Below are 72,089 nucleotides of genomic sequence, written 5' to 3' on the forward strand. Positions count from 1 at the left end.
TCAGATTCTGTCCATCTGGGTTATACTCCTAGAAAGAAAAAAAGAAGGCAGCAAACAAAGAACCTCAGCACACGAAACCAGCAGTGATTACAGTATATACTTTCAAGATATACCATTGTCATTTTTTTCTTGACATGCCTAGTGCCCGCCCTGTGCGCTCTCTTTTCCCTACAGATATCCTTTTTGCTCTTTCTTAGACGATTGTGCTTTGAAGTCTCCGAAGAAATGATTTAGTTTGTTTATACTGCTATAAAAATCAAGAGCAATAGAAAAGTCATAAAATGAAGCGCACGATCAATCACAGCACAGCATTGTTATTCAGCAGTTACTAACAGAGATTGATAATCCTTTGATTTCATCCCATTGTTATTGCTCTGATGTGCCTTCACATTCATCTATTACACATTTATTTATCGACCTGAAAGATGTCTGTGTATACGTACGTATGCGCTTATACACAAGCGACAGACCTACATTATACCTATGCAGTTAACCACGCATATATTTGTATAATGCAAAACGTAAAACATATTTATAGATGCACACATAAATGCATGTATGCACGTATGTCAGTGCATGCCTAGTACATACACATAAATACACGTATTTGCATAGTGCAGGAAAAATATGTTTATATATGTCTATCTATAACTATTCACTGACACCTCTAAAATCCGGAATATAAGAAACACCAGTACTAAAACAGAACGGTATCATGATACCAGTTTACCGTAATTTCAGATCTCAGGATCTATCCAGTTAGCCCTAATATTATAAACCATAGTATTTAAACACAAAGCAGATATAAAATTAAAAGTTATTTAATAACCGATAGCCTGCAGCCAAGTCTCTCAAATCTAAAATAAAATTCTGTGAAAGCAAACAAACAAAAGAAACAAAAACGTAATACACAATTTCATTGAGAAAGTCTCACAACCAGGGCAAAAGGGGCCTGAAGTTTCACTATTTCCCTAATGGTAGAACGGTTTATGACACTTGAGTTTTGTTTTCATGTTTGTTTTGTTTTTCAGCCCAAATCAGTTGCTTTTCTTTAAAATGATTAATTACTTTGCCTGCTAAAGATGTACACTAAACTCGCTTCAGTGCCTGGATGTAGCTCTGAAGTCTGATATGGGGAATCCATAACATACTGGCGAATCTACGGCAGAAAGGAATTGGTACATTGGGAGCAGAAAATAAGGGGAAACACTGGGTAAGATCTCGCTTGGCCGCTTCCTTTGTCCTCTTGCTCAGTCCCTGCAGAACCAGACAATGTTTCAAGAGCCCAGGAAAAAAAAAAAAAAAGAAGACCCTCTTGCATCTGCTCCAAGCATTTACAATGTTTTGTGCAAGTCAATTGGGTGCCGAACAAAACCGCCATTTGAGCTGTATTATTTACCAAAGACTTCAGTCAGCACCCGCTTTTGTGCAGCTTTATATCTATACTAAATGAATAATCTTAATTGGAGCACTTTTGAATTAAAAATCAATATTAATCATGTTGGAAGTAGTAAATATCAGCTCTCATTGTGTTTTTTTTAGCAGTTGGTTCTTTTCTGTCTTTCCCAAATAAAGGGAAAAGCAAACAAGACACATAACTTTTAAAGGACTTTAGACACTGCTACAAATACAATTGAAACGGATTGTTTAGGAGCCGATCAGAAACGGTGCAGTTATCATTTACAATAAGGACCTCTTGACTTGACAGCCAAGTCTAAACAGTAGTAAATTAGTACAAATTTATACTGATTTTACTCTAATAATCGTAATAAAAGCTTATAGATTTGGCACTAATTACATAAATGCCTAATGATCTTGAAAATTACTCTGGTTAGAAATATATTACTAATCTAAACTTTGTTGTTGGCTGGCTTTGAAAAATCAGAACATTAGGGATGGTTCGCTTCACTTGTGAAAAGTACTTGATTGTTTGGGTAGTTGAACATAGTCAAAGGAGATATTTTAAAAAAAGCATTTAACTTTATTTACTTCAAGAAATTACATTTGTAAAGGCAAAAACTAAAACATTTAAAGCTTGGGCACAGGATTGCTTAGGGTGCTCAAATCTCTTATTAATAAACGTAGGCAAACACATTGAACAGTGCCTTGAAAAGGAGGTGTACCGATTCCAAATAGGACCTTGAGAACTCACAACAAAAACATTGGGTACACTGTATCCACCATTTTCTCATTTATTAATAAACCGGCGAAAGTATGTGAAACTCTACGCCAAACCTAGAGCTTTAGTCCAGGACATTTAAAAATCCATTCTCTAAAACAAAGTCAGCTTTTAAAGACAACCTTTACACATCCTCAAAAGAGTGCTACCACTCATTATGTACATATACTCCCATAATTTTCCGTGGAATTGTTTTTTTATTTCACTTGGTACTCATTATCAAAATCAGATCAGGCTGTTGTGAAGAATATGATTTGATAGTTGCTTGTGCATGGCGACCAGGAGGTACAGGGGAGGGAAGGGCAGGACTGGGTGTGTGGCGATGAGAGGAAGGTGGGGGAGAATGGAAGAGACTGTGTTGCACCAGGACAAGTTGTGGACAAAGAAGAGTTCTACATGCTGTCATAGGCCCCTGGAGACCACGGACGCCCCTGGCCGGGCTGCAGACCCCCCTAGCAGGCACCCTGGAGAGGACAGGAGAAGATCGCCTGTGCACGGCAGCGCGCGCTGCTGCAGCTGCTGGGGAACCTGCGCTGCGGCAGCCACAGCAGTAGCAGCCGCTGACATTTCCAGCGCAGGCTCTGATTGGTCGGTGCTGCCAGCCGCTCAGCGGCTCATTCAAGTGTTAAGCACCTCCCCGTCTCTCTAAAGGACATTATAATGCAAGGGACCCCCTTTTTAACCACAAACCGAATTTTCTTTCATTTAGCTTATCTATATATCTATATCTTTATATATCTATTTTAAATCGTTAAACAACCGGCAGAATTTGGGGGGGACAGGCTTTCGCCCTGGAGCGGTGCGCGATGCTGTCTCACGCCGACTTGCTGGACGCACGGCTCGGTGAGTCCCTCCCCGCTTCCCGGCTCCCGGAGCCGCGTTCCCCTCCCAGCAGCCGGCGGCAGGAAATTGACAATTTGTACCTTATTTTACCTTAATATGATCTAAATGGGCTAATTTCTTCAAAAGTAATTGTAGCGTATTAAAGTTTAATTTGATTTAATATAGTTTTTTAACAAAATAAAATCTAGGTAATCAGTGGATCAAATGAGTTAGTTTTTTTTTTTTTTTAGACAAATGTTTGCCTGTGATATTTTTGTAGAAGAAAAAGCTGAAAATCTGAGTGTTTCTAAATCTGGGAGGAGATTTGATAGACAGACTTTTTGAAAGGAGGAATAAAAAAAGCAAACATAATAGAAACTTTGTCAAGGTATAAACTGAAGGAGCGTCGTTTGGGAAAACTTCTCAATTTAGTTGTATATATTTATCATGATCCAGAAAAAAAAATGAGAGACAAGTTCATTGCTTTTTAAATGATGCAACCTTTTGTATTTGTATGTTCTATTTATTTTTTAAATTTCAGGAGCCGAAATTGAAAAGGCGAGCTGGTGCATTTATGCGTGTTAATTTGTAGATTGATGTTTGTGTACACCTTGAATTTTAGAAGTGTTAATTTTGGGGGAGTGTGTGTATGTGTAGAAGAGGGGCTGGGATCGATCTCAGAGAGGTGTTTCTTGGTTTGGAATTAGTTGGGGGAAAACTTATAACTTTCTCGTTTCGGAATCTTTGCTGCGGGCCAAGGACTTGCGAATGGACCTCACGGCACCGAAGGGGAGTTTTGGATTGGGCAGGCACTGGGGCTCCCTATTTGGGGGAGGCAGTGACTGCGACTCGGATTCTCACCTTTGTCTGTATTTACTTATTTATTGCTCTAGCAGGAATGAAAGATGCGGCTGAGCTGCTAGGGCACCGGGAAGCTGTGAAGTGTCGGCTGGGCGTTGGAGGCTCGGAGCCAGTGCACCCCGGGGACCTGGCTCCTTCGCACTCGGACCAGGTGGAAGGAACAACTCTACTTCCTGGTGAAGATCTCACCAGCGTAGGATCCAACCAGTCGGCCTTGGCGGTGAGCTCCAAAGACCCGGACAAGCAGCAGCAGCAAAATCCCAACCAGGCCGGGCAACAGCAGAGCCAGGGACAGCAAAAGCAGAAGCGCCACCGGACCCGCTTCACGCCGGCTCAACTCAACGAGCTGGAGAGGAGCTTCGCCAAGACTCATTACCCGGACATCTTCATGCGAGAAGAGTTGGCCCTGCGTATCGGCCTCACGGAGTCTCGGGTACAGGTAAGCGTGGAGTTCAGTCTATAAACTTCCACTTTTATAGCCTCCTTGCTCTGCTGGAGCTAGAGACACTGGGACTTCGATTCGCAAAATTTCTCAGCAAGCAGTAAAATATAAATGCAAGCATTAAACTGTTTTTTTCGTACCAAACAGAAAAGGAAGAGTGTAATAAATCCTTCCAAAAAGGATAACTTTGAGCGAGATATCTAAAACTATGATCTTAGCATTAAAACCAAATCTCTTAATAGAAAAAAAATAATAAATAAAAAGCTAGATAGACAATATTTTTTAATTCCCTGTATTAATAATCCAGTCAACGATGGCCAGTATGCAAATGAAGCTAACATATATAACATATTTCTGCATAGGTGACATAATTAATGATACGGTGGCATAAATATCACAGACACTCAAATCCTTGAATAGCATGATATATTTCCTTTGAAAAATCTGAACTTTTAAATTTCAGCTTGCAACTTGCTCAGTAATAGAAAAACTGTTTTCGGTTGTAATAGATCTCCTTCAGTTTAACAAGCAAGCTTTACAATATTCAGTGAGTATGCTACTCACATTGTTAATCAGAGAAAAAGAGGTGATATAAACTTTTTACTCGCAGGTACCTGTTTCCTGAGATGTTTCAAATATGGGTGTAGCAGTTTCTATTTTTTTCCCCAAGGTTAGCGGGCACAGTTATGTTCAACTTGGTAAATGGTAGGAACTATCCATGGTGCTGAAGAGCGGTACGAAGCACCTGCAAATTACTTTGCGCTGGTTTCTTAAAATATTTCCTCTGCTATAAATAACAAGACTCTGATTCATATTCCAAAATCTGTGAGTACAATATAATGCAATTGTACTTCAAAATCTAAAACTGTATCAGAACTGAATGGATTAAACCACTATAACAGTTCAGGCAAACAACTGTATTTTTTCCAATAATGTTAACACCTAAAAAATTGACCCCAGTGAAAACAGCCGTCAATTTTTTTCTGTTTAATCTATAATGCAAATTACTTAAGTTCATTTGTCATGAATGGAAAATGTAACAATATTTTAAATACTGCGCGGGTTGTAAAGAATCTTACTAAAGTATATTTGTTCTTCATCTTATCCTCACTTTTATTGTAGGCAGTTCCCTCATAACCACAAATTAAAGAAATGCAATGTTAAGATGTCATTCTACAAGAACAGCAAGAAAGTCCAGTTCACTCAGTATGTTTGAAAAACCTCATGTGAATCTATATTCCCAATGAAAGATAGAAATTGTACTTGTTTTTTGTACAATCATGAAAACTATTAAACGTGGAAAATATATGCTAACCATGAGCACTAAAGACAATGAGGGACATAGTTTATGCAATTTTTAGGAAGTGAACATGCACACCTATGTATTCAACCAAGGGCCACATATATTTAATAACAAAAATGTAACTCACAAATAAATATATAAACACTTGACATTGTTAAAAAGAAAGGAAAACAAAGTCTGTCTCTTCTATCAACTTTTTTATGATTAGAAGACAGCACGGAAAAAAAAACACAAGTGTAATGGAAATATTCTTATCATACACAATATAATATTAAAATGTTGAGTAAAATGGTATTCTAGTATTCTGAACAGAAAGAAAATAGACCCATTCTGCTGATAAAAATAATTTAATAGAGTGGCAATTTAAATATTTTTTTTACTGTAATGTTCTGTAGTTTAAAAAGTAATTAGATCAACATAACCTTCTTAATTAACATTTCAGAATGATTAACATCATCTCATCTAAAGCAAAAATAAATTGTGTAAAATGTATTTACTTCAGAATTCACTGTACCATTTGCTTCTTGACCAGATTTAAATTAAACTGTAATTGGTTTATGTTCTTTTAGGAGTACTTTATATTTTCCTTTACGGTTAACAGATTGTCTATATATTCCTTGCAGTATGCCAAGGATCACTGATTAAGAAATTATTCATACAGTTAATTTATTCAGCTACCACATTTAAAATATCGAATTCCATGTAGAATTAACCCTTACTGGAAATGAAAGAGAGTCTAACAAGGTAGATTTCTACTCTTAAAAGCAGACCAGTTTTACCCAGCTTTTTTCAGACTGGCGTAATAAAACCATTCCTTTTATAGCACACCATTATTAGAAACCAATTTCAGTATTATTTATAACCTGGAATGGCTTATTAAGCAGCAATGCGAAAATCATGCAAATTACGTGATCAAATGCAATATAATAAGCATAATCATTAGTCTCAAGCACGGATTAATTAACTTTCAATATTTTATTTACATAAAATCCAAATCAGTGAAACAACTTCGGTAGAGCCAGACTTGCCTTTCACTTTTATTTGAACCAAAAGAATGTGGTGTAATTCCATTGACCGTGTCTCAGAGAATGGTCCTGTCACCTGCCACATCTTAATAAGGAACAAGTTGAAAGTATTTTCTAGTTTTCTAATGGGATGAGAAATTGCATTTTCTTCCTCTCCCAGCACTATTAAAGTGTAATGAATTCGGCCCAGAGTTCACGGCTGGCTGATGGAATTGAACCTGAGATCTCAGCTTTAATACAGCTCTCCAGATTTCCTACCAAATCTTCACATTAATCATCCCCATGCAGGATCCAATGAGATCTTCATAATGCTTGGCTTCTGTACATTGCACAAAAATACAATCTCTCTCTCTCTCTCTCTCTCTCTCTCTCTCTCTCTCTCTCTTTCTTTCCATTTACAGCACAGAAATTAAACGCACTATATATTTTGAAATGTCTTTACAGTATGTCTATGTTGCTGTAGCAGCAGATATCACGAAATAATTTTCTTCGTCTTAAATGCCTATTAAAACTTCACCTTTGCATAGCAATTTAAGACGAGAGGAGCAATCGCAAGCACACACTCCAAAATTTACACAGTGCAATTATTTGTCGAGACTTCTTAAAATTTTATTTTCCAATTTGCCATCACATTTCTCCATCTCTGTTTTAATCTGTGGAGCACTCCAGCATCTAACCGGGAACAATCAAAGATGTAAAAAATATATATATATTAGCTAATGTTAGGAGCTGTAGCCATCAAATTTATGGATTTGCTTTACACTATTACTACATTAAAAAGATATTTTGTGATCATAATTTAACCAGCAGCCCTCATACATAATGAAACCAGTTTCTTGAGTATTCGTGATGTTTACTTCTTTAATATTTCTTCCGATTTCTCTAAAGGTTGACAATTCTCTCATTCTGAACGTAAGAATTAAATGATAAAATACCACAATAGAGCTAGGTCATAAATCAAAATAAATGTCAGTGTTGTTTTTTTTTTTTTTTTTACTTTGGAGACCTGCAGAACCTGATTACATTTCAAAATGCAGTTTAGAAAATCCTTTACTCCAAAATATGTATTCTATTTTTATTACAAAAATGTTTATTTAAAAAACGGTTGGTTTTCGTTCTTTCAAAGTATCCTTTTAATTTTATGTTTAGGTTAAAAATATAAAGGGATTTCTTTTCTTAAAAAGATGGACACGTGTTAATAAAATTGGTCTTCCAGCCCCCCCCCCCCCCCCCCCCCCCCCCCCGTTTAGGTGATGTTTAGGTTTAATCAGTTTTATTGATGCAATCCGAAAACACATACAATCCAAGAAACAGTACAATAAGAAAACAATAATCCGCATCAATAATTGCTCATGAGCTTAGATATCCATATTTGTCTTCGAACCTCGTGGCAATTTAAAGTATCCTGTCTCGACGACCGTTGGGTTTGAGTTGACAAGATGTCAAACACTTTTGTACACATTTTCTTCTGGTGCTCCCAGAAAACTTGCTGCAAGAGGACTCGGAGGAGCGTGAGGGCCCAGATGTGTGCCACTGGTTGAGGACCCCTCAGGTCAGGATAAACATGGACTCTGACATCAGTAGAGAACAGGAAAGGCAGATACCATTAGGAACTCGAGGATCTTGACTGTGGGGCTGCCACAATCCAGCACAATTCACTGTTTTAAGCTTTAGGGCACGAATGGGTGCGAGTGATAGAGGAGCTCCTCTGGTCAGGGTAAACATGCGCCTGACGTCAGTAGGGAAGGAAAGATGCTATTAAGCATTGGAGCCCCCCGAATACTGAGAAAATTCCTTGATTATGTCCAGGGAGGGGTTACTTCCATTGGACTTAGCACCCCCCCCCCCCCCCCAATAATTTTGAAAAGTTGGCTCCTGTGCTATTAGGAATTCTGAAATCTCACTGTGGAGCCATCATTACAACCCACCACTATCCACTGTTTTAGGTCTATGCAGTTGGTTGTCTCTCTCTGTTCCTTTTCCTCTCGTTTCTCTTATTGTCATTAAATTGTTGTTTTTGTTGCTTTGTTTGCATTTTACACCGCTTTGCTGCTTTGTTGTGGAAAGGCGGTCTAACAACAAGCCTTTTAATAAACTGAGCTAAAAAGCTATTGATTGGTCAGATGAGCAGGACTCGGCATTCATGAATTCGGCCTCCTAGTGTGGTTGATGTTTCCCAGGCTGGTTAATCATATTCACTGTATGTAAAGGAAAAGCAGCACACTTCTCAAAGGTTTCCGGTTCAGAAAGATTCCACAAATAGCTATACTGCCCCATCCTTTTAAACGAACTTTTAGCGTTTTATTTTTAAACACCACAAAGCTTGGTTCTGAAGTGTCAATATTTATTCCACACCCCCTCGTACTGAATTTCCTACTAGCAAATCAATTTGTGAGCTGGAATTGCATCATCCAATCTAGCAACCAATCTATCACATATAGTTCTTACATGGCACATGCCTACACTAGCAGTTTTTTTGTATATTTTTAATCATATATTTTTTTTTTCACACATTCTTACCAGGGGGAGGAGGGAGAAACCCAGTGGTTTAAATGATTTCATAAAGACGCAATTAGAACCTGTAAAATATCATTTGAACAGTAGGTTGAAACAAATTATGCTTTCAATTTACCTTCATATCAAAACACATACCCAATAAAAGCCCATTTTTGTTCGATTAAAATTAAACCCTTTATGAAAAATCTTACTCTGTGATTCCCATGGAAACTACATTCAGATCCCAGAATAATTTCGAATGGGAGACATTATGTCTCTGTGAAGTACATGGCTTGAGTTTTATACCCGAAAGGAAGTTGCCTTAGTGCAATTTCAAGGTATAGATAAATATGCCGCTGTACGGATTGCGGCTTCCATCTGCAAATTCTAAAAATTAGTTTTTAATTTCTTTCGAATGTTGTTTAACTCCTATAATGTTGTTTAATTCCTATAAAGAAGTAAGTGCAATTCTTTCTGAGATAATATGTAAAGTTTCTGAAAACAATCTCTCTCTCTCTCTCTCTCTCTCTCTCTCTGTATATATATATAATTTTTTAAAAAGTCAACTACTACGAATTTGCTGACAGTATTTACGACCTGAAGTTAAGTTACAGGAGTTGGTGTCCTCTACGGACCTTGCATTAAAACAGTTTTTCCAACTGGGTGCCCATAGATCCAATTTATGAACATAAGGAATTCAGAAAGACTGGCTATGGGAGAACATAATAAACGAAGATCACGCAATAATTGGGAATATATGTCATCCGATCTTCTTCACAGAACTATATGCCAATCAGATCAGATTTGGTTGCTTTAACTTTAGTAGTTTCTCTTCTGCTTTAAAATCCTAAACTCTACTCTGACAGTATTAATCTGATAGTTTTGCTAGTATCTATTTTTAGGAAAACAGTGGCAGTGGCCTTCCCCACACATTCCATCCGCTTTAGGCCGGATGATCTATATTTTTATCAAGAATAAACAGGCCGTTCTTTATACAGTCCAGTCTCCAAACTCCAGAGGTAGCAAATTCCTCTTTTATTTTTTCTCCAAGATGGGTTGCAAATCTAGTAGATTTGATTGTGGGTTGCTATGTATATTATGCGTGTGCAAGGCCTGCTCCTCTGATCCCCATTCTGACCGCTCCCGTTTTCTCTTGTCTCCCTCCCCACAGGTCTGGTTCCAGAACCGGCGTGCCAAATGGAAGAAGCGCAAGAAGACCACCAACGTGTTCCGTGCCCCGGGCACCCTGCTGCCCACCCCGGGCCTGCCGCAGTTCCCGTCAGCCGCAGCGGCGGCGGCGGCCGCCATGGGCGACAGTCTGTGCTCCTTCCACGCCAACGACACGCGCTGGGCCACGGCCATGCCGGGCGTGTCGCAGTTGCCCCTGCCGCCGGCGCTAGGCAGGCAGCAGGCCATGGCGCAGTCGTTGTCCCAGTGCAGCCTGGCAGCGGGGCCCCCGCACAACTCCATGAGCCTGTCCAACAGCCTGGCGGGCTCCAACGGAGCCGGGCTGCAATCGCACCTCTACCAGCCCGCCTTCCCTGGCATGATGCCCACCTCCTTGCCAGGCCCCAGCAACGTGACCGGCTCTCCGCAGCTCTGCAGCTCCCCGGAGAGCGACGTGTGGCGGGGCAGCAGCATCGCCTCCCTCCGTCGTAAGGCCCTGGAGCACACAGTGTCCATGACCTTCACCTAATACCCCTTGTCCCTCTTCTGCCCCTTTTTTTCCGCCATCTTACCTACCAGGGAGCCGACTCAGGATTTGAAATCAGACGTCAATGGACTAGACTGTGTGGGTGGATGTGCACGCATGTGTGTGTCTGTGTGAGTGGGTGTGGGTGTGGGTGTGGGTGAGTGTGAGTGGGTGTTTCCGCGCAAAACGACAGCGTGCACCCAGCTCGGCGCTCCAGGAATGGCAAGTGAAAACCAGAGGGGACTTTATCTTCGCAAGAATTTTTCCTATTGACCAGGCAGCAGTAATCCTCTCTTCTTTTCTTTTCTTTTCTCATTTCATTTCTGTTTTAATTTTGGAGGCTACTCCTTCAGCCATCTGTTGGGTTTGCAGTGACAATACTTTTTTTTTTTTGTTCAAGCCCGATATTGCAAGTTTTAGTTGGAAGGAAGTCATTCCATGAATTTTTTTTTGTCTAGGCTTGTCAGAGTAATGACGTATGTGTGATAGGAAGCAAAAAAGACCAATTTTGATAAGCATTTGTAAGGAAGGAAATTAATTCTCGCTCGTTTTGTAAAAGCAATTTATTTCATGTATATATATATTTTTTTCTTTTTCCCCATCCCCAGTTTTGCAAGCTTGGCTTTTTTTTTTGTCCCTAATGAGTGGCTGATGTCACTGGCCCTGCATACCCAGCAGATCAGTGGCACTCCTTGGATACTTGGAAATCTCAAACCGTAGGCTATTGTACAGAGAAAACAATCAGCTTTTTCTGCATGTGCTGGTCAAATACAATTACAGAGACAGAAAGCTATTTCTAAGAATGAACAAACGTGAAATAGGATGTTTTGTGTAGATAAAGCATTCTTGTTAAAAATTGGTCGGTTTGTGATATGTTTCAACTTATTGTCTGTGCTTATTTATTGAATTTGGGTTTTCTTAAATGTTTGATCTTAAATATTATTTGACTTTTCCGGGACAGGTTTATATCAATTTAATGTAAATGGATAAATAAAATCATTTTCAGTATGTGATCTGGAGATTTATGGTTTTGATGTGGCGTGTGGTATGAACTCTAAGGTCACATTAAAATGATGCTTTATTATAACTCTGCATTTAAACATTTCTTCATTTTCGGAACATGGATAAAATGTTATCTTTTTTTTTTCCAGACTAGCACAAAAAAATTCTAATGCTAAAGAAAAGTTAAACAATTGAAATTCATAGAATTTTTCTTAAAGGTGTGCTTAGTGCATTTATAGTCTAAATCCCTATGACGTTTAAAGATATTTGACAATTAATATAAAATATTTCCGTACCCAACCAAATGAAATGGATGTACAGATGGTGTCCGTTTCAGTTCGTTGTTAGGCATCAGTGGGGGTTGGTGTAGACATTATCAACCAATCTCATCAAATGGGTATAAAACGCTTATTTATCACAGGCATTCCTGAAAAGCATTTCTTTTTTTAAATTAGAGTATAGTAATTTCATTTTGCCTTGGATTAAGTCCGCTAATGAATTATACTAGTATTCAGCCATAGTACTGGATAATGATTTAGCTTCAGAAGGTTTTTGAGAAAAGCATTAAATGCGACTAAGTATGTATTTATTGAGCTACACTTCTTTCTCCACATATTTTTTTTCATAAGCACAAGAGTGGAAAAAATCCATTCATAGACAAATCTTAAAATTTAGGTTTTGGAAAACATTCAATGGCATGCAAATTTGTAAAATTAAAGATGGCAATAAGTATTTTACCTGGCTGATTGATAGAATGTCTCAGAAAAACAGAATTCGCTGGGGGAGGGGCTATTTTCTCATTTAGACATCACTGCAAACCGTACAAAAGTGATTATAGCCTGTACGTGTGTAAGCACACACGTATGATAGATGACTGTGCAGTGGGTGTAATGTATTAGATATTTGTTCGTAAGCAAGTGTGCTTTTGTGAATGCTTAAAACAAGATTCGACGTTTTTAATGAGCAACAAGGTAAGCAGGTGCATAAAACTCACAAGACAGGCTGGCATTAGTCCCGAGATGAAATAACCCTCCCGCCTTATTGGTTTGTCAATTGGCTCTGCGTAGACTGTTTAAGCTCTAGAAAACATTAGTGATCTTCCATCTCTGAGTTTTGTACTCTGTGCTACTGTGTGAAGTTTTATTAAACCATTTCGAGGGATATGCCAAAAAGACATCTAAAGGCACCCACATGCCCTGGCTCAGGAGTGAGGTTCATGGTAGGCGCAAAACTTAATCCACTTGGAAAAATTGCCCCCGAGCTAAACGGTCAAGCACTTTCCACCACAAATCATTTTTCAGTACCTTGTTCAAAACATTACTTAGTTCTTTCTTCACAACAACAATGAGAGCGACAAAGAAAGAAACTTATTACAGTAATTAGCAGATTGTAAATGATTTCTGCATTTCAATTAATAACTAAACATTTCTTCAATAAAAACTGACCACTTGCATGTATATACGTATGTGTGTACACACACACACATACACACACATCTGGTTATTCGAGTTTATCTTTGAGGTTTCAGTCTTCTTTCTAAGTAAAACTCGCTTATTTAAAATAATTCTCAAAACCCTCGTTTTGTACAGCACGAGGATGGTCTCATGAATCTACTTGGAAAGAATCAATGAAAACACTATGTCGTAAGAATTATAGCAAAATAATCATTTTAGAAAAAGCGTAATAAAAAGAAACCGCACGTATTTTATTTTTCAAAGGATTAAAAAAAAAAATTAGGGCCGGTAAATAGTAAAGGAATGAGGCCGTTTCTCTACCCGAAGGCATAAACTACCCGCGAGAAAGCCCACCAGCTTCAAGTACAAAAGGTTTAGTTAAAATATATACTTTTTATATTTATTTACTCTTAAAACTATATTGCAAAAATCATTTTTTACTTATATCTCATTTCCAAAATTGAAAAAAAGATTTTTCCCCAAAGAAGGTGTCCTTTAGAAGATATGTTCCAAAAAGGGCTTGATGATATATTTTGAATACACAACTCGAGTGCTCCAGTATAGAAGTTTGTTTACTGGAGATTCCAGCCATTAAGTAATACAGCAGAACGCGCGAGGAGACGCAAATGGACAATTTTGAGTCATATTGTGATGCGTTTGTAAATGAAAATGTGTTCTAATTTTACTGGACAGTTCATCTTTTTTTTTTTTTTCAATTTCAGACAAAACAAAATAACAGCAAAAAGCTATACAGTCTGATATCGAGCTACGGTTGTTAACCTGTCAGCTGAAGGTGCATAACCTTCATTTTTCCCCTTTGATAACATAAAAGTGATCTCATCTGAAAACACGTCTGTGAAGAAAAAGCCCACTATGGCATAGGGAAAGGATCGGCTCATTAATCCTGCAATCTTCCTACAGGGCTCCTTAATTAGTGGGATTCATCCTTCTGCTGCTTCTGAAGTTTCCAACTCTTCACTATTGCCTAGGGTTGCAGAGTGATACCATAGCTGACCCAAAATATATCAGGTGAAAAAAAAAACAAAAGAAAGAATCTGTTCCTCCCAACCCGTCATGCCAGCTACGGTAATATACATAGAGGGCAGACCAGGACATCGGTTGTGCAAACATTTCCGATGTTATCATCATAAACTTTACTGTGCAAATTAACCGCCCAAGTAATGAAAGGGAGGGCCTAGTGATGTACTTCAGATCAACATAGCTCAACATGACTACAGAAAAATACAGAAATGTGCATTAGTATAATTCACCATTGAAGAGCAAAGGAAAAAGTGTGGGGGCGGGGCAAATAGCTAAGGAAATAGGATATAACTATTAAATGTCATCTATAATAATTTTGCTAGGTAACTTTATATAGTCTATAAAAATGAAAAAGTTAATATACAAATAATACAATTTAAAAAAAAAAAAGAGAAATCCAAATACAATGTTATTGTATCAATTCTTTAACCAGGGGGCAGGGAATATCTTTTTCATTGAAGAGGCCAAATATACAAACTCTAATCTCACCCCCACCCCCAGCTCTCTAATTGCTGATTCTGTGTTGGGCAAAATATTGGTGGGGGCCATGGCGACTATGGCTCACCCCATTCTGCTTTCTGACACATTCACTTTATTGTCTTGCGCACAACTTTAAAGATGTTAAAATAAACTAGTACAACTGAGTGTATTAAAGGTGAATAATAAACACATTTTTGTCTCCTGCCAGCTTGTATGTGGGTCATGCTCATCCTTGTTTGTACCAAAACATTTCCAGCTCAATGATTATTAGAAAATTTAATAGGAGTAACAGTGTTAGAAAGAACCACTTTGGGTTGACCTGGTGCTTCAGCAGAAGTGCTGTGCACTGTCCTATGGAGAGAGTCCCAAACCAGGAATCTGCTCTTGCAGAGGCATGCTTGCAGGTCCTTGGGAGAGGGAGCCTCAGTCATCACACCATGCTGATGCTCATTGCTAAGTTCTGTCAAGAACTGTTCCGGTGATGATGGAGAGAGGAGGGTTTACAAAATGGGGAAATTCTCATGTAGTTGTGAATAAGGGCTCATGATGTCATAGTCTAGTAGAGACTGTTCCTACTGAACTGAAAGTCAGAAGAAGCAGATGGAAACTGTAAGGGCAATAAACATTTATAAAGCAATGGGGTCCTTTTAGTAAAGTTCATTAAGGGGGTCTTTTTTGAAAGGCACACTAGCATTTTTAGCACGTACTAAAACTTCACGTGTGCTAAACATTAAGATGCCCATAAGAATATAATGAGCATCTTAGAGTTTAGCATACACTAATTTTTAGAGTGCACTAAAAACTACTATCATGCCTTTGTAAAAGGGGCCCTAAGCTATTAACACACAAATTAGGGCATGTTAACTGCTACCACATAAGGGTGCTAATGGCTACCACAGTGGCATGACTGTGCATGTTAATTTGCCTGTTAACTCCAATTAACTTAACAATGGGACAATCTCCTTGGTGGTGGTGGTAAATAAATAGTCAATAAAACATCTCAACGCCCTGATTATATTTATCAAAACTCATAACCACTAAAGAACCTTCAGCAGCGACTCATTTCATAAAAGCATTCCACCTATGTTTCACTCAGTTCGTCATTGGTTCTGTGACAATAGCAACTTGATTTTTTTATGAAGAACTTTCAATAAACCTTTGATGCTACATTTTTAATGAATTTTGTTTTTTCATAAAAATCTCCTTATCTGATATTCACATTGCGTAAATTTGAATAGCACACTTATCTTTTTCAACCGGACCAACTGCCAACATAGGCCATGTTTCGAAAACTGCTTCAGGGATAGGAAGGGTACAAAATTATAGGTCCTGTATTATGCAGGAGTAAAGCAAACAGGTACAATTCAAGCCCTAACCCTGAAACAGGCTTTGAAACATGGCCCATGTTGGCAGTTGGTCCGGTTGAAAAAGATAAGTGTGCTATTCAAATTTACGCAATGTGAATATCAGATAAGGAGATTTTTATGAAAAAACAAAATTCATTAAAAATTTAACATTAAAGATTTGTTGAAAGGTCTTCATAAAAAAATCAAGCTGCTATTGTCACAGAACCAATGACGAACTGAGCGAAAGGTAGATGGAATGCCTATATGAAACGAGTTGCTGCTGAAGGTTCTGATGTTGGCTTCAGTTGTACCATAACAGTGGAGGAGTAGCCTCATGGTTAGAGCAGTGGCCTGAAATCAGGAAAGCCACAGTAATGTTCCTTGTGACTTTGGGCAAGTCACTTAACTCTCCATTGCCTCACGTACAAACTTAGCTTGTGAGCCCTCTGAGGATAGAGAAATATCTACTGCACCTAAATAAGACTCACCTTGAAATACTACTGAAAATGATGTCAGGTAAATCCAATCCTCCCTGTTTACCAAGTAGGAAAATATCTTTTAACCCTGGAGGTGGGGCTACCCAACCCATTCTATTATCCTAGCCAAACCCCCGTCCCGCCCACCTTTTCACACCCTTTACAAATATTAGTACAATTAAGCAATAACAACAATAACACTGATTGGTATTACAAAATTAGGCTGCAGCTTCATTTATTTATAATCATTGAACATATGAATTTAAACAAAGTTATAACTCAAGCTACATATACAGTAAAGATAACATCACCCCACTGCCCGCCCTCACAGCTAGGCAGCACTTAACCACCACCCTGCCATAGTAACTAGGGTTAAGGATTGCAAGGGCCTCCATGCAGAATGCAAATCTGGAATGCTTATGCTCCCGGATCATCCCTTATGAGCCAAGAAACCCTGTAGCTTGGGTATCTGCCAGCTGCAACATCAAACATAAGCCATCCAAAGCACGATCACCAGTCCCTGTAGATAGAGAAAAGTAAAGAAGGGAGGGTGGGAGGGAAAAAGGCCGCCTCTGAGGAACAAGGAAAAGTCCTGCAGCTTGGGAGAAGGTGTTGATATAATGGCTGCCAAAATTCCACCCAGCAACAGTTATCCCACCAATGGCAGCTCAGTTGTCAAGTCTGTAAAAGTAATTCAAAATTGAGGGACCAATGCAGATTGCCTTTTCCATGAGCACGCTCACCAGCCACTCTCTATCTCAAACCCCCTCCCCCCCCCCCCCCCAGCACCTGGTCCTGTCCCCAGGCTGTACTGCCTGATGCTGCCAAAGACTCTAGAAGGCAGCAGTGGAAGATCACACCACAAGCAGGCCCTGCTAAAGGTGAGTCACCTATCCTGAGGGTTAACTTTGTCCCTCAAGACAAGCTTTCATGCTTATTCATTCCACTGACATATTAGAGTGTGGTGGTAGCAGTGGTGGGGGAGGGGGGTAGTTTTTAAGCTCTGACTTGTTCCGTTTCTTATGAATGCTCTTCTAGCAGTGATCTCACCAGAGCCAGCCCAACCATTAGGCATAAGTAGGCAGTGACCTAGGGCAGCAGCTTCCGGGACAAAGTGAGGGGAGTGAGTTTCAAAGAGTAGCTGCAAGGAAAGGAAAACAATAGACCCTGATAACCAGTACTACTCAATGAAAATACAGGGGGTACTTTTAGCATTAGGAAAAGTGCGGTGGGTAGCTTTCAAAGAGCACGCTTGCTCAGATTATTCTGGATGGGGTGGTGTTGGAGTGATCTTGATTGTTGGGGGTGGGAGGGCCAAGAGGCATAAAGCTTAATTGGGGAGGGAGGGCAGAAAGCTATAGATTTGCCTAGGGTGTCTAATATTCTTGCACTGGCCCTGGAACACACTTAGGGGCCCTTTTGCTAAGACGCTTAGGTGTCTATGCGTGTCCAACGCGCATCAATTTGGAACTACCACCCAGCTACTGTGAGCCCCGGTGGTAATTCCATTTTTTTTGTGTGTCCGATACACGCGGCAGAAAATATGTTCTATTTTCTACCACATAGCGCTAACCGGGTGGTAATCGGCAGTGTACACGTGCTGATAATTAGTGCCCAGTTAACGTGTGAGACCTTACCGCTAAATCAATGAGTGGTGGTAAGATCTCAGGCCCAAAATGCACAGGGGACAATTTTTATTTTGCCGCACGTCCATTTTTGGCCAAAAAGGCCTTTTTTGTGGGCACCCTGAAAAATGGACCAGTGCATATCCAAATACACATGCCTACACCAGCGCAGGTCATTTTTCAGCGCACCTTAGTAAAAGGACCCCTTAGTTGTTATCAAATGTGGAGGATAACCTTGTATAAGTCTCCCAGCACAGAAGACAGACATTTAGGTCTGTGCATTCAAAACACCACTAGTATTTTATAAAAGGTTCAGACACCTCCAAAGAAAGGTGTAGACTTGGTGCCTTGCAGAATAGGAGACGTCATTCTAGAAAACAACACATTCAAAACAAGAGCAGCATCACTAGGATGTTCATATGTGTAAGCAGTGCTACATTCATACATAAGACACAGTTTTGCTACCTATGATTCTATATATGGCACTTTGTCTTGTGTGCATAAATTTGGGCATGTGCCCCATTTGTGTGTGTAACTTAATTAATGAGCCAATCAAAGGCAATAATTGAACAATAGCAAACAATTATCAGCACTAATTGGGCAATAATTCAAATTTACATGTGCATCTTTTTAGGCATATTCTGTAAAGAGGTGCCAGCAAATTCTAGTCCACATATCCGAAAAAGGGGCATGAGCAAGGAAGGAGCATGGGCGGGTTGGGGGCATTCTACTACTACTATTACTACTTATCATTTCTAAAGCGCTACTAGACGTACGCAGCGCGGTACACTTGAACATGAAGAGACAGTCCCTGCTCGACATTCCTGCAACTTATGCAAATTGTTATAGAATTAGGGGGATCTGCTCCTAATTTACATGTCAGGATTTACACCAGGTTGTCATTGGTGTAAATGGTTGTGCCTAAACATAGTCGCAGTTCCTTGCTCTAAAGCGCTATTTTATAAACTGCGCCTAACTTTTAAGCATGGTTTACAGAATAGCGCTATGCACTATGTTTTTTCAGCACCGATATTTTAGGCACCAGTTATAAATCTAGTCCAAAAGGGGCACTACTTACATATGGAGCTGATCCAAGGGGAGCTGATTAAGGAAGCGAGCTCTGAAACTCAAACTTTTGGCAAAAATGCCAGAGATGTGAGCACAGTTAGGTGATATTCCAAACAAGCCTAGGTCAGAATGATAAGTGAACCAAGGGTTATGCATGACTTTGAGCAGGTGCAACAGCCAGTGGAAAATTGCCATTCTAAAATATGGAATGCATGTATTCTTTTAAGGGATTTTTGTTAAATTTTATTTTTTAATGCAATTATACAATATAATCCAAGGATAAATATTTGTACAGAAATGGCAGAAATCCAAAAAGGAAATTCTATGTAGCGCATCTAGATATTTGGCGTGGATTCTCTAACACGTATAACTTAATTATCTTAACAAGTTACTTAGCATTGATAACAGCTCTTAACTAGCAATAGTGAGCACTAATTGGCACTGATGAGAATTTACGCACACAACTTGCTGAGCGTATTCTGTAATGTGTGCAGGCAAAAATGGGCATGGTTATAGGCGGGGAAATCGGCTTTTCATGGGCATTCCAAAATTTGTATGCATAGTCATAGAATATGGTTCAGCATAAATCTACATGTCAGGATTTACACCACATTTTCATTCGTGTAAATGAATGCATATAGTTTAAGGCACTGAGGTATCAACTAAGCATATTCTATAATCGGAGCCTAAATCTAGGTTCCAGTGCTTAGTCAGCACTGATTTCAGTGCCAATTTGTTTTTTTTAGCGCCATAGATAGGATTTCCTCCTACAACAACTTTGAGAGAAAATAATACAACTATTAAAGTCCACAAAAATGTATTCTTTTAAGGGATAACAAAATCACACACAGAACAGAATTCCTTTATATCTCCACATGACATCACAGATATGGAAAAAGAGCCTTTTTGCAAAATCAGAGCTTACATGTATAGCCCAATTTACAAGTGCAAATCGTTACATGTGTAAAGGGTTCCTAAGCTTTCCAAAATTGCCACCTGTATGTTTGAATGTGACTTGAAATCTTGTTAATCAGTCTGCATTGTCAAACATGTCTTTTGCATTGTCCATGTTGTATGGTCACTGCATTGCTTATTCTCTGAATAAAATGTTGAAATACCCAAGGAATGACTCCAAAATTACTTCTGCTTTTCAGCAGCACTATACTGAAAGGGCAAAACAAAAAGCCTAGGCAGGTATTCATAGACAGGATCATTTTGAAAGTCGTTTCCACAAGTACAGCAGTGCTAGACCGTTATTAAATGGACTTGGGGAAAATCCACTATTTCTGGGATAAGCAGTATAAAATGTTTTGTACATTTTTGGGATCTTGCCGGGTATTTGTGACCTGGATTGGCCACTGTTGGAAGCAGGATGCTGGGCTCGATGGACCTTTGGTCTTTCCCAGTATGGCAATACTTTTGTACTTATGTACTTATACACCCAAATGGGCTTTTACAAAATAGCCTGTTGATAAGAGGGTAGCAGTATATGTTGTAAGCTCGCTCCTCCTTAACTCATCCGTCGCAGCTCCAAAAATCACAAACAAATTCAGGTACAGTTCAATTAAAAAAAAAACACAAAGAAAACTGTTCAGGGGATAGGAAGAGAGTCTCTCGTTTGGTCTGGCTTTTTATTCAAGTCCCAGCCCCCAACACTTTTACTCTCTTCAAGCCGGGCGATACACAGCCCAGGCTTCAGCAGCTACTTCCCCTCTAGCTCTTAGAAGAGGAAAATTCGCCATAAAAACAAATCAATACTACAGTCCCGTGTTTCTCGGCTGCTTCCCCTCTCCCTCTCCTGGAGAGTTGTAGCAAAAAAAACACCCCCCCCCCCCCCCCACATTAAACTTCTGGCCTGTTCTCTCTTCACAGGTAAGTGGCTCTTGTGAAACAAAAAAAAACCATGAGCCGCAGCCCAGTCCTTCTTTAGCTTTTCAAACACGTAACAAGTCCTTCACGCCGTACCTCTCTCTCTCTCGCTCTGGCTCTGCGCGGGAACAAAGCCAAGGGCCTCCACCCTCTTGGTCAGTCACACTCTCACCTGACCTCCTCCCGCATGGACCCACTTTGGCATCCGTTATCTCCCGGGCTTTCGCTGAGCCAGCGCTGAAAAGTCCATCGGCTCTTCCTGGGCGTTCTCCGGTTCAGTCAGTTCCATAGGGGCTGGGTCCTCCTCCTCCTCCCCCTTTTCAGGAGCCCAGTCCATATTCTCTTCACCCCGCCCTTCCCTCAGCTGCCTCCCCTTTTCTTCATTAAGGATCTTTTGTATCTTTTCTTTCTCCGCCCACTTGTCCCACCACCTCCTCCACCAGGTTGGAGACTCGGCCTTACTCCTTTCCCTGCAGCCCTCCTCTGGTGACTCTCGGGAATGCACGTACCCTCTCCTACCACTGGGTTCCTTTAGTGCATGTTGGGATTTGTAGTCTCTTTCTCTCCTTTTCTCTTCTTGTCCCCTAGACCGTTCCACCTCCTCTTTACAATGTATAAGGCGTGTATAAGGCGTGTGTTCCCATATCCTGTATACCTCATATAGGGGCCCATTTACTAAGCCGTGTAAGCGTCTATGTGCCCCCAAACATGTACCAAAATATAGTTACCGCCCAAGTACCACGTGGCTCTTGCTGTATTTTCATTTTTGGCACACGTCCGATACTTGCATCTGAAAAATCTTTTTTATTTTTGGACATGCATAACAGATGCACGCCAAGTGGCATTCGACGCACGTAGGTCATTACCGTCCAGATTCTTTACCACTAGGTCAATGGCTGGCGGTAAGATATCAACCCAAAATAACGCGCGGCAATTTTGATTTTGCCGCACCTCCATTTTCGGCAAAAAAAGAGGCCTTTTTCACAGGCGGGCTGAAAAATGGATTGGTGCACACCCAAAAGCTGCACCTACACTACCGCAAGCCATTTTTCAGCGCACCTTAGTAAAAAGACCCCATAATACAGACATTAGGTCCAAGATATTTAGGGGTCCTTTTACTAAGCTGCTGTAAAAAGTGACCTGCGGTAGTGTGGGCACATGTTTTTGGTGCTTGCCAGGTCATTTTTGACTGCGTCTGGGAAAAAGGGCATTTTCTTAATGGGCCAGGAAATGGGAGCAGGGCCGCCAAGAGGTGGGGGGCAGGGGGGGGGACAAAATTCCCCAGGCCCGGGTCTCCAAGGGGGGCCCGGCGTCGCAGTCCCACCCACCCTCTGTTGTCGACCGTCTGCCACCGGGCCCCCTGCATTGAAATCACAGCGCCTCTCACCTCCGTGTGAAGGAAAGTACAAACCAATCACCGAAACATTAATGCTTCACTATAAACACTGTGTTCAGTCTTACATATTAACATAGTAGATGACAGCAGATAAAGACTTGTACTGTCCACTCAGTCTGCCTAACATGATAAACTTGTATGTGCTACTTTATATGTATACCTGACCTTGATTTGTCCTTGCCATTTTCAGGGCACAGACTGTAGAAGTCTGCCCAGCACTAGCTTTGCTTCCCAATTACCGGTGCTGCCACCCAATCTCCTCTAAGCTTCTGTGGATCCATTCCTTCTGAATAGGATTCCTTTGTGTTTATCCCATGCACGTTTGAATTCCGTTACCATTTTTCATCTCCACCACCTCCCGCGGGAGGGCATTCCAAGTATTCACCACTCTCTCCATGAAAAAATACTTCCTGACATTTTTCCTGAGTCTGCCCCCTTTCAACCTCAATTCATGTCCTCTAGTTCTACTGCCTTCCCGTCTCCAGAAAAGGTTTGTTTGCGGATTAATACCTTTCAAATATTTGAACGTCTGTATCATATCACCCCTGTTTCTCCTTTCCTCCAGGTTATACATGTTCAGGTCAGCAAGTACATCTTGTAATGCAAATCCCATACCAGTGATGTACCAAGGGGGGGGGGGGGGCGGTCCGCCCCGGGTGTCAGTGGGTGGGGGGGTGCTCCGTTGGTGCAGCAGACTGCAGTCAGCCCTCGTCTCCTGCCTCCATCCTGTGCCTTTAAAGAAAAATCTGAAAAGCAGCATGGCAGGCAGCGCTTCGCATCTGCCCTGCCTGCTTGTAAAAGAAAGCAGCAAATCTCCTCGTTGTCGTCGCGACTCGCGTCGGGTCTTCCCTCACTAGGTCCCGCCCTCTGCGAGGCCTCTGGGGGCTGAAAAGGAGACAGGGATAAGTGGCTGGGGCTGAAGCTTGGGACTGGTGAGAGAAAAGGACTGGGGCTGAAACTGTGGACTGGTGGGATAGTGGGGCTGAAAAGCCGGGGCAAGTGGGAGATGTGGGCTGGGGCTAGAACTAGGGGCAGGTGGGATAAGAGGGCTGGAACTGGGGGCTGAAAAAGGGGCAGAGAGAGAGAGAGAGGGGACAGACGATGGATGGATGGATGGATGGATGGATGGATTGGGGGGGAGAGGGAGGGCAGACCCTGGATGGATGGGGGGGGGGGGGGAGAGGGAGGCCAGACAGTGAATGGAAGGAGCAGGGAGAGAGGGCAGACATTGGATGGAGGGGACAGCAGAGAGGGCAGACACTGGATGGCAGAGAAAGAACGAAGACAGATACTGGATGGAAGGAAGACAGTGTAAAGAAGATGAGACAACAAACTGTAAATAAAATATATATTTTTATTTTTTTTGCTTTAGGATAAAGAAGTATTGTAGCTGTGTTAATAAATGTTTATAATAGAACATGTAAATAAGGTAATCTTTTTATTGGACTAATCTCTATATAAAAGGCAAAACCAACGTTCTATGAAGCCTCCAGCCGGAAGTGTGAAGGGGGCGAGATATCCGGTTTCCCTATGAGTGTCTGCCCCGCCCTCTCTGTAACACAGTCAGTGAAGGAAAACAACAGAGCACAAAATCAAATCGCTGGCTCTGTAACAGTGAAGCACTCAGAGGGGGGAGGGGAGAGAGGCCAGAGGGCAGGGACACACACACTCCCACATGCACACAGAAGAAAACATTGCTACCCCCCGTTTCATTTGCATCAGAAACGGGGCTTTTTTACTAGTTTTAATAAATTTTGACTAACTTTCGGAGAACAAAACCCCCTTCCTCAGGTCAGGATAGGACACTGTAACACACTATACTGTATTGACCTGAGGAAGAAGGTTTTGGCCTCTGACAGCTAAATGTATTAGTCCAATAAAATGGTATTTTATTTTCTATATTTGTTTTATTTCTATTTGTTAATTTGTAAAGTGATGATTGGTATTTGTTAGTTTTTTTCAAATTTACATCTGCTGTCTTTATATTTTGCACAGTACTAGGGGACAGTTTCTGTTTCTGTGTTGTTGCATTGTATGCAGAGTCTGGCATCTTGGGGGTTCAGTTAAATTTTTGTCTAAATAGAAAGTTTATGATTACTTATTCTATAGTGGATTAGGGTGTATCTGTGTTTGTGAAAAAGACATGACTTTCAGTTGGCATTAACTGTGCAGGATTGACGATCTGTACTATTCTGTCTGGTTTCGTTTTACAATAGGTGAATTGATGTTCTAGTGCTCACTGTAGTGTTTAAGATGCTTTCTTTTTTCCTTGTGTGACTCGTAGAAATGACTGCTTATGGTATGGTAGAATTGCTCTATAGGTCCTGAGTGTTTTGTATTCTCGGTATGCCTAGTACTGGATTTTGGAGGGGGGTGTTAAAAAATGACCAGCCCTACCCTAGGTACGCCACTGTCCCATACCATTTTTGTAGCTTTTCTTTGCACCGCTTCAAGTCTTTTTACATCCTTAGCAAGATACAGCCACCAAAACTGAGCACAATACTCTGGGTGAGGCCTCACCAAGGACTTGTACAGGGGCATCAACACTTCCTTTCTTCTCCTGGTTACACCTCTCTCTATATAGCCAAGCATCCTTCTGGCTACGGCCACCACCTTGTCATGCTGTTTCGTTGCCTTCAGATCCTCAGATATTATCACTCCAAGATCAGGAAGGGAAAGCCTCAGAGTTCTGATGGGTGCCTTTATACTTTGTTACTGTTCATGTATTCATCACAGGTATAAAAACCTTCTACCCTCCCTAATTTCACTCAGAACTTTATTTTAAATTATGTTCCATAAAACTTTCATTTACATTATACTTAGCTTCTCAGCTCAGTTTCATGGTATCCCCTTTGGCCACCGTTTTGCATTTAAGCAACTGCTGGATCAGGGGGTTAAGACCATTTCCAAATTTTTGGAGTATGTAAGACTGAGCACAGTATTTATAGTGAAGCATTACTGTTTTGGTGACTGAGTATTTCTGGGGTAAAATTCAAAGCAAAACTAAACATATACTTTTATTTTTAAAATGACCATCTAAACTTCAGGAAATCATTAAAAACTCACCTCTTCAAAAAAAGCCTATCCCTCTGATCCATCATAACTCCCCACACCCAGCAACACAACATAATCAAGGATCGTACTGGACAACCTACTATCATCATTCCCCTCAACCCAATGACGCCTGAATCACATCTGCCTCATCTGACCACAACACAATCTTGTATTTGTTACCAATCGTAACGGCAAATGCCTTTACGGTTACTTGTAAGCCACATTGAGCCTGCAAATAGGTGGGAAAATGTGGGGTATAAATGTAACAAATAAATAAATAAAATATAGCACAGTAAACATAGCACTAGATTCAGTAAATGGCACTCATAACATCTGCATAGAGCTCTGTTCTACATACAGCACTCTGAGTTGGGTACCATTTATAGAACAGCGCTTAGAGCCAATTTCCACACCAGGCTTTCACTGCAATCACAGCGTTTTTATGAGAGACTGATCCCAGAATATAGCTTGCTATGTTTTAACAGTTGCACCCAGCCAGGCTAGTTTGGGAATTTTATATCAGCTGGTGACCCTACTGCCCCTGATGCAGTCATTTTATACTGGCGAAACATGGCCATGTCGGGCATTTTATATTGAATCTCTGGGAGCTTTTAATCTATTAATAAAGACTGTGTTTCTTACAAAGGTCTGCCTTGTTGTTTTATCTTCCATATTTAATTTGGCGGACCGCCTGCCTTGCTGCTTTTTCACACCAAACATTTGCCACAAGGATTTACACCAGCTGAAAATCCCAGTGTGTAATTTAGGTGCAGATCCTCAGTATTCAGTAATACCGCATGCACCTTTAGTGAATGCCCGACCTGCCCACACACCTACCATGGCCACACCCCTTTTGAGTTGCACATAATAAGATTTGTGTGCGAATCTTTATAGAATAGTGCATAGCAAGATACGTGCACAAATCCACATTGTTGCCAATTAGTGCATATAATCGATTGTTAGTACCCAATTATTGGTGCTAATTGGCTCATTAACTAATTTAGTTGCATTCATATCTCAGGAGAGTATACAATTCTGCATGTGGAAATTTTCATGCCATTTATAGACTCTGGGGGATAATGAAAAAGTATGGTCGCACTTTTCAGCCATGAGGAAGTCATAAAATACTGTCTTTATTTTGTAAATCTGTGGGATCATTTCACTAAAGTGCCTTAGCATTTTGCAATTACCCCACGTTAGCAGAAAAAATGAAGGCACTGTAACTGGAAAGCTTCTGTGCTAGCATCATCTCGATCAGTTAAGCCAATACACATAGGGTTAGATTCTATATATAGTAACGAAAAATTGTTATTCTATAAGCCACACAAAGTTAGGTGCGATTTTTAGAATAGCACTTACGCCTGGGAATCACACATAACTGTAGGCGCAGCCGTGTGCACCAGCTGAAACACAGTGCAGATGTATGTGCCTAGATGCTAAGAACATTTCCGGTCTGACCATAACCCTCCCATTTCCATGCCCCGTTTTTCAAATTACGCATAAATTTTAGGCGCTGATCCTGTGCCTAAATTTACATGCATAAAATTCAATTAAATGTAATTAGTGCCAATAATCGCTTGTTAAAAAGCCAATTATTAGTGCTAATTGGCTTGTTATTTAATTAAATTACGTGCACAAATTGGGTGCACGCCCAAATTTGTACACACAATTTTTGGCGACTTTTACAGAATTAAGGGGTTAATTTATGTTAACTCCATTGTAAGAGATACGGATGCATTTAAAACCACATTGAGGTGGTCTTAACTGCTCTGTGGGTGGTGGTGAATGGAATTCGCTCGGAGGAGCGAAAGGTAAGTAGTGGAGTGCCTCAAGGATAGGTGCTGGGGCCGATTCTGTTCAATATATTTGTGAGTGACATTGCTGAAGGGTTAGAAGGTAAAGTTTGCCTATTTGTGGATGATACTAAGATCTGTAACAGAGTGGACACCCCGGAGGGAGTGGAAAACATGAAAAAGGACCTACGGAAGCTAGAAGAATGGTCTAAGGTTTGGCAATTAAAATTCAATGCGAAGAAATGCAAAGTGATGCACTTAGGAAGTAGAAATCCACGGGAGAAGTATGTGTTAGGTGGGGAGAGTCTGATAGGTACGGGCGGAGAGAGGGATCTTGGGGTGATAGTATCTGAGGATTTGAAGGCGTCGAAACAGTGTGACAAGGCGGTGGCCGTAGCTAGAAGGTTGTTAGGCTGTATAAAGAGAGGTGTGACCAGCAGAAGAAAGGGGGTGTTGATGCCCCTGTATAAGTCGTTGGTGAGGCCCCACCTGGAGTATTGTGTTCAGTTTTGGAGGCCGTATCTTGTTAAGGATGTAAAAAGAATTGAAGCGGTGCAAAGAAAAGCTACAAGAATGGTATGGGATTTGCGTTACAAGATGTATGAGGAGAGACTTGCTGAACTAAACATGTATACTCTGGAGGAAAGGAGAAACAGGGGTGATATGATACAGACGTTCAAATATTTGAAAGGTATTAATCCGCAAACGAACCTTTTCCGGAGATGGGAAGGTGGTAGAACGAGAGGACATGAAATGAGATTGAAGGGGGGCAGACTCAAGAAAAATGTCAGGAAGTATTTTTTCACGGAGAGAGTAGTGGATGCTTGGAATGCCCTCCCGCGGGAGGTGGTGGAAATGAAAACGGTAATGGAATTCAAACATGCGTGGGATAAGCATAAAGGAATCCTGTGCTGAAGGAATGGATCCTCAGGAGCTTAGTCAAGATCGGGAGGCGGGGCTGGTGGTTGGGAGGCGGGGATAGGGCTGGGCAGACTTATACGGTCTGTGCCAGAGCCGGTGGTGGGAAGCGGGACTACTACTACTACTACTTAACATTTCTAGAGCGCTACTAGGGTTACGCAGCGCTGTACAAATTAACAAATAAGGACAGTCCCTGCTCAGAAGAGCTTACAATCTAAAGGACGAAATGTCAAGTTGGGGTAGTTTAGATTTCCTGAGAGGAGGTGTAGTGATTAGGTGCCAAAGGCGACATTGAAGAGGTGGGATTTGAGCAATGGGACTGGTGGTTGGGAGGCGGGGATAGTGCTGGACAGACTTGTACGGTCTGTGCCAGAGCCGGTGGTTGGGAGGCAGGGCTGGTGGTTGGGAGGTGAGGATAGTGCTGGGCAGACTTATATGGTCTGTGCCTGTGCCAGAGCCGGTGGTTGGGAGGTGGGGCTGGTGGTTGGGAGGCGGGGATAGTGCTGGGCAGACTTATACGGTCTGTGCCCTGAAGAGCACAGGTACAAATCAAAGTAGGGTATACACAAAAAGCAGCAAATATGAGTTATCTTGTTGGGCAGACTGGATGGACCGTGCAGGTCTTTTTCTGCCGTCATCTACTATGTTACTATGTTACTATGTTACTATGTTACTATGTTTTTTTTTACTAAAGCTTAGCTCAAGTTATTTCCTATGGGCCCTGCTACAGATAATTCGAGCTAAGCTTTAGTAAAAGACCCCCTGTGTTATCTGCTGCATTAACTGCAAAGCCCAGTCCATACCCATTCCCCAACTGATTCCCTGCCCCATTCCACACTATACAGTTAAAGTAGGAATTAGCCCATGCTCTGTGTTTCAAGCTGCTGAATTAACTTTTAGCATGACAGTGCAACTCACTAATTCTCTCATTAACTGTTTAATGCTCTATCATAAAAAGGCCTCTTTATCAATTGCAGTGGGGAGGTTTGTCCTAACTCTGCCAATACATTTCATATTAGAATCAGGAGGTAAACATGCACTTAGAGGTCCTTTTACTAAGGTACGGCAAAAAGTGTCCTGCAGTAGTGTGGGTGCTTGTTTTTGGTGTGTGTCAGGCCAGTTTTTACCATATCTGGGGAAAAGGGCTTTATTTCAATGGGCCGGGGAAAAGGGCCTTCAGTAAAATTGAAACCAGAACGCGTCTATTTACAGCCTGAGCCCTTAACACCACCCGTCGATCTAGCGGTAAGGGCTCTTGTGCTACACCGTGCAATGACTGGTCGGCATGCGCCAACTGCCGATTAATGCTGGAAACGCCACATGGGGTAGGAAATAAAAAACATAATTTGTTCCAGCATTAGGGTCACGCACCAAATCTGAAATTACCATCAGGAAGGCACGCTAGCCTGGCGGTAGTCTCATTTTGGCACATGCTGCACACATGTAGAGTTTACCACGCCTTTGTAAAAGGGCCTCTTATGAAATTAAAAAACAGTACTCTCCCTTTTAGCTATATATTTTATTTTCTTTACTGCATTTGTATCCCACATTTTCCCCACCTATTTGCAGGCTCAATGTGGCTTACATTGTTCCGTCATGGCGATCGCCATTCCGGAGTGAGAAATATAAGAGGTATAACATAAAGATCATGAATAACAAAGTAGATTAAGCATTCAGGTATAAAGAGTTCATGTTCGGAATAAGAGGTAGAGCGGTGTTCCAATAAAAGTTCATAGGATGGATCATTGGAGCATGCTTTGATGAGGACATAGTAGATTCAAATTCGGAATGGGAGATAAAGCGGTATTGCGTTGAAGGTCGTAGGAGGAATCTTTGCGGTATGCCTTGTTGAAGAGGTAGGTCTTCAGTGATTTCCGAAGGTTGGTTAGGTCTCGCATTTTTTTCACGTCGAGTGGTAGTGCATTCCATAACTGCGTGCTTCTGTAGGAAAAGTTGGATGCATGTGTTAATTTGTATTTTAATCCTTTGCAGCTGAGGAAATGGAGATTCAGGAAAGTGCGTGCTGATCTTTTAGTGTAGACACAACACTGAAATCCATGCTGGCTCATGAACTATTTGATTATGAGAAACCAAAGAAGGGTGTCTAGAAAATAAAACTGTGAGCACAGACCAATGAAAAAGTCTTCCTTGTCTTTTCTGTGTTTCTTAACTAGACTGTAAGCTCTGTGGGACAGGCACCATCTCTTATGTGTATCTGTACAACAATATGGGAATGATAAGAGGTAACAATAGCGGTGGTAAGTGTTTATAATGGCCTTGTGCAATGATCTTATGGGATTTTCTTCAACTAATATTATCAGGCAACAACAATACTTTCAGCTGCTTTCCACTTCAATTGATAACATAATGCTAATTTGAGTGAGTAGTGGTTGAAGATCATGGGTGTTACTATGTATGAGGCATCCTTCAAGCCATAATACACTCCAGGATGTAAATTAAAACAATTTGCTAGATGCCCACATGTGGCAAATCATTTTAATGCGCACTTTGGAGTGAATTAGAGCTCATATAAAATGTTCTGAAAGAAAAACTTCCCCGGCATCGGTTAGTGCATCAGCATATATACAAATCAGCTTATCATGCATTTAGTAAGCAATCATGCATGGCAGAGTGTGTTTATATTGTAATAACCATATATCCTGGCTCTGTGGCATGTCCTTATCAAATGGTCATGTTGGCTGAATGTGGCAAGCTTTATTTCTTTGCCAATAAAAGGGCACATAGAAATTCAAATTCACATGGCTATGCAGAGGCCTTTTAAAAGAAAATGTCTTTGATAAAGGCAGAAATTATATATATATATATATATAAATCTTTCAGTGGAGGGGACAAATATTCCTCCCTGAGTTAAAAACAGCAATACAATTTGAGTGCTCAAAGTATCAGCTTGCCCTGTGTCTTAACTCTGTTGCTTCCCCATGTGGTCTTATTCCTTGGTTTTCTTCCTATTTTGCCACTTCTTTTTGGCTATGATCAAGCTTTGGCATCTAAGTTATGAACTGAAGACAATTCCTTCTTGGCCTTTTGGATGAGATTAAGAACCTGTATAATCTGGAGGTCAAAAGGAGGTTTAATACCCTGTGACCCAGCACCACTGAAGAAACTAAATTATTTGGAAATTGGCCAGACCTGGTGGATAGAACCTCCCACTGAAACAGAAAATCTTTCTAGTCTGTCCTAATAGTTTGGCCATTATTTTAGATACATATCCATGCGTAAATGGCTGCGTTTGCACATGTATATCACATACATATGAAAGTACTGCTTTCAGAAAGCCACTATTTACATATGGATCTCCATACCATGTAGAAATATCAGGTTGGAGGTGGGGGCGTAGTACGGGCATGACCTGGGTAGGACTAAAATCTGTGGGGCTATTTTACAAAGCTGTGGTAAGCACCAAAGCATGCTCACTGCAGGAAAAGTACCTTACCAAGGGACACACTCAGGCATCTAACAGTAACTTTGGGATCTGCGCAAAAAAGTAAAGTTTATTTTTTAGCACTGGGGGCAGGTCTGGGGGCAGAGAGTGAGTGTGTTCTGTGGTAATTAGCCAGCACATGGGCATTACAGCACACTAGGGGGCCCTTTTACAAAGGCACACTGAAAAATGGCCTGCGGTAGTGTAGACGTGTGTTTTGGCCGCGCACAGAATCATTTTTCAGCGCACCTGTAAAAAATGCCTTTTTGGAATTTTTGCCGAAAATGGACGTGCGGCAAAATGAAAATTGCCACGCGTCCATTTTGGGTCTGAGACCTTACCGCCAGCCATTGACCTAGCAGTAAAGTCTCACATGGTAACCAAGCGATAATGACCTACGCGTCCAAAAATAAGAATTATTTTTCAGATGCACGTATCGGATGCGTGCCAAAAATGAAATTACTGCAAGAGCCACGTGCCATTTTGGCGTACATAGACACTTACGTGGCATAGTAAAAGGGGCCCTAACTGATTAGTGCAGGTTTAGTGCATAAATTTCTACTACCTACAAAATAGGGGTTGGTAGGGGTTCATGTGCTATGGTCACATGCTAATGAGAAAATTAGCATGTAGCCATTAACAGGGAAATAGAAAAATCACACATTTTACCGCAGTGGTAAAAATGGCCTCATGGCCAAATTCTATAAATGGAGTCTTAAAGATTGGCGCTGAAAAACCATGTGGTTAGCGTGATTCGACCAGTACCTTATAGGGTTAAATTTATGTTTGATATTCAAGGTCCTCAGACAAAATGGGCCAGAGTACTTAAAGAATAAGTTAGCCCTTTACACACCTTTGAGACCTCTAAGATCCTCTGAAGGATCATCACTATCTGTCCCCTCATCAAAAGAAATTGAATGATGTGATACCCACCAGGGAACCTTCTCAGGAGTAGCCTCCATGCTTAGAATTTACTCCCAGAGAGGCTACTTATAACTCGAGACTACCTCTTCTTCAGGAAGCCGGTGAAAGCCTTGCTCTTCTCCCAAGCCTTTAATACATAGAGGGGTCATTTTACAAAAAAATGGCCTGCGGTGGTGTAGGCGCAGGTTTTGGGCGTCAGCCTATCCATTTTTTAGCGTGCCTGTAAAAAAAGGCCTCTTTTATGCCAAAAATAGACGTGCAGCAAAATCAAAATTGCCGCGCATCCATTTTGGATCTGAGACCTTACCGCCAGCCATTGACCTAGGGGTAAAGAATCTGGGCGGTAATGACCTACGCACATCAAGTTCCACTTGGCGTGCATCCATTACGCGTGCCAGAAAATAAAAAAATATCTTTCACCAAAATTGAAATTACCGCAAGGGCCACGCAGTAACCAGGTGGTACCTCCAATTTGGCGCGCATTCAGCATGCGTAGGCACCTATGCAGCTTAGTAAAAGGGCCCCAGATTGACTGACTATACACCTATTCTGCACCTGGACTAGTTTGCTACACACGCTGTAACTTAAACCAGTTCCCTATATCTTGATTAACTGTACAAAGAACTTGCCTTTGGTTTAGCCACCCATTTATTTATCCCAACTGATTCTGTACCACACACCTTCTCCCCATCTATATATCTGCATTTGGCCCCTCAGCTATATGGTAAGCCGTATTGTAGAAAAGCATTAATATCATAGCAATGTTATTTGAATGTTCTAATTGTGTGCTTACTTGGTATTCCATCACTATATCATATTATATCTCTGTGGTTTGAATTTCAGTGCTGTTAAATGTGTACATTTAATCCTGTTTCCTGTTTATTATTAGGTTTCAATTTGCTGTGTTCAAGTTTTCCTTTTTCATTGTTTTTTCGACTGCATGCACTAGAATTTGCTCACACCGTATTGTAGAATATGCCTAGGTCCATCAAGCCCAGCATCCTGTTTCCAACAGTGGCCAATCCAGGTCACAAATACCTGGCAAGATCCCAAAAAAGTTCAATATATTTTATGCTGATTATCCCAGAAATAAGCAGTGGATTTTCCCCAAGTCATTTTAATAATGGTCTGTGGATTTTCCTTTAGAAAGTCGTCCAAACCTTTTTTAAACCCCACTAAGCTAATCGCCTTTACCACATTCTCTGGCAACAAATTCCAGAGTTTAATTACACGCTGAGTGAAAAACAATTTTCTCCGATTTGTTTTAAATGTACTACTTTGTAGCTTCAATTCACGTCTACCCGTTCCACTCCACTCACTATTTTATAGACTTCTATAATATCTCCCCTCAGCCGTCTTTTCTCCAAGCTGAAGAGCCCTAGCCAATTCAACCTTTCCTTATAGGGCAGTCATCCCATCCCCTTTATCATTTTCATCACTCTTCTCTGTATCTTTTCTAATTCCACTATCCTGCTTATAATCGAAAGAGGAAAAACACCTATATTGTGACCCAAATCGGGAGATGGGCGTCTTTCTCCCGTGGGTGCCCAAATCGGTATAATCGAAAGCCGATTTTGGGCGTTTCCAACTGCAATCCGTCGCGGAAACGGGTAAAGTTGACGGGGGCGTGTCGGAGGCGTGGTGAAGGCAGAACTGGGGCGTGGTTATCGGCTGAGGAGAGATGGGCGTCTTTAGCTGATAATCAAAAAAAAGACGTTTTTACCGCGATTTTGGGTCACTTTTTGTGGACCCTTTTTTTTCACGAACAAGTCCCAAAAAAGTGCCCCAACTGACCAGATGACCACTGGAGGGAATCAGGGATGACCTCCCCGGACTCCGCCAGTGGTCACTAACCCCCTCCCACCAAAAAAACCCCACTTTAAAAACTTTTTTCCAGCCTGTATGCCAGCATCAAATGCCGTACCCACCTCCATGACAGCAGAATGTGTTCTATCCTCTGACAGCCTTTCCCTGGTTCTGATGTGGCTCTCGGGTGAGTGTGACACCTTTTCTGTTATGCGCACTGCAGAGTCACATCAGCAATGCATTGTCGTGGGTGTAGGGTATTGGGCTCCGTGATTCCACTAGCTTGTTTTAAATGCTCACGATGTTGGTAGTTGGTAGGCTCTACTCCCCTGGTGCTTTTCCCCCTGCTTACTGGCTCAGAATGTGCCCTGTTTTGTTTCCGGTAGTCCATGAGGTAGTGGCCATTTTTGTAAGCCAGTTTTAGATCCCTTTCACGTGTTAGCCACGTTACAGAACTTAGTTCTTACCTTGAATGTGGCTGAAAGAGGGCATTGTACACCATTCTGCCAGGTCTGACCTACTGCTAATCTCAGTTCCAGGGAGACTCGTTGCCAGTGGGGCACAACCTGTGATCTGCAGTTAACTGTGAGTAAGCGTGCTTATTCCAATAAAGGACGTTTTCGGAGAGATTAGTCTTCAGATGTCAACTGGTGTGCCAATGTTATATAGCAGCAACAAGTCCTAGAGGCCTGTGTGTATGCAGGTCCCTGGAGCACTTTTAGTGGGTACCGCAGTGCACTTCAGCCAGGTGGACCCAGGCCCATCCCCCCTACCTGTAACACTTGTGCTGGTAAATGGGAGGCCTCCAAAACCCACTGTACCCACATGTAGGTGCCCCCTTCACCCCTCAGAGCTATGGTAGTGTTGTACATTTGTGGGTAGTGGGTTTTGGGGGAGAGGGGTTGGGGCTCAGCACCCGTGGTAAGGGAGCTATGCATGTGGGAGCGTTGTCTGAAGTCCACCGCACTGACCTCTAGGGTGCCCAGTTGGTGTCCTGGCATGTCAGGGGGGTGAGTGTACTACGAATCGTGGCCCCTCCCACGACCAAATGGCTCGGATTAGGACGTTTTTGAGCTGGGCGTTTTTAGTTTCCATTATCGCTAAAAAAAACAAATGCCCAGCTGAAAACGTCCATTTTTTCGAAAATACGGTCTGTCTCGCCTCTTCACGTACCCGTTTTCAGACATAGACGCCCATGGAGATAGGCGTTCACATTCGATTATGCCCCTCCACATCTTTTTTGAGATGCGGTGACCAGAATTGAACACAATATTTGAGGTGCGGTCGCACCATGGAGTGATACAAAGGCATTATAACATCCTCATTTTTGTTTTCCATTCCTTTCCTAATAATACCTAACATTCTATTTGCTTTCTTATCCGCCGCAGCACACTGAGCAGAGCGTTTCAACATATCATCAACAATGACAACACCTAGATCCCTTTCTTGGTTGGTGACTCCTAACGTGGAACCTTGCATTACGTAGCTATAATTCAGGTTCCTCTTTCCCACATGCATCACTTTGCACTTCTTTTTAAATTTGTACCCCGCGCTTTCTCACTCATGTCAGGCTCAATGCAGCTTAGGTACTTATTTGTACCTGGGGCAATGGAGGGTTAAGTGACTTGCCCAGAGTCACAAGGAGCTCCTGTGCCTGCAGTGGGAATCGAACCCAGTTCCCCAGGACCAAAATCCACCACTCTAACCAGTAGGCCACTCCTCCCCTCACTTGCTCACATTAAATGTCATCCGCCATTTAGACACCCAGTCTCCCAGTATCATAAGGTCCTCTTGTAATTTTTCACAAACCTCCCACGATTTAACAGCTTTGAATAACTTTGTGTCGTCAGCAAATGTAATTACTTCACTAGTTACTCCCATCTCTAGATCATTTATAAATATATTAAAAAGCAGCGGTCCCAGCACAGACCCCTGGGGAACCCCACTATCTACCCTTCTCCCCCCTACTCTCTGTTTTCTATCTTTTAACCAGTTTTTAATCCACAATAGGACACTACCTCCTATCCCATGACTCTCCAATTTCCTCTGGAGTCTTTGTCAAATGCCTTTTCAAAATCCAGTTATACAATATCAACCGACTCACCTTTATCTACATTTTGTTCACCCCCTCAAAGAAATGTAATAGATTGGTGAGGCAAGATTTGCCTTCACTAAATCCATGTTGGCTTTGTCCTATTAATCCATGCTTTTGAATATGCTCTGTAATGTTGTTCTTTATAATAGTCTCTACCATTTTGCCTGGCACCAACATCAGGCTCACCAGTTTATAATTTCCCGGATCTCCTCTGGAACCTTTTAAAAAAATCGGCATTACATTGGCCACCCTCCAATCTTATGGTACCACGCTTGATTTTAAAGATAAATTACATATTACTAACAATAGTTCCATAAGTTCATTTTTCAATTCTATCAGTACTCTGGGATGAATACCACCCGGTCCAGGAGATTTGCTACTCTTCAGTTTGTCAAATTGCCCCATTACATCCTCCAGGTTTATAGAGATTTCATTCAGTTTTTCCAACTCGTCAGCTTTGAATACCATTTCTGGCACCAGTATCTCTCCCAAATCTTCCTGAATTCATTTAATCTCTCCGCTATGGCTTTGTCTTCCCTGATTGTCCCTTTTACCCTTAGGTCATCTAGCGGTCTAACTGATTCTTTTGCTGGTATGTGTTTTTGCCTCCAACGCAATCTTTTTTTTTTTAAAGTTTCTCTTTGCCTTCCCTATCAGCACTTTGCAATTGACTTGACATTCCTTATTCTGTTTCTTATTATTTTCAGTCAGATAAGTTCCTAGAGAAAAAGTCCATAGTCTGCTATTGAGGTAGATATGGGGGAAGCCACTGCTTGCCCTGGGATCAGTAGTATGGAATCTTGCTGCTATTTAGGATTCTGCCATTATAACGGTAAGTGGAATCCTATCACCTCTCTGAATCCTACAATTTAAAAGCCAATTAAATATCAATTAAAACACCTATATGTAAATTAACAAAAAAAACCTTCCCCCCCCCCCCCCCAAGTTTAGCCTAACACCCTGTACTTGTGACCTTGGCTGGCCACTATTGGAAGCAGGATATTGGGCTAGATGGACCATCGGTCTGACCCAGTATGGCTATTCTTATGTTCTCCTCATGTTATCCATACCATCTGGGGTGTTTTCCCTATTGCAGATTTTGGTATCATCCACAATGAGGTAAACCTTCCCAGACAACCCTTCTGCAATATGACCTACAAAAATGTTTAAAAGAATTGATCCTTGTGGCACACCAATGGTAACATCCCTTTCCTCAGTGTGAACTCCATTTACCACTATTCTATGTCATCTTTCACTCAACCAGTTCCAAACCTAGTCAATCGCTTTAGGGCCCATACTGAGGGTACCAAGTTTATTTAAAAGTCGACTATTTGGCTCATTTTCAAAGCACTTAGACTTACAAAGTTCCATAGGTTACTATGGAACTTTGTAAGTCTAAGCGCTTTGAAAATACACCTCTATGTGGAACTATATCAAAGGCTTTGCTAACATACTGTATAAGTACACCACATCTATTGCGCACCCTTGATCAAACTGTCTGAAAAAGCTTACCTCTAGTAAAACAGTGCTGTCTCAGGGCCTGCAATCCATTGGATTCCAGAAGCCTTGCTCTGTTTTAGAAGCATTTCCATTAATTTATTTCATACTAACCTGTCTGTGGTTCCCAACCTCCTCCTTATTTACACTTTTGTAGATAGGGACCACATCTGCCTTTCTCCAGTCCTCTGGGACCACTCACACTCCAAAAAATATTGAAAAGCTCAGAGCCACCAGAACTTCCCTAAGTTCCTTCAATACCCTTGGATGTATTCCATCCTGCTCCATCGCTTTGTCTACCTTTAAGGAGCATGACACAGTAAAGAAAGTACAAGGAGCTCTTATATGATATATGAATGTTAGTTTATGGGTTGTGTACCCATGGTAACACTTCAGACCACCAGAAGACTGAAGTAATAGTTAAGAGCTTTTATTGCATCACAGAAGATTGTGCCCAACATGTCTATATTTGATCCATAAAGACTGCCTCAGGGACAATGACTAAAAGGGGATGAACAAATATACAATTTCCTCTAGAGCAAGTAATCACTGGCAAGAAGCCTCCAAGCAGCTTCTGTTGATTCCTAGTGATCAGCAACCAGGCTCACAGTGTTTCATCCAGTCTTCATCTGGTAGTCTACTATTTTTCTGTTGATCTTTGTATTGAAGGTCTCTGCCTCCATTTTGACGCCTTGGTGACACTGTCAGAATATTTGCAAAGCAGCGCTAAAACCTTCAGCACTGCAAATAGTGCTAGATTTGTAAATACAACCTCATAGTACTGCTTTAGCTTGGAATTCTATAGAGCTTAATTTGTTTAATGAAAGTGTAGAATACTTGGATGGTAGGAAAATAAATTACCAGGGCAAATCAAATCTCCCTAAGTGATTGAATCAGATGAAGGAGAAAAAACGACAATAGGGCTTGTTTACTGAAGCATGGTAAAATGTTGCTGTTACTGCACATTAACTGCAAATATTAAAATGTTGTAAGTACAAAACCTGTGCGATAACTGTTGGTGGTGTTCCCAGCATATTCCCAAACAGTTACCACACAGATAAATTCTTTACTGGGCTTTAACCCCTGAATTCTGACTAGCACGCAAATCTGTGCACAGGAAGCCTAAATTTCTGACTAGTGTATAAATCTTTACACACAACATACAGAATAAAATCAGTGTGTGCACAATGTAATGATTTAATTACCTGCTAATTGAGCTTAGCAACCAATTGCTGGCTATAATTAGTGTTAATTGGTTCTAATTGTCATTATTTGGCAGTTACGCATGTAACTGTGCCTAGCCAATATTCTATAAATTGCGCTCTCAAATTCCAGAGCATGCAACTGTAAGGGGGGCATGGATCTGGGCGGGGCATGGATGATTTGGGGGGGGTGTCAGGCAGTTATGCACACGGGTTATGGAATACTAACATTTATGAGATTGGGTGGCAGAGCCGGTGGGGGGAGGTGGGGCTGGTGGTTGGGAGGTGGGGATAGTGCTGGGCAGACTTATACAGTCTGTGCCAGAGCCAGTGGCATTCCTAGGGTGGCTGACACCTGGGGCGGATCGCCGATGCGCCCCCCTCCCGGGTGCAGCGCCCCCCAGCAAAACGACACCTCCCCCGGGTGCATTTTTACCTGCTGGGGGGGGGGGGGTGCCGCGCGCCTGTCGGCTTTGCTCGTTCCATGCTCCCTCTGCCCCGGAACAGGAGTATTTACATTCTTTCCCCCCCCCCACTCCCATCAATAGCTGTCCCCTTCTTCAGCCAGTATCCAGGCATCTCCCAGACCTTTTAAAAGTTTTCTTCTCTAGCGGTCTGTGGCAGGAAGCAGTGATTCATACAGCCTGCTCATGCCAGTGCTGGAGCCTTCTCTTAGATGTAACTTCCTGCTTCCACATAGGTGGGAACTGGGAAGCATCAGAAAGAAGGCTCCAGGGTTGGTGTGAGAAGACTGTATGAATCACTGCTATCTGTCACCAACCGCTAGAGACAAGAAAACTTATTCCATTGTGGCACAAATTAAGCTGGCTCAACTCCTGCGAACACCTGGGAATCATTTGCGGTACACCAATGTACTACAACTGGTTGAAAAATGATGTCTTAATCCCTCTAGTGGACAGCTACTTAATCAGAGTACCTTTTGTGATTGAAACAGGTCTTACTAAGAACACATCTTTTTAGACTCAAATGTTTCCTTCCTTCCAGTAATTACATTTGGATGTCCTGATCAGTGGCGTAGCCAAGGGTGGGCCCAGGCCCACCCACTTTGAGCTCAGGCCCACCCAGTAGCAGCACACCTATGATGTGGCTGGCAGGGATCCCCAAGCCCCACCAGCCGAAAACTCCCAACAACTGTCCCTCCTGCATACCTTGTAAATAGAAGATCTTGGCCTGCAGTGAGCAGCGACTGACACATACTGTTCACTCCAGCCCCACAGCCTTTCCTTTGATGTATTCCTGCCTATGTAGAAACAGAAAGTTGCATCAGAGAGAAGGCTGTGGAGCCAACATGAGCAGTGCGTATTAGTTGCTGTTCACTGCCAGTGAAAATCTGCTTTTTAAAAGATGTGCAGGGAAGGGGGGATGTTTGAGAGACCATATCGCATGTAGGAGAGAGAGGGAGAGACGAAATCACTCTGGGACAGGGTAGAGTTCTGCCCACCTATCTTGGACCCAGGCCCACCCAAAATTGGGTGTCTGGCTACGCCCCTGGTCCTGATTTTGGGCCCTCCCTAGTCCCACACAAAACATGCCCACAACACTCTCCGTTGTTATTTAGACACATGACAGTGCTGGATGCCCAAATCCTGCCTTTGCAAAATTGGGTACGGATGTTTCAAGCACATGGATGTCCTTTAGGTGTCTTGATTTAATAGGCCCCAAACAAGCACCTCTCTTTTCTCCCTACCTAGACAACCTTTTATAAAATTACCCTCATTATGGAATGTTATATAGTAAAATATTACATTGATCCCACAATTTTTGGTAATTGAGCTCTCTGACAGGTGGGATGTCAAGATTTAAAAAAAACAACAACAAATACCCCTTAGGTGCAAAAGTACTGCTACGCGCTGAAACAATATACACAAAAACCCTTCTCCTTCAGTGCTGTTACTCAAATAGGTGCATGCACACAGATGCCAACAAAATATTAATGCTAATATGCACTATCTTTAGCTCTATTCTGATGTCACTAGCAAAAAATGAACTGAAATGCACACTTACCAGAATAACATATTCACACAATGCTACTGATCAGCGACTTACAGAATGGCACCAAAAACAGTACTCATGCGCAGTTCAATTTTTATTCTAAAAGAGAAGGGGTGACACTTCCACTTTTCAAAAGGAGCCTTGCAGAAAACTTTCAGAGTTACCTCGATAACATTCCAGTAACCATTATCTATAAAGGGAAATGGGACTTGATATACCACCTTTCTGAGGTTTTTGCAACTACATTCAAAGCGGTTTACATATATTCAGGTACTTATTTTGTACCAGGGGCAATGGAGAGTTCAGTGACTTGCCCAGAGTCACAAGGAGATGCAGTGGGAATCAAACTCAATTCCTCTAGACCAAAGTCCGCTGCACTAACCACTAGGCTACTCCTCCACTCAAACAGAAATGTAAGCCTATTCTATACAATTTAAGCATACTTTAAAGAATATGCCTAAGCGTATTTTTGTTTTCCACGCAGAATTTTCCAGCGCCATATTTAGAATCTAGCCCATAGTATCAATATGCCTGTACGATGTTTCATTCACCAATACCACAAAAGAATACAAATTATTATTTAGTTGCCATTCATCTAGTTTACCTTGCATCTAAAAAGACAGTTCAAAATGGTTCTGTGAATCTTTTACCAAACATTTTTCTTTTATGAGACATGTAGCAGTCATTCACCTAACCAGATGTGACATTGCGGCAATCGGATGTAATACCAGTCCAGCTATAAGGCAAGAAGGTGTCACAGGAAGCAGCTATAGCCTGTAAGGGATCTCTCATAAATGTACTCTTCAGTTTTACAATCACTTTAGAGGGGCCAATTTATAGATTCAGTTTATTAGTTTGTTGAAAATGTGAAAATGATTTCTGCAGCAGGTAAGTCAAGTGAAGCCAACCAGCAAAATATATCTTCCAAAATGGTCTTTCAAGAGAGAGAGAATGTGTGCAAAAAACAGATGTTGCTGGTTGCACCCTTAACAAATAGCACAGGAGGTCAGTAAAAGAAAGCAGGTGCAGCAAATGTATAAAATTAATCATTGTAGCAAAGGTGATGAAACCCTCAATTGTTACTATAAGAGCGACATAAACTTATGTTGCTCATACCTGAAAGAGAAAATTTGCAGCAGAGGATAGGTTGGTACAAATATGTGAAGGAAAAAGCCTAGAAGGGTATGAGAGTGTCTGGAATAAGCAATATAATGACGCTTGTAGTGCAAGGAAATTAAAGGCTGGATTCACATCTAAATAAGGGCCCTTTTATTAAAGTTTAGGACGCGTTAAATGCTGCATGTCCTTTTTTATACCTATGGGCCACATGGTACTTATGCATGCTAATGTCCGTTAGCACATGCTAAGCTTTAGTAAAAGGGCTTCTGAAGGGTGAATATCAGAACAAAACTGAATAATTGTTGTGAAGATTGATTTTCACCAGATCTTCAGGAAAAGAAACCCCAATATTTTGAATTCAAAAGAAATTAGCGGTCCTTAGGAGGAGAGTCACCCTAGATGGTCTAGGTCAAAACGTCGAACCTATAGCCCTGGATGTTTTTGTTTTGTTCCATTATGGTAGAAAAACATCCCTGTGTTAGGAATGCCCAGATACTACCCTTAACACGCCTCTGACATGCCCCCTTGTGATCTGAATGCACTTCTGATGGACTTCATAGAAAAAAATCTAAAAATTGGTTTTGAAAATACCAAATTGGATGTTTTTGTGAGACAAATATCCAAATGCAGATTTATGCTACTTTTTGGATGGTTTTCTCTTTTGAAAATGAGCCCCATAGTGAGTCCTGACCATGAGAACAATACCACCACACTGGATCTGATATATTTCAAAATTGGAGAATTTATTCAAAAATCAATCCTGTGGGGTCATATTTCACCCTCAGGCTGCATCAGGATATAACATAAAAGTCTGATATAGCCAACATTCAAATAATTATTCTTTGCAGTCATATAAAAGGCACAATTAATGACTTTTGCATCTTGAAGCATTTGAGAGCAAGTAGCACATGCCACTGCCTCTAAATCTATCAGGCAGCCCTGAAGGTTAAATTTAGAATCTTACCTTTAGAATCAGCACCAAATTTCTTAAAACATGAAGATATTTTTTATACCATGCTTAGACTGTCCTAGATACAGTGGGTTAGAAATAAAACTTATATTATTATTATTATTATTATATTTGAAAACTAGCCCAAGATTTGTGGTGTACAATTCATGGAGGAAGCGTCCAAACTTATTCTTCAAAGTTTCATTTCCCCACACCCCGAGTCTTAACCACATGAGATTAGGCCAGACATCTTGATGACTGGCCAAAAGTTATATAATCCATAGGGCCAAAATTTCAAAGTGAAAGACTTTATTCGTTTAACTCCAAAGTTAAGTGCATAAATCATTCAGAATGTTGACCAGATTATCCATAAAGAAGTCAAAGTTCTCATATCTATTGTTGTTCTCATTTTCATCATAACAAATCATGCCAGAATGAGCAGAGAATGTGAAGGGCAGTCAAATTCTGCTTGTCCCACTGATGCTCTTTGTGACCTTGGGCAAGTCGCTTTACCCTCCATTGCATCAGTACATTATAAGCCAATCTGGGCAGGGAAAAAAAACGTATGTATCTGAAAGTAACTGACTTTCAACTTGAATATGGAAAAGGTGAGCAATACGTCTACAATCCAAAATCAAGAAGGGATAAACAGCTTGTATTGGCAAATGAAGAGTTTCTTACTTGTCCTAAAGTGAAAAGATTGGTCTCACTGAGCCAAGAATAGCTCCTTCTGGAAAACAACTACCTTCCAACCCAAGGGCTACCGAGTTGAGACCAACATGTGCCTGATAATTAACTTTAGGGGTCCTTTTACAAAGGTGCACCGAAAAATGGCCTGCGCCGTTGTAGGTGTGTGCATTGGACGTGCGCAGGTTCATTTTCAGCGTGCCTGCAAAAAAGGCCTTTTTTGGCTGAAAATGGATGTGCGGCATAATAAAAATTGGCATGTGTCCATTTTGAGCCTCAGACCTTACCACCACCCATTGACTTAGCAGTAAGGTCTCAATTGTTAACCAGGCGGTAAACGTCAGTGCACGTACATTGCCAATTACCGCCCGGTTAACACCATGCAGTAGAAAATAAAAAATATTTTCTGCTCTGCGTATCGGACATGCGTAAAAAATGGAATTACCGCCTGAGGCATGCGGTACCCAGGCTGTAGTTCCAAATTGATGTACATTGGATGCATGTAGGCGCTAACGCGCCTTAGTAAAAGGGCTCCTTAATGATATTGGAACCCCCATCCACCAGTAATTTTAGGGATACTGCATGCTATCTTTTGAGATCCTTCCAGGTACTTGTGATTTGGATTGGTCACTGTTGGGCTAGATGCACCTTTGGTCTGACCCATTTTGACAGTTCTTATGTTCTCATGAAAACCACAATGAACAACTGACAACAGCATCCAGTGATTCTGCTTTATACAGGATCTCTCATGTGTGCAGAAACTTTACAAAATGATCTCACTATCCCCATGGTCCTCTGAATTAAGTATAATAAAGAGCCAATAAAACTGTGCATTTTCTATTTAAACTGATGTCATGTCACTGTATCTGAAAAGCCGGGCTGTAATTTTGAGGACACAGTGGATGGGAAAAAAAATTACTACCAGTAGTAACAGATGTGAAATTATATTAGATAAATATAATCATTAGTTTCAGTCTCACCCTGGTTAATTAGTTTGTGGAAATGTGCAACCATTATTCATTAGACCATTTTTTACACACTGATTACAAAGCCATGGAAAATTGTGACCCAGTACATTTGGGTTTACTTATCTTGCTGTGAACTGTTACCACTTACGGGACTGGAAATGGGGGACAAAATGTTTATCTCAAGCTGATTTTGTTCCAATAAATAAAGTAAATCAATAGCCAGTGAAGTGTGAACGACATTTCTCTGCTGTATAATGTGGTTTGGGGGGCAATTTGACATGCTATGAGGGGAAACAAGGGTCTTGCATGGAAAGGTAATAAAAGCAAATCATGAAATCATGCTGGTTGCTTTGTTATTGAAGTGCCACATTTCGCTATGACAGACAGCTTTAAGCTGGGCTGTAGAAACTAATGTATTCAAAATGATATAATGTCCCCCACTGAGGAACCCCATACCCATTTAATTACAAAACCTTCACTTAAATGGTTGAGCTTGATTATGCCAATCAGGCAGTTCATCCAGTGGCAAATCATTTACTGTTATGTTTAACATTTCTGCCTAATATCTATCTATCTATCTATCTATCTATCTATCTATCTATCTATCTATCTATCTATCTATACAGAGAGAGAGAGAGAGAGAGAGAGAGAGAGAGAGAGAGAATTAAAATGTTTCCATCAAAATAAATCAGAAATAAATTAAATGAAATTTTAAGGATCAGGTTGTTCTACAACTTTTTGATTATCAGTGTTATCAACATCTGTTTTGAAGTAATCATAGGGGAATTAACATGAAGTCACCCTATACTACAACCCTTTTGCTCACACTATGCTCACAGAGCAGTCTCTAGAGAGAGCATAATATAAGAACAGTCATACTGGGTCAGATCAATGGGCCATCTAGCCTAGTATCCTGTTTCCAACAGTGGCCAATTTAGACCACAAGTACCTGGCAAAAACCAAAATAGTAGCAACATTCCATGCTACTAATCCCAGGGCAAGCAGTGGCTTCCCCATGTCTATCACAATAGCAGACAATGGACTATTCTTCCAGGAACTTGTCCAAACCTTTTCTAAACCCAGATACACTTACCACTTTTACCATATTCTCAGGCAATGAGTTCCAGAGCTTAACTATTCATTGAGTGAAAAAAATATTTCCTCCTATTTGTTTTAAAAGTATTTCCATATCATTTCTTTGAGTGTCACAAGTTCCTTGCAGAAACCCAAATAGAAGCAACAATCCATGCTACCAATCCGAGAGCAAACATTGGCTTACCATGTCTGTCTCAATAGCAAACTATGGACTTTTCCTCCAGGCACTTGTCCAAACCTTTTTTAAACTCAGATATGCTAACCGCTGTTACTACATCTTCCGGCACAGAGTTCCAGATCTTAATAACTTCTTTGCTTCAGTCTTCACCGAGGAAGATTTGGGAGAGATACCGGTGCCAGAAATGGTATTCGAAGCTGACTAGTTGGAGAAACTGAATGAAATCTCTATAGACCTAGAGGATGTAATGGGGCAATTTGGCAAATTGAAGAGTAGCAAATCTCCTGGACTGGATGGTATACATCTCAGAGTACTGATAGAACTGAAAAATGAACTTGTGGGACTATTGTTAGTAATATGTAATTTATCCTTAAAATCGAGCATGGTATCGGAAGATTTGAGGGTGACCAATGTAACACCGATTTTTAAAAAAAGGTTCCAGAGGAGATCCGGGAAAGGAGGTAGTGTCCTATTATGGATTAAAAACTGGTTAAAATATAGAAAACAGAGAGTAGGGTTAAATGGTCAATATTCTCAATGGAGAAGGGTAGTTAGTGGGGTTCCCCAGGGTTCTATGCTGGGACCGCTGCTTTTAAACATATTTATAAATGATCTAGGGATGGGAGTAACTAGTGAGGTAATTACATTTGCTGATGACACAAAGTTATTCAAAGTAGTTAAATCGAGGGACAATTGTGAAAAATTACAAGAGGACCTTACGAGACTGGGAGTCTGGGCGTCTAAATGGCAGATGACGTTTAATGTGAGGAAGTGCAAAGTGATACATGTGGGAAAGAGGAACCCAAATTATGGCTACATCCTGCAAGGTTCCACGTTAGAAGTCACCTACCAAGAAAGGGACCTAGGTGTCGTCGTTAATGATATGTTGAAACCTTAGTGTGCTGCTGTGGCTAAGAAAGCAAATAGAATGTTAGGTATTATTAGGAAAGGAATGGAAAACAAAAAGGAGGACATTATAATGCCTTTGTATCGCTCCATTGTGCAACCGCACCTCGAATATTGTGTGCAATTCTGGTCGCCGCATCTCAAAAAAGATACAGTGGAATTAGAAAAGGTGCAGAGAAGGGCGACGAAAATGATAAAGAGGATGGGATGACTCATATATGAGGAAAGACTAAAGAGGTTAGGGCTCTTATGCTTGGAAAAGAGATGGATGATATGATAGAGGTCTATAAAATAATGAGTGGAGTGGAACAGGTAAATGTGAATCATTTATTTACTCTTTCCAAAAATACTAGGACTAGGGGGAATGCGATGAAGCTACAAAGTAGTAAATTTAAAACGAATCAGAGAAAATGTTTCTTCACTTAACATGTAATTCAACTCTGGAATTCGTTGCCAGAAAATGTGTTAAAGGTGGTTAGCATAGCAGAGTTTTAAAAACGGTTTGAACGGCTTACTAAAGGAAAAATCCACAGACCATTATTAAATTGGACTTGGGGAAAATCCACTATTTCTGGGATAAGCAGCATAAAATGTTTTGTACTTTTTGGGGGATCTTGCCAGGTATTTGTGACCTGGATTGGCCACTGTTGGAAACAGGATGCTAGGCTTGATGGACCTTTGGTCTGTCCCAGTATGGCAGTACTTATGTACTTAAGTAACTATTCATCAAATGAAAAAATACTTCCTCCTATTTGTTTAAAAAATATTTCCATGTAACTTCATTGAGTGTCCCCTAGTCTTTGTACTTTATGAAAGAGTAAAAAATCGATTCACTTCTACTCGTTCTACACCCCTCAGGATTTTGTAGACCTCAATCATATCATCCATCTCTTTTCCAAGCATAAGAGCCCTAACCTCTTTAGCCTTTCCTCATATGGGAGGAGTTCCATCTACTTTATCATTTTGGTTGCTCTTCTTTGAATCTTTTCTAATTCTGCTATATCTTTTTTTAAATATGGCGACCAGAACTAAATGTAATACTCTAAGTGAGGTCACACCATGGAGTGATATAGGGGCATTACAGTATTCTCAGTCTTATTTACTATCACTTTCCAAATACAGTGCACTCCATTTAAATGCATGTCAGATTTATATGCATGGTTTAAGACCGCTCCTCTGCAGGAAAGACTCCGCATAAGCGCGCACACGGAATATGGAAGCCGATTGGTGCGTAACAAGCAACGCGATTTCAAATTTACCACCCTTTAACTGCCACAGGCAGAATAAGCGAAAGAAAGTTGTTAGAGTGTACACTGGAGTCGGAGTCGTCGTCGCACAACTGTAAGACTTTAACACTGGCTGAATGAATAGAAGTTCTTTAAAAATTAGAAAACAAACAAAGTCAAGCATCTATTGCTAAAGAATATGGTGTCAGTCCCAGTCAAATTTCATGTATCTTGAAGCAGAAAGACCAGCTTCTGGAAGACTGGCAAAACAATACAAATCCACACCGGAAACGAAAACGGGTGGGAAAAGCTGAGGAGGTAGAAGATGCTCTTCTTCAGTGGTTCTCTCAAGTCAGGAGCAGACAGCTTCCTGTCAGTGGTCCACTGCTTATGGAGAAAGCTAATCAGCTAGCTGAAAGTCTTGGACTAACTGAATTCAAAGCCACTGTTGGATGGTTGCAAAGATGGAAGGAGAGGAACAACATAAAATTCAAGAAACAGCATGGTGAAATACAAGATGCTGATGACTTTGCTGCTGAAAATTGGGTTGTTTCAGTTCTTTCTACCATCTTGAACGAGTTTGCACCTCGTGACATTTTCAATGCTGACAAAAACGGTCTCTACTGGCGAGCGATTCCTGATGGAACACTTGCAATCAAACAAGCCAAAACTACAGGAAGTAAAACATCGAAGGACCGACTGACGATCCTCCTTTACTGCAATATGGATGGGTGTGAGAAGTTGGAACCACTCGTCATTGGAAAGAGCAAACAGCCCTGTTGCTTCAAGAAAGTTAAGTGACTTCCTGTGTCATACGAGGCTAATGTAAATTCATGGATGACTGGGGAAATTTGGAAGCAGTGGCTAAAGAAGTTAGACACTAGAATGCAGGCACAAAGGCGTCAGATTTTGTTGCTTTGTGATAATTGTGCTGCACACAGGGATGATGTCAGGCTGTCCAATGTCAAGGTAGTCTTCCTGCCACCAAACACTACCTCTCTGATCCAACTTCTGGATCAGGGCATAGTAGCCAATTTCAAAAAACATGATCGGGCTCTTGTGCTACATCATCTGATGAGTGTTATGGATGACCAGACTGGCAAGGATAAATGTGCTGTTGAACTGGCTCGTCTTCCTGAGGGCATCCTCGCAGGATTTTCCTGCAAAGGGGCAGGGAAACCTGTATTATTGAAACAACATGGGTGTCCATCTTTCGTTTTGATAATATTTGGCCATCCCTGTGAGGGGGGGGGGGCAGTTCAGCACGTCTAAAATGTTTGAAAGAAGGACGTCCACGCCTTCGCTATGCCTCCGCTGACACACACATACCTCCCCTGCCAGGGACCTGCATACAACTGCAATGGACCTGAGTATGACATTTCAGGCTGGCAAAAAAAGTTTTTAAAGTTGTTTTTTTTCAGGGTGAGAGGGGGTTAGTCACCACTGGGGGAGTCAGGGGAGGTCATCCCCGATTCCCTCCGGTGGTCATCTGGTCAGTTCGCGCACCTTTTTGAGGCTTGGTCGTAGAAAAGAATGGACCAAGTAAAGTCGCCCAAGTGTTTGTCAGGGATGCCCTTCTTTTTTCCATTATCGCTCGAGGACACCCATCTGTTAAGTATGCCCCAGTCCTGCCTTCGCTACGCCTCTGACACGCCCCCGGGAACTTTGTCTCCGTGACATGAAACAGTTGGGGACACCCAAAATCGGCTTTCGATTATGCCGATTTGGGCGACCCTGAGAGAAGAACGCCCATCTCCCGATTTGTGTCGAAAGATGGCCGTCCTTCTCTTTTGAAAATAAACCTGATAGTATACTAGGAGCAAAAGTCTTGTACACACTAGAAGTTTTCAGAAAAAATAAATAAAAAGAATCTGCTTTTCTATGGGCATAATTTTCCTGAGAAAAAATAAGCAACACTTCTGAATTTTTAAGTGTGTGTGTGCATGTGAAAACCTCACCCTAAACACCACTCTCAAAAAAACATCCCAAGAGTTTAGGAACAAAAGCGTTGCCATACTATGACAGACCAAACCGCCATCAAGCCCAGTATCCTGTTTCCATCAGTGGTCAATCCAGGTGACAAGTACCTGGCAAAATCCCAGAACAGTGAAATAGATTTTATGCTGCTTATCCTAGAAATAAGCAATGGATTTTGCCCGTCCATCTTAATAATGGCATATGGACTTTTTAGGAAATTATCCAAACCACTTTTAAACCCTGCTAAGCTAACTGCTTTTACCATATTTTCTGGCAACAAATTACAATAGGCTTCTAAACAAGCAATTATTGGCAGCAATTAGATTTAATTGGAATATATTGCTTAAATGTAGGCGCAAGATCCACGCCTAAATTTTACATGCAAATAAAAGGGGCACAGAAATGGGAGGGTCATGGGTGGAATGGGGGGCATTCCTAACATTTATGCACATTGCTATAGAATAAGGGGGGATACTCACTTAATATAGGTGCATTTCAGTTGGTGCAAGTGGCCACGCCTAAAGTTAAGCGTGATTCCCAGGCATAAGCGCTATTCTATAAACCGCTCCTAATATTAAGCATGGCTTATAGAATAACGCTTTTTCAGCACCGATTGTTTTGGTGCCATATATAGAATTCACCCCACTGCACAGTAAAGTACTTTTCTGAAATAGCAACATACATGTGTATGTGCCAGAACATACATGTTTGTCAGCCATTTATAATTGACGTACACACAGAAGAAACAAGTCCTCGCAGTCTAAATAGCACTCGATGCTTCAAAGGGTCTATGAATTTATTGTACAACAACCTTGGTTGTTGGGCAATAAATTCATAGACCCTTTGAAGCATCGTCTATTAATTTTTTGAGTCATCTTCTTTGTTTTTCCTGTCAGCCATTTATAACCATAGAGCAGAATCTATCTATCTATCTATCTATCTATCTATCTATCTATCTATCTATCTATCTATCTATCTATCTATCTATCTATCTAAATCCCAATTTTAGAATGCTGGGTTATACATGTCTAAAACTCAAAAATCTGCATCTCTCAAAGGAGGTATGGTCTGGGTGTGTTGTGGATGGGACTAGGGTGGGACTAAAAATTAAGGGGCCCTTTTACCAAATGGCAGTAAATGGTGGCCCACAGTGACGTTGATGTGTGGGATTTCTGCATGCCGAGGTCACCTTTTATCACTGCCTGTAAAAGTGGCATTTTCCGCAGGAGGCAGTAAATGGCCTTGTGGTAATTAAAAGATTGCCGTGCATACATTTACTGCTGGAGCTCTTACCGCCTCCTATTTAGGAGGTGGTGAGGGCTTCAGTGGTAACCCAGCAGTAAAAATATTCAAACAACAATGCAAAGTATGGCATAGTATGCTGCATTATAATGCCAACACAATACACAATAAAACATTTTAATAGACAGCATAGGGTGTAAGTAAAGATGGAACATATAGATAGATATGATAGAGTAACAAGAGTAAGAAAATAAGGGACTAGTTTAAAAAGTTGCTTGAACATTATCTTAGCTAGGGTCAGTGCTTTTTTTGTGCCGGTACACACCGGTACAATGTACCGGCACCTTTTTTCCTAGGGCCAGCTCACCTGCCCATCCTTAGCTCCCTGACAGCGCTGCTTTCTGTTCCTGCTGCCCCGCAATGCGTTTAAATCTTTTATTTATTTATTTGTACCTGAAGTTGCAATGCTGCCACCGGCGTTAGTGATAGCAGCAGACTCGCCTCCTCCAGCCTTCCCTTCCCGAGTCTTAGTGTCCCGCCCTCGCGGAAACAGGAAACTACGTCAGAGGAAGGCAGGACACTGAAATGGAAGGGAGGGCTGGAGGAGGTGAACCTGCTGCTATCACTAATGCTGCAGCCAGCGCTGCGACTTCAGGCAAAAAAAATAAAAGATTTAAATGAGTCGCGGGGTGGCAAGAACAGAAAGCAGGGCTGTCGGGGAACTAAGGCGGGCAGGTGGGGCTGACGTTGGTATTGGAACATGATGGGGGCTGTAAAGGGGGGCAGGTGGAGGCTGAGGTGAGTTATTGGACATGGAGGGGAGGATAGGGGGCAAAAGAGAATCGCTGGACATGGAGGGGAGGGCAGAGGAGAATCGCTGGACATGGAGGGGAGGGCAGGGGAGTGAGAAGAATCACTGGACATGGTTGGGAGGGGAGGATGGGGCAAAGGAGAATTGCTGAACATAGATGGGAGGGGAGGGCAGAGGAGAATCTCTGGACATGGATGGTTAGGGGAGGGCAGAGGAGAAGCGCTGGACATGGTTGGGAGAGGAGGATAGGGGCAAAGGAGAATTGCTGGACATGGATGGGAGGGGAGGGCAGGGCAGGGGAGAGAGCAGTTTTGTTGGACATGGATGGATGGATGGATGGGAGGGCAGGAGAAATGCTGGACATGGATTGAGGAGAAGGAAGACAGGAAGGAGAAGCACATGGATGGAGGGGAGAGAGGAGAAATGCTGGACATGGATGGAGTGGAGGGCATGGAAGAGAGGAGAAATGTTGGAGGGAAGGAAAGACAGAGGAAGCAGATACACATGAATGGAGTGGAGGGGGAGAGGAGAAATGCTGGACATGGAAGGAGGGGAGAGAAAGAGCAGGAGATGCACATGAATTTAGGGGAGAGAGGAGTAATTTTGGAAATGGATGGAGGGGAGATAGAGTTGAAATGCTGGGCATGGATGGGGGGGGGGAAGAGATAGGAAGTGAGATGAACATGGATGGAGGGGAGGAGAGAGGAGACATACTGGATGTAAATGGAGGGGGAGAGGAAAATACTGGAAATGGATGGATGAGAGGGAAGAGAGAGGAAGGAGATGCATATGGATTGAGGGGAGGGAAGAAAGAGGAAGGAAATGCATACTGACGGAGATGAGGGAAAGGGAAAAGAGGAGAAAACTGCACATGGATGGGTAAAATAGGCAAAAGCTGGGTCCACTCTATACCTCCTCCAGTCAAGTCCATGGAGGACCCAGCTTTTACCTATGGATGTAGGACAAGAAATGAAGAAGAAAGGAGGAAAGTAAAGAAAAGTATCAGAAAAACAAAGTCACCAGACAACAAAGGTAAAAAAAAAATCATTTTATTTTCATGTTAGATTTGGAAGATGTCCAATTTGAGAATTTATATCTGTTGTGTTATTTTGCACTGGGTATACTGGAGCTGTAACAGCTTACAGAAATTATTTATAATGAAAAAAAATCAAAAGTTATTTTTTTCTCCTGTACTGGTATAGTATTTTCAATGATACTTCTTATATGCGCCATGGCTAGTATAAGGGGTGTGGCTACTGTGGGTGTGGCTATCACAGGGGAGGAGCCATAGATGATGATCCCGCCCATAATGAGTACCGGTACCTTTTTCCTACAAAAAAAGCACTGGCTAGGGTAGGAGTGGATAAAACATGTCCTGCTTTAGTATGGGCAGCCGGTGTCATTCACTTCTTCTGTTAAAGGCCTGGTCGAAGAGCCAAGCTTTCACCTGCTTCCTGAAGTAGAGATAGTCTTGTGTTAAGCAGAGCTTTTCAGGGAGTGCACTCCAGAGCTTGGAGGCTACTCTGGAGAAGGCTTGTTTGTGGGTATCACATCATGTGATGTCCTTTGGAGAGGGTGTGGTTAGGGATACTCTTTAGGAGGAGCTTAGTGACCTTGAAGGTGTATAGAGGGAGATCCAGTTCAAGTACTCTGGGCCATTTCCTTTAAGGGCCTTGAAGGACAAACATTTAAATTTGGCTCTGTATTGTACTGGTAGCCAGTGAAGTTTATACAAAAATGGTGTGATGTCACATTGTTTACAATCTCCTTGGTGCAAACCCTTTCTAGTCAGACCAGTGTAGAGTGCATTACAGTAATCCAGTCTTGATGTTATCATGGCATGTACAACTGCGACAAGGCTTGCCTTGAGAGGCAATGTTGTTGTCACAAGTGATAGAAGATGCTCTTGAAGGTTGCTTGGATTTGGGGAATCAGAGTAAGTGTTGAATCAAGCCACAATGGTGCATGCTGTTCTGTAATGGCATCTGGACTCCGCAGCATAGAGTATTAGCAAAAAGCCTTTTTGACATGCTGAAATTTAGGCATGATAAATCAACTTCAAACAGAACCACTCAAAGGCTCATCTCCTGGATGGCGTTCAGCGCGGTAAGCGATTATTTTATGATATGTTTGGTTTTTAAACAATAATTTGTAAGAGGATATTTGAAATTGGATGTTGTTTGTTTACTTTGTAGGGACCAAACCCTGATGCAGCAATAGCGAAACATTCCGCATGTCGGCCAACGGTCCTTTTACTGAGTAATCAAGCTTGTCCTTATCTGTGCACCTCGCATTTATGTGCTACCTTTAAAATAGTACATGGTGTTAATTAAGGTGCCACTTAAGTGCACAAGATGAACGTAACTGCACAATTTCAGTTATAGAATTGCCCTGCCCCTTCTTAGTGCATTTTAGTTAAAGGGCCCCTTACAGTATTTTGCCTCATCTGCATTTCATAAAAAAACAAACAAACCAACAAACATTATCACAGCTAGAAAATGACCAACTGGGGCTAAGAACAAAGAATCAGGAAAATGAAATGACAGATAAAGAGAACTCAGCAAAGACATTTTAAAAAGTGATTGCGATAGTTTCCAGATTGTCTTCAGTTTTCCAGAATACAGAATGCAAATTGTTAAATTAATTTTAGTAAGTGTCAGCATGATTTCTAAAGCTCTGTGTTCAACAATATTGAGGAAAATGTCAAATTGGATAAGAAAATGACATTCTCTTGCAGTCTAATGTGGTCTCTGTGACACTGACATCTTCGCCTTGTTTGGAACGGTAAGTTCTTCTGCGTGTGGTATCAGTCTGCCGTAAAAAGCGTGCAGCTGCTCCTACACTGGAAACCAAACAACTCAGCCTCCTGCTTCCTATGGCAACAGCACCAAGCATTGTAGAATCTGACCTGCTGAGCAAAGTCCCATCTTAATTAATGCTTAATTGGTTTAATGCAGCATGCATTATGTGAAAAAACTCCAGCTAGTTTCATCTGAATGTAGAGGATAACATTTGAGGCTTGAGAGCCATAATGTAAAAATGAATTTACTTTATAAAATTTCCTTTGATTCCACCATTATCATATTTCTTGACTTTGTGGATAGAAAGCTCTACGGTCTCTCTAGGCAGGCATCCTATTTCTGTATTAATATGGGGCGGGGGGAAGGGGAGGAAAGGGATGGAAGGGGAACTGTGGCTAAGACATGTTTACAGAATTAGGAAAGCTGGCAAATTGGGCAACAGTATAATAATGGATTATTTCAATTATGTCATAAATCCCTTGACAGGGATGCCCTGTTTCGCTAGTGTGGCTTCAGGGGATTTCAGTTACCCCAATATTGACTGGATAAATGTTAACTCAGGATGCACTAGGGAGTTAAACTTCCTAGATGTAATAAATGACTACTTCTTGGAGAAACTGGTCCAGAAACTGACAAGAGGGGAGCTATTTTAGATGTACTCCTTAGTGGAATGCAGGGCATAGTGTGAGAGGTAATGCTGGGAAACAGTGATCATAGCATGATCAAATTTGAGCTAATATCTGGAGTGAAGTCACAAAGGAAATCTACTGTAGCAGCATTTAATTTTGAGAAGGGTGACTATGAAACAACCAACTTTACCAGGCCTTTGGCAGGTTTTGCGTAAGATGGATTATATTCACTTAATGTCTAGACGAACAGCTTTATGTACTGGTTGCTTGCTGCCATATCATCGCATCTGAGATCCATATGTGCAATGGTCCTCTGGCCCTAACCCTTCTGTGTTGTTGTAACTGAGATACTAGAGGGTAGCGGTTCTGTTTGGGGAGGGATGGGGGGGGGAGGGGATGAGGGATAAAGAATAACTGTAGCTTATTTAGCAATCTGATGTTTGTAATGGAGAAATTGTCCAATGGGTATGATCTGTTATGTTATCTTATAAAAGTTCAAAAATAAAAGCAAAAAAAAAAAAGGCGACTATGATAAAATGAGGAAAAAGCTTAAAAACAAGCTATAAGGACCGGTTGCAAAGGTTAGGACTTTAAATCAGGCATGGATATTGGTCTACGCTTTTGTTGGTACATCTGTTCCAGAGCATGTGTAAATGTCCACACCTGCAATGCAGGCAAGATTTCTGCCACTTGTGCTGATATTTTATACAGATAAGTAGCCACCTACTTGTCTTTATAAAATTGACCCTAAAATAGGTATAGGCAGGCACCCTCTTATAAAATTACCCTCACGGTGTTGAAGATATGGTACACACTTTGAATGACTGAGAATGCCTCTGGCAGCCATAAGCAGAATTGAACAGGCACCAGACCTGCCAAGTCTCCTGTCCCTCTTTTGTGGTTCATCTCCCGCCCGCCCGCCGAGAAGCCGGGATCTCCTGCTGAGTGGCCTTCCTGTCCAGTGGCAGCAGGAAATGCCTTCATAAAGCACTATCTTATACTGCTGCTGATCCCACGGCAGCAGGAGATGACGTTTTTATGAAGGCGTTTCCTGTTGCCGCTGGATGGGGAGACCACTCTTTTTGCTGCTGGCCGTAAATCAGCTGTGCTGGTGAAGCAATGGGTCAGGATGGGTGAAGCAATGGGTGGAGTTGTGGGTAGAACTGAGCGGGAAAATGGGCAGTGCAGGGTAGAGCTGGGGCAGAGTGGGGTGAGTTGGGGGCATGCTCTAAATCTCCCGCTGAGTGGGTCGGCCCCCTTAGCAGCTCTGAGGTACACAAAGAACCATCATACAACAGCTGATATATCTAGGTAGATGCTTGGTTTTATCGAACCGAAGATGATGGCTTTCTGTTTTGCATGTTATGTACATGATCTTCCTTTAAGCACAGAATTATAGAAACAAACATTTGGCCTAACAATGGTAAGCTTCAAATTATATGTAATGATTCTATATGTCAAGTAAACCCATATTTGCTGGGTTCTGCTTCCAGTGTACATTTTAGTAGTTGTAAATGTCCATTCATCTAAGAAGGGCTATAAACAAAGGGGGTATTTTGTAAAGGTCAAATAAAGTTAGGCACCTAAAGTGTGTGTGCTTTGTGAATTTTTAAATGGCAAATAAGCGCTTATTCTAGTTCTATGGCAGGTACAAATGCTGATGTCTAAATGAAGTCACATGCTTAATTGACAATGTTCTGTCCCCATGTTCATGGAGGCAGGTTACATGTTGCTTGTTTAGAGCATTCAGTGCTTATACCTTTAAGAGATGAAAGTTTGTCCTTAGACTACAAATCTATGGAATTTTGTAGTTCTCTCTGAAGGCTCCGTCAGACCACACATACAGCTCTCTATGGTTTATAGGAGGCTTCCTATTGGTTGCTTGCCTTCTAGCATGCTAGGCTTGTTGTGACTGACCCCCATCAGGGTTGCCAGGTGGGCGGTTTTACCGCCCAATTGGGCGGGTTTTCGCCAGCGGTGGTGGGAAAATTTCGCCGGCCGCGGGATGCGGTTTTTTGGGTGGTTTTCCCGTCGCCGCTGTGCAAGTTCGACGGTTTTTTCCGGGGCTTCTATTGGTCCAATTCGGTCCAATAGAAGCTTTTCCGGGGTTTCTGTTGGTCCAAATTGGACCAATAGAAGCCTTTCAGGGACGGGGATGACGTCAGGGATGACGTAGGGGGCGGGGCTAGTGACATGGGAGGCAGGGTTAGTGATGTGGGAGGCGGGGTTAGTGACGCGGGGGCGGGGTTCGGTGACGCGGAAGACGGGGATTGGCTACAGGCGGTTTTTGGGCGGGTTTACGGCTGTTTCGGGCTGGAAAAAGTTTTCCCAGCTGGCAACCCTGCCCCCCATTTTCTTATTTCTTCCCCTCTTAGAGCATGGTGGGAGCAGTTCTCTGACTTATCAAGCAGGGTATTCCTCCAAAATCACTAATTCCATCGTCTTTTTACCTCTTCTACTGTACAGCAGCATGAGCTGAAATGACACTCCCAGTCCCTGAGGCTGGGGTACACTGGTTGAGAGTGGACTTTGGTAGCAGAGACTACATACTTTTCAGCAACAAACTGTAAGTAATTTTCTCCTTGTTAAGTTACTTCATTAAAGAAGATTTGCTTAAGAATTGAGGATCTATCTTGGTGATGTTGTATGCTTACAGTACTGGGTTTAAACTGCATGCTGATCACTCTGGGAGTGAGGTAGCAGAACAGCGATAAGGTTTGCCTGAAACAACACAGACGGTATTCTAACAGCTTAGCGCATAAATGCTTTGTACTCCCATGCCCCTCCCACATCCATGCTCCTCTTGCAGTTGCACACCATCAAACTGAGGTGGTAACAATTATAGAATAGCACCTTAAGGTTCTTTTTTACAAAGCTGTGGTGACAGGAGGCTTGCGCTAACATCAGCACGTGTTTTTGACATATGCTGAGGCCTCCTTTTACAGCAGCGGGTAAAAGGCTGTCTTTTTCTTGCTGGAAAAGAAATGGCCATGGAGTAACTGAACCACTTGCCAAGCGGCCATATCAGGGAGAGCACTCAGTGCCACCCACTGAGGTGGCGGTAAGGGCTCCCGCGCTAACCCGACGGAAACCACTGCCCGATTACTACTGGGTAAGCACTGGCGCTACAAAAATTGAAATAGAAGCGGCGTGCGGCTGGGGGTGGATTGGGGTTTCAGATTGGTGCATGGAAAGCCCAAGGCGCATACATTTGCATATGAGATTATAGAATGAGGGGGGAAACTGCCCTCAACATAGTACAGTTGGGGAGCTGGGAGTGTCAGTTTTAAAATAGGATTAAAAAAAATATGATTATTAAAGGTTATGATGCTGACAAAAGCCTGCTTTGAAGCAATTTTTCAGCTTTGTGTACCATTTGCTGGCACGTAGAGTAAGAGAGGATGAGGTCACCCCCTAATCAGTTAGATTGCCTGATTTGTCCTGGAACAAGAGTGACTAGAAAGTCCCTATTCATGCTTTGATTTGGCAAATTATCAGAGTGAGAGCAACAGTGAGCTCCCTTCAGCTTCCATAAAATTGATGAGTCTGAATAGGGAAAAGGATTAGGTGGGAGACAGAATTTGGGTTTCCCATGACAACCTTTTCTTCTTATCTTGTACATGCCAAAATAATAGAGGTGCCATTATAAAAGAATATAAATGGAGCCAGCACATGCTTTAGCTTCATGAAATACATATGTGCATTAGTTTAAATTACCAAAGTCAAAGCCAACTCTACTCCCTTTGCTCTTCATCCTATACTGCTTGTAGTTTTTGTTCATGAAAATTCATATGCAGCTGGCAGCGAATGAATGTGAGGCCTTTATACTCATATTTACTGCATATATTATGAGCAATTTCTGATTTTCAGTTTCCCAATGATCTAGAGTGTGTGTGTGGAACCCCATGTTATGCAGAATGCAGATATTGTGAATTGTGATATCCAGATCAGGACATGCTCAATTCCAGGAGTAGCTTAGTGGTTAGTGCAGCAGAGTTTGATCCTAGGGAACTGGGTTTGATTCCCGCAGCAGCTCCTTGTGACTCTGGGCAAATCACTTAACCCTCTGTTGCCCCAGGTACAAATAAGTACCTGTATATACTACACGTAAAGTGCTTTGAATGTAGTTGCAACCCCCCCCCCCCCCCCCCCCCCCACACACACACACAAACAGAAAGATGGTATATTAAGTCCCATTCCCTTTCCCTTTAAAAAAGACTCTGCTGGCACATAGAGCCAGAGTAGCCTTTTTACAAATATACAACTTAACACAAGAACAGCACATACCTGGTAGCTTCCATGTAAAAGTGTCAGCAATTACACATTGAAGTGGTGATTTTGCAAATTCCACATTCCAAGACCCGTGTTGTCCTAATTGTTCTGTGAGGTTATTACCCTGAGGTTTATCTCAAGTTCATCCAACATCAGAATTACAACTGTGTTTTGGTACTGTTGACTCCTGTCACAGGCCTAGTGCCGAAACACGACCATGTTGAGTCCTCTGTGCCCCGGATTCAACTTTATTTAACATTATAGACTTTTGTCACCATAGACTACATGTTTTAATAAAGACTGATTGATGTGATATATAGTCTCTCCATCTTCTGTTGTCTTTTCTCGCTTTATATCCACATTTAAATAGCCTCATATCCATGTGTAGCTGTCCCCTCTTACAAACCTACATGTGTAAGTGCCATCAGTTAAGTAGTGAGACCATAATTTTAACTTGCTTTCATTTTGGTGGTGAACATAAACTACATAGGATTAAGGAGAATGACCCCATTAATCCCTCATGTAAAGCCCTGGCTGAAAGGAGCCCCTTTTCTAAACTTGGTGCTTGCCTTTGAGCTGGTATATAATCCGACATGGAACTTTTTCCATACATAAGTGTATTCCTTTTGGTGGTGTGGATCTCCACGTAAACAGCGGCTTTCTGAAATTGGTGCGTAAGCATATATGTGACATAGAAAAGTAAATTCCACTATTTACACATAGATGGGTTCCTAAATTAATGGCCATACTTCTGCAGACTTTATTACTTAATGAGGAGTTGAGATTATAATAAAAACAGAAAACCTTTAAGTGATTCAGGAGCTCATTTTCAAAAGAGAAAAACGTCCAAAAATTGGCATAAATCTGCATTTGGATGTTTTTCTTACAAAAACATCTAAATTGGTATTTTCAAAACCAATTTCTAGATGTTTTTCTATGAAGTCCGTTAGAAGTGCATTCAAATCACAAGGGGGCATATCAAGGGTGGGATCTGGGCGTTCCTAACACTGTTTTTCAGCCATAATGGATCAAAACAATACCATTCAGGACTAAAACTAAGATGTTTTACGTTAGACCTGTTTTTATAACAAATAAGGCACAAAAGAGTGTCCTAACTGACCAGATGAATACTGGAGGGTCTTTCCTTACTCCCCCAGTGGTCACTAACCCCCTCCCACCCCCCAAAAAATGTGATTTAAAACATTACTTGCTAGCCTCTATGCCAGCCTCACATATTCAGATCCGTTAGAACAGCATGCAAGTCACTGGTGTAGTCTAGTGGAGGGTGCAGTGCACTGTAGATTGGTGGACCCAGACCCATTCCTCCCCTTACCTGTTACACTTGTGGAGGAAACTGTGAGCCCTACAAAACTCACCAGAAACCCACTGCACCCACACATAGGTACCCCCTTCACCTGTAAGGGCTATGGAAGTGGTGTACAGTTGAGGGTAGTGGGTTGTGGGTGGGTTTTTTTTTTTGGAGGGGGGGCTCAGCAGACAAGATAAGGGAGCAATGGTGAGATGTGTGCCTGGAAGCGTTTTATGAAGTCCACTGCAGTGTCCCCTAGGGTGTCCTATTGCTTTCCTGGGATGTTTGGGGGACCAGTCTACTAAAAATGCTGACTCCTCCTACATCCCAATGGCTTGAGTTTGTGCGTTTTGCACTTGGAATTTTTTTTGTTTTGAAAATGGACCAAAAAACAAAACAATCCCCACCTGGTATTTTGCAATTAGGAAGCCTAGAAATTATACCAATGACTTCTGGAACTGTAAATGAGGTATCCTAGTATCCTGTTTCCAACAATAGCTAATCCAGGTCACAAGTACCTGGCAAGATCCCAAAACAGTACAATACATTTTATGCTGCTTATCCCAGAAATAAACAGTGGATTTTTACAAGTTCATTTTAATGATGGCTTACGGACTTTTCTTTTAGGAAGCCATCCAAACCTTTTTTAAACCCCACTAAGCTAACTGCTTTTACCACATTCTCTGGCAACAAATTCCAGAGTTTAATTACACATTGAGTGAAGAAATATTTTCTCCATTTCGTTTTAAATTTACTACTTTGTAGCTTCATTGCATGCCCCCTAGTCCTAATATTTTTGGAAAGAGTAAACAAGCGATTCACGTCTACCCATTCCATCCACTCAGTATTTTATATACCTTTATCATATCTCCCCTCAGCCGTCTTTTCTCCAAGCTGAAGAGCCCTAGCCATTTCAGCCTTTCCCCATAGGGAAGTTGTCCCATCCTCTTTATCATTTTCGTCCCCATTCTCTGCACCTTTTCTAATTCCAATAAGAATTCCCACGCCCAGCTGGCCAGGATGAACAGACAGATGCAGAAATGTTATCAGAAATTAGGGAGGCTAACAAATTGGGAACACAATTATAATGGGTGATTTCAATTACTCCAATAATGAGTGGGTAAATGTAACATCAGGACCTGCTAGAAAAGTAAAATTTATTCATGAAAATCAAGGACTGCTTTATGGAGCAGCTGGTTCAGGAACCAACATGAGGGGGGAAACAATTCTAGGTTTCGTCCTTAGTAGAGTAGATGATCTAGTGCAGGAGGTAATGTTGCTGGGGCCACTGGATAACAGTGATCATAATATTATCAGATTTGATATAATCTCTGTAGTATATACTAGAGGCGTAGCCAGACCTCAATTGGGGGGAAGGGGCTGAGCCCAAAGTGGGGAGTGTCCATTTTGCCCTGCCTCCCCACTGCTTTCCTCCCCCACTGCAACCCCACATACCTGGCCTGGCAGGGGTCCCCAAGCTCCACCAGCAGAAGCCTTCCTGTGTTGATATTCTGTGCCATGCTGCCTACCCTGATTTCCTGCTGTACTGCGCATGCTGAGTTTTACTGAAATTGAGCATGCGCTAAGCTCGCACCTGCTCAATTTCATTAAAAACCAGCATGCACACAGGGGAGGGGGAAGCAGGGCAGGTAGCACAGCGGTGAATATCTCTGCAGGAAAACTTCTGCTGGTGGAACTTGGGGACTTCTGCCAGCCAAACCATCAGACTTTGGGGGCCCGAACCCAAATTGAGGCTATGCCACTGGTAAATACACACAGTAAATCCAATACGTTAGCATTTAATTTTCCAAAAAGGAGACTATGATAAAATGAGGTGAATAGTCAAAAACTAACTTAGAGGAGCAGCTATAAGGGTCAAAAAATTACATCAGGAGTGGATGCTATTCAAAAATATCATCCTGGAAGCCCAGACCAGATATATTCCATGTTTTAAAAAATGAGAAAGGAAAGCCAAACAACAGCCGGCATGGTTAAAAAGGGTTTCTTGTACTAAGCTGCGGTATTGATTCCCGTGTGGCAAATGCGACAAAGCCCTTAGGAATTGAATGGGTTTCATCTCATTTGTCATATTGGGAATCACTACCGTGGCTTAGTAAAAGGATCCCTAACTGAGGTGAAGGAAGCTATTAGAACTAAAAGAAAGTTCTTCAGAAAATGGAAGGATCCAACTGAAAATAATAGGAAATAGCATAAGAAACTGCAAGTCAAATGCAGAGGCACTGGTTAGAAAGGCAAAGAGACACTTGAAAAGATTGCGTTGGAGGCATAAACATGTAGTAAAACCTTTTTTTATGTATATTAGAAGCAAGAAACTGGTAAAAGAATCAGTTGGACTGCTGGATGACCAAGGGGTAAAAGAGACACTCAGGGAATACAAGGCCATAGTGGAGACATTAAATGATTCTTTGCTTTTGTCTTTGCTGAGGAAGATGTAGGAGAGATACCAGTGCTGGAAATGGTATTCAAAGCTGATGAGTCAGAGAAACTGAAATAAGTCTCTGTAAACTTAGAAGATGTAATGGGGCAATTTGACAAATTGAAGAGTAACAAATTGCCTGAACCAGATGATATATATCTCAGAGTACTGATAGAACTGAAAAATAATCTTGCAAAGCTATTGTTACAAATATGTAATTTATCTTTAAAATTCAGCATGGTACTAGAAGGTTGGAAGGTGGCCAGTTTTTAAAAAGGGCTCCAGAAGTGATCCAGGAAATTATAGTCCGGTGATCCAGTTGTCAGTGATGGGCAAAATGGTAGAGACTATTATAAAGAACAAAATTAAAGAGCATATACTTAAGCATGGACTAATGAGACAAAGTTCCTTATGAGAGAGTCCTGAGAAAAATAAAGTCATGGGATAGAAGACAATGTTTTTTTGTGGATTAGGAATTGGTTATTGGACATAAAACAGAGGGTACGATTAAATGGCCATTTTTTTCAATAGAAGAGGGTGAATAGTGAAGTGCCTCAGGGAACCACTGCTATTTAACATATCTATAAATGATCTGGAAATCAGAATGACGAGTGAGGTGATTAAATTTGGAGATGACGCAAAATTATTCAAAATTATCAAAACATATGAGGACTGTGAAAAATTGCAGGAAGACCTTAGGAAACTGGAAGACTGGGCATCCAAACGGCAGATGAAATTTAATGTGGACAAATACAAAGTGATGCACATTGGGAGGAACAATGCAAATCATAGTTACCTGAAGCTAGGGTCCATTTTAGGAGTCAGCACCATCTAGGTGTCATTGAAATCTTCTACCCAGTATGCAACGGCAGCCAAAAAAGCAAACAAGATGCTAGGAATTATTAGGAAAGGGATGGTAAATAAGACCAAGAATATTATAATGCCTCTGTATCGCTCCATGGTGTGAACTCACCTTGAGTATTGTGTTCAGTTCTGGTCGCCGTATCTCAAAAAAGATATTGTGGAATTAGAAAAGGTTCAAAGAAGAGTGATCAATGTGATATGGGGGAACTGGGACTTGATAAATCTCCTTTCTATCTTTTTTTTTGCAACTACAGTTTATGTAGAATATATGGGTACTTATTTGTACCTGGGGCAATGGGGGGGGGGGGGGGGTTGGGTGGCTTGCCAGGGGTCACAGGGAGCTGTGGTGGGACTTGAGCCCAGTTCCCCAGGAACACAGCCTGCTGCTCTAACCACTAGGCTACCCCACTCCTCTTCTTGTATGAGGAAAGGCTAAAGAGGTTAGGGTTCTTCAGCTTGGAAAAGAAATGGCTAAGGGGAGATATGATAGAGGTCTACAAAATCCTGAGTGGTGTAGAACGGGTAAAAGTGAATCAATTTTTCATTCTTTCAAAAAATGTACAAAGACCAGGGGACACTCAATGAAATTACATGGAAATACTTTAAAAACAAACTGGAGGAAATATTTTTCGCTCAATGAATAATTAAGGTCTAGAACTTATTGCTAGAGGATGTGGTAACAGCGATTAGTGTATCTAGGTTTAAAAAAGGTTTGGACAAGTTCCTGGAGGAAAGTCCATGGTCTGCTATTGAGATAGATATGGGGAGGCCAGTGCTTGCCCTGGGATTGGTAGCATGGAATGCTGCTACTATTTGGGTTTCTACCAGCTATTTATGATCTGAATTGGCCATTGTTAAAAGCAGGATACTAGGCTAGATAGACCATTGGTCTGACCCAGTATGGATATTCTTATGTTCTTATGATCTTCTGATAGGTGGGTTAGGGCTATTATGGTGTGGTAAGTTTTGTGTTCCAGGGCAGTCCTGCAGTACCCCCTTGCCAGTCACCACCTAAACAAAAGCCCATCTGATTTAAACAAGGTGTCTAGCAGTGGAAGGAATGTGTGTGCTATTCTTGAATATTTTTACTTTGTAGTTAAGAAGACACGTTGCCTTAGTCCAGGGACCTCTTCTGCGTCCTGCCTCCTGATGGAACTTACTGTTTCCTTGTAGGCAGGACGCAACAGAGACAGCCTGTATTAATCATTGCCCGCCATAGCACTTGAGCAACAACACAGACACTGCTGTCTAGCTGACACCAACCGGTGCCTATTTTATAAAAGTCTGCTCCCCCGAGATCAGAACCTAGCTACGCCTGTGGTTTAGGGGGAAAGATAAGAAGCTCAGTCTTGGTCATGTTTAGTATCAGATGGCAGTGAGACATCCAGGCAGCAATGTCAGACAGGCAGACTGATATTCGGGCCTGAATTTCTGCTGAAATTTCTGGTGTGGATAAGTAGATCTGGGAGTCATCAACATAACGGTGATACTGAATCACAGCACCAAGGGAAGAAATATAGATGGAGAAAAGAAGAGGTCCCAAGACAGAGGTACACCAACTGATAGTGGGATAGAAGTGGAGGAGGATCCACCAGAGTATACACCAAAAGTGTGAAGGGAGACATAAGAAGAAAAGCAGGAAAGAACAGAGCCCTGAAATCCAAGTGAAGACAGAGTATGAAGGAGTAGGTGGTGATAAACATTGTCAAAAGCAGCAGATAGATCAAGAAGAATGAGGATAGAATATAGTCCTTTGGATCTGGCCAGGAACAGGTCATTGGAGACTTTAGTAAAGGCTGTTTCAGTTGAATGAAGAGGGTGAAAGCTAGATTGAAGTGGATCGAGTAGCTTGACTACTACTATTTAGCATTTCTATAGCGCTACAAGGCGTACGCAGCGCTGCACAAACATAGAAGAAAGACAGTCCCTGCTCAAAGAGCTTACAATCTAATAGACAAAAAATAAAGCTTGAGATGAAAGAAAGTCAAGACAATGGCAGTGAACAGCATGTTCCAGTATCTTCTCATTTATTTTTTATTTTTGTTTTTTGTTACATTTGTACCCCGCGCTTTCTCACTCATGGCAGGCTCATGGCAGGCTCATTTACTGCTTCCTTCTCTGCTATTTTTCCTCTGCAGTCACAACTATGCAGGGTCCCTTTTGTGGGAGTTTTAAAATGTAGTTATGTTACAATGGGAGGCCCAAAGCACTTGTTTGCCTAGGACACATCAAAGGGTTAATCTTGCCCTAATATCAAAGAGTTTGCCTGGTCATATGTAGATCAGGCACTTTAGGCTTTTATTTATTTATTTTAAATTTACTTAGTTTATTTTTCAATTTGTTATTTTTAGTCATAGGCACCCGTTATAAGAGGCCTGGGGAGGCTTACCATGACTTTCCTCGCCTGTTGCCTTCCCGGTATTGCCCCTTTCTCCTTCTCCCCCCTAATCCACCGCTTGCATGCAGTCATTTTTGTTCCCTCCCTCCCATTGCCATCTCTGCCACTGCCAGCAGTAGTAATTATGCAGCAAAGTTGTGCAGGACCTCTGCTGTCTGCATGCTGTGGCAGCTTTTTCAGGGTTGGCCCCGCCTTCACTGATATACCTCTTTTGGAGAAGACAGGGCTCACCAGAAGAAGCAGCTGCTGCATGCAGAGAAATTTAGTCCCTGTGGCTTTGCTATATAATTACTACTGTGGGCCGTGGCAGATATGGCAATGAGAAGGAGGAAACAAAAACTACTTCATGCCAATGGGCAGCTTAGTGGTGGAGGAAAAGAAAGCCAGGAGAAGTGCGAGGGCGGAGATAGAGGTTAGGGAGAGAGATAGGGGCACTAATGGTGAGGAGGCAAGAGACAGGAGCAATGCTAGGTGGGGGAAGAGAAAGAGATGCAGGGGCAATGCTGAATGGTATGGGAGAGAGAGAGAGAGAGGGTCAGTCAATCAGGGCAATGCTAGATAGGAGGATAGAGAGACAGACACTGGATGGCATAAGGAGAAAGGGAGAAAGAGAGAGGAAGTACTGCTTGGGGGTGGGTAGAGAGGAAAGATGGGGGCAATACTGCATGGAGAAGAGTGAAACATGGAGCAATGCTGGATGGAGAAGAGAATTACATGGGCAATGCTGAATAGTGCAGGAGGAGGGAGGAAGAAAGAGAGCCAGGGGAAATATTGCTGCATGCCAGGAGCAGAGAGAGACAGCCAGGGGCAATGCAAGATGGTGGGGTGAGAGGAGAGATACGAGCAGTGGTGTGCTGGTAAATTTTTAACAACAGGCTCTCTCCCCGGTCCACCTCGGCGCCCCCACATCCACCTCTGCGCCCCCCCCCCAAAAAAATTGCAGAGCTGGCTATACCGGGGGGGGGGGGGGGGGGGGGGACGGCGGCCAACACATTACTCTCTCCAGGAAAAAAAAAATTAAATGATCCCAGGTTCCAATCTAATTCATGTTTAATATGGGATAAAATGCCATAAATAAGTAAATAAACATAAACTTTTAACGTTCAGCACCTGATTCTCAAAGTGGACATATTCCAAACACTCAGGGGCGTAGCCAGACTTGCGTGGGAGGGGGGCCCACAGATCGAGGGGAGGCGGCACATTTTAGCCCCCCCTGCCGCCGCCCCCCTCCCGCCACCATTGTCGCCCCCGCCGTCTCTGCCGACCCCCCTCCCCCGCCGCCGCCTACCTTCCGTTTTGCTGGCGGGGGACCCCAATCCCCGCCAGCTGATGTCCTCTCCCGTAGAATGCAGCGGCACTGTCTGGCAGAGAAAAGTCTTCTTCCTTGCATGCTGACGTCCTGCACGTACAACGTGCAGGACGTCAGCATGCAAGGAAGAAGACTTTTCTCTGCCACTGCCGCTGCGTTCTACGGGAGAGGACGTCGGCTGGCGGGGAGTGGGGTCCCCCGCCAGCAAAACGGAAGGTAGGCGGCGGCGGGTTCGCCGGGAGGGGGGTCCCCACTGAAACCTACAGGGGCCCAGGCCCCCTCAGGCCCCACGTAGCTACGTCACTGCAAACACTATAATGAAGATAAAATTATTTTTTTTCTACCTTTGTTGTCTGGTGACTTTGTTTCTCTGATCATGCAGGTCCAGTATCTGATTCTGCTGCTCTCTATCTGTTCCCTTGAATCCGTTTCCAGGGCTTCCTTTCCATTTATTTCTTTTCTTTCCTCCTTTCTTCTTCATTTCTGGTCCTCCGCATACTTGACTGTACAGTGGATCCAGCTTCTGCCTATTTTCTCCATCCATGTGCAGTTTCTCTCCTCACTTCCTTTTCCCTCATCTAATCTCCTTCCTCTATCTTCCCTCCATGTCCAGAATTTCTCTTGCTCTCCCCGCCATCCATGTCCTGAAACTCTCCTCTCTCTCCTGCCCCTCTCTATCCATCCATACCCAGCAATTGTCTTCTCTCCCCTGCCCCCTCTGCCCATCCATGCCCAGCAATTCTTTCCCCTGCCCCCCTCTGCCCATCCATGCCCAGCAATTCTCTGCCCATCCATGCCCAGCAGTTCTGTCCCCTGCCCCCTCTGCCCATCCATGCCCAGCAATTCTCTCCCCTGCCTCCCTCTGCCCATCCATGCCCAGCAGTTCTCCTCCCTCCCCTGCCCTCCCGCTCCCATCCTGTCCGTTTCAATTACCTGCCTCGAAGTGCCGCATTATCTAAAGCCTGCCTGCTGCCCGTCTCCAGCTGCCTGCCTTCCCTGCTTGCTTCTCAGGACTTGGTTCGCGCCCTTAGTCCCGCCTTCTGACGTCATTCTGACGTCATTTCCTTTTCCTGCGGCGGGATTAAGGGCGCGAACCAACTCCTGAGAAGCAAGCAGGGAAGGCAGGCAGCTGGAGACGGGCAGCAGGCAGGCTTTAGATAATGCAGCGCTTCGAGGCAGGTAATTGAAACGGACGGATGGGAGCGGCAGGGGAGGATGGGGGGGCGAAGGACATCGCTACACATGGATGGAAGTGGGAGGGGAGGTAAGCATGGCGTCCTCCTGCCAGGCTTACCTTGTGCAGTGGAGCCGGCTCGCCCCCTACAACAACCGGCTCGCAAGAGCTGTCAAAATTTAACAAGCGGTTCTTGCGAGCCGGTGCGAGCCGGCTCCAGCACACCACTGGATACGAGAGAGAGAGAGAGAGAAGGTGATACAAGAGAGGAGATGCTAGATGGAAGGGGGAGAGAGAGACACACACAGAGGAGATGCGGGATTGTGGGGGGGGGTAATACAGAGAGGAGCTGCTGGATGGCAGGTGGTATAGAGAGAGAGAGAGGAGATGCTGGATGGCAGGAATGGTTGGGGAGTGACGAATGAGTTACAGTAGTGAAAGACTGGGGAATAAGAGGAAGGAGAATGGGCCAGGTGAGGGAAAGAGATGGAAAGCTGTAGGTAGATGTAGTAATGAGTGTGAGATACTGGATAATATGAATTAATTAAATCTGAATGGATATAGAGGCAGAAAATGGAAGAAAGCTGAACGGAACAGATCGGTGTTAGAGCTGGATGTTATAGAGGAGGTAAAGAAGAAAGATGGAGAGAAAAATGACAAATTGACAGGAGACCTTTGGAAAGAGAATGGAAAGAAGATAGAAAACAGTAAATAGAGACTGGGGTCAATACAACTAGAAAGATTAAGTGGCCAGACAACAAAGGTAGAAAAATAATTTTATTATTTATTTAGAATGAAGTAATATGATAGTCATGTTAGTCTATTTTAAAGGTTAATAAAAAACATTTTTTTAAAATGAAAAATAAGATGACACCTTGTTATTGGACTAAATACATTTTTTGACTAGTTTTCTAGCTTTCAGAGGCCAAAGCCTCCTTCCTCAGGTTGGGACAGTATACTGCTGTTATGGTGTCCTGACCTAAGACAAGAGGTTTTGCCCTTCACAGTGGAGGATTCCTTGATCTCTATGTTCAAAAGTGTCTCACTGTTTGAAATTTACATCTGCTATCTTTATATTTATATGCAGAGTCAGGCTTTTTGGGGTATTCAGTTTCGTGTAAATATTTATATTTTTAATTTGTGATTACTTATTATGTACTTGGTGAGGGTCTGTCCGTGGTCTCCATGTGTGATATCCATGTTGGCATTGAATATTTATATAAGATCAATCCATGCTAATCAGGCTTATTTAGTTTTCCAAAAGGTGAATTGATGTTCTAATGCCCACTGCAGTGTTTATAGTGCTGTCTTTTCCTAGGTAGGCTCTTGTTGTGTGACTCTTGGAAGTTAGTGCTGTTATGGTATGGTAGAATTGCTTTATATGTTCTGAGTATCTTTTGTAGTTTTTTTTTTTTTTAATAACTTCACAATATGCCTGGTACTGGATTTAGCTCATGCCTTTTTTAGTTGTAGCTGAGTGCGAGTTACATTCAGATACAGTAAGTATTTTCCTGACCCAGGAGGGCTTGCATTCGGTTTGTACCTGAGGCATAGGCTTCCTCTCATTTGCCATGGCAGCAATTGATAGCACAGCTTAGTGAACGAGGCCCTAAGTGATTTTTCCAAGATCTCAAGGGGTGGCAGTGGGATTTGAACCCTGGCTTTCCTGGTTATCAGACTGCTGTTCTATGTATTAGGTACATCTAAAACAGATAAAACATATTCCAAACATGGTTGGTAACTCAGCCATAATTTAAAGGCCTGGTAGTCATTTGGCAACCTAGCAAAACAAATTGATAGGCAAATCATTTTATGGTTGCCATTAACCACGGGATTTGCTGCTGAACACCACTGTTCACATGGCTAACTGGAAGATGGTGGACTGAGGTACTAGGGCTGACTGGGAGCCAAGTCTTAAAGTGCTTGCACATATTTGCAGAATACTTTAAATATTGTTCTGTTTAATCAGTAGCGTAGCCAGACCTCAGTTACTGGGTGGGCCAGGGGATGAACCAGGTGGGTATTGTAAAGTGGATCCTCTTTTCTCAGCGGTTGCAGCTCTCCACAGCCTGAAGAACACCTTCCAGTACTGCTCCTTTTCCCCTCCGAAACAATGACTTGTTTTTTTATGGCCTAGGAGGGGCTTCCCTCCTTCCCTCGGTTGTGGCCCCAAAACACAAAACAAAGCACAGTTATCATTCACCTTTCTCAATCCGGTTAGTTTCCCAGTCCAGGCTTCCACAGCTGCTTCCTCTTCCTCCCTCTTGGGGAAGAGTATCAGCAAATAAAAAAAAAACAAATACCCTGTTCAGAGTAGCGGGGTTTTCCCAAAACACAGTTCACTTTTAGCCAAGCTTTACCCCACTGCTCCGTTTAGCCAGGCTTTCAAAACACAGTTCAGTTCTAGCCAAGC

The 72,089-nt window shown here is 42.1% G+C and overlaps 1 protein-coding gene across 1 annotated transcript; it reads left to right on the forward strand.

The window, feature by feature from the left end:
- The first annotated feature begins 2,985 nt into the window (after positions 1–2,985).
- On the forward strand, positions 2,986–10,824 carry OTP (orthopedia homeobox). The gene is made up of 3 exons (XM_030192288.1): positions 2,986–3,022; positions 3,898–4,301; positions 10,300–10,824. The coding sequence occupies exons 1-3, from the start codon at positions 2,986–2,988 to the stop codon at positions 10,822–10,824; spliced, it is 966 nt and encodes a 321-aa protein (XP_030048148.1).
- Positions 10,825–72,089: the final 61,265 nt, after the last annotated feature.

This window comes from Microcaecilia unicolor, chromosome 2, assembly GCF_901765095.1.
Source record: "Microcaecilia unicolor chromosome 2, aMicUni1.1, whole genome shotgun sequence".
Taxonomy (NCBI): domain Eukaryota; kingdom Metazoa; phylum Chordata; class Amphibia; order Gymnophiona; family Siphonopidae; genus Microcaecilia; species Microcaecilia unicolor.

Excerpts from the sequence above, each read along its gene's own strand:
- OTP (XM_030192288.1), top strand. The coding sequence starts at position 2,986 with ATGCTGTCTCACGCCGACTTGCTGGACGCACGGCTCG. Across the intron at positions 3,023-3,897 it reads CTTGCTGGACGCACGGCTCG|GAATGAAAGATGCGGCTGAG; the intron begins GTGAGTCCCTCC and ends TTGCTCTAGCAG. Across the intron at positions 4,302-10,299 it reads TCACGGAGTCTCGGGTACAG|GTCTGGTTCCAGAACCGGCG; the intron begins GTAAGCGTGGAG and ends CCCTCCCCACAG.